Source organism: Simochromis diagramma, unplaced genomic scaffold (genome assembly GCF_900408965.1).
Source record: "Simochromis diagramma unplaced genomic scaffold, fSimDia1.1 OVJJ01000131.1, whole genome shotgun sequence".
Lineage (NCBI taxonomy): Eukaryota > Metazoa > Chordata > Actinopteri > Cichliformes > Cichlidae > Simochromis > Simochromis diagramma.
In genome coordinates, this window is record NW_024387200.1 from 5,359,556 (window position 1) to 5,420,503 (window position 60,948).

Below are 60,948 nucleotides of genomic sequence, written 5' to 3' on the forward strand. Positions count from 1 at the left end.
AAAATAATACATAAAGAGATTTAACAGGAGATCACAAGGAAAAGGTCTGTAAGACATGACTTGATCTGACAGCTTGGCAGATTAATGAAAACAGAAGTTGATTACACTCCAAGAAATGACAAAAAACAATTCTAATCCAGCCTTCAAAATATTCATAAATATGTATAAAAGGTGCCTTTTAAATAACAAACATACAAATAATCCTCTTTAAAGGTATTTTATGTTACCCTTGCTTCAGAATTGGAACAAGAAAATAGACACTAATATGTGTCAGTTTATTTTGTCCAGAATCTTTTCAAGCATCATATAAAATGCTTTATTATAATTATTAATGTAAAACTGCTTAATGATTGGAGAGGATGAATATATAACCTTTACAACACTGGGAAATAAGTTATTGTTCATTTTTTATTTATAGTTTGTCCATTTTATTGTATGTTACAGAGAGACAAAATTGCACTCAGTTAAAGAATAACAGACATCACAGCTACATACACATGAAATATGCAATAGATTTTATAATCTAAAACATTTTTATAATGTTGAAATTTCATTCAGCTGTGGGAAAATATCATGAAATTCATTTAAGGCTCAATAACAGCGCGGGTGAAATTTTCCAAATATAATGAGGCAACTATGATTAATTTATAATTGTTTTACACACTCCTGACCTTTAACCATTTTATATGCGTGAACTGTTTTTGTTTACAGTATGACTATAGTGATACTGGGAGCACACTCCCTCAGCAATGTGGAAGTTGATTCTTGGCAGGTCAGAGAGGTTGAGAAACGTTTTCCTCATCCTAACTATTACAAGGCAATCAAGGGCAATGACCTCACGTTGCTCAAGGTAAGTTGATAATTCACTGATCAATACCAAGTGAAGCAAAAGATACCCTCCTGAAACCCAGAAGAAAAATACTGTGATAATTAGATTTTATCTTCAGATAATTTAAATATTTTGTTTCAAACATGTTGTATCTTTTTTATTGTTATTTATTTATCTTCTGTCCCTTGAAGTGGACATAAAGTCTTGTTGGATCACAAAATGACATGATGAAGAAGAGTAATTCAATTCAATTCAGTTTTATTTGTATAGCGCAAAATCACAACAACAGTCTCCTCAAGGCGCTTTGTATTGTAAAGTAGACCCTACAATAATCCATGCAGAGAAAAGTCCAACAATCAAATGACCCCCTTTGGCGACAGTGGGAAGTGATTGCTCATAGTAGGACATTAAGACGTGTCAGGGGATGACGTGGAGGAGGGCCTGGCATTAGAGCAGGGGTGTCCCAGTCCAGTCCTTGAGAGCTACTGTCCTGCAGCTTTTGGATGCATCCTTGTTCCGACACACCTGAATCAAATGAATGGTTTGTGTTCAGGCCTTTGCCAAACTTGATGGCATGCTGAAGAGGTAATCCAATGATTTTATTCAGCTGTGTTGGAGTAGAGATGCATCTAAAAGCTGCAAGCCAGTAGCTCTTGAGGATTGGAGTTGGACACCCCTGCATTAGAGCAACAAGGTGAAAATTCAGAAGGAGGACATACCAGCTTTTGAGGACCCTGAGAAGGGGCAAAATGATGACAGATAGTGTCCATTGTGGATAAGAAGTATTGTATGAGCTAGGGCTCTGAAGTTCTGGAATTTGGTTTATCAACCACCATACAGGAGACAAGCCTGTGAAGAGAAAAAATTTTTCAGGCTCCTCAAAAGCTGATATGTCCTCTGAGCTTTTACCTTCCTGCTCTGATGTCTGTTCTCCCTTCACCTCAACCCCTGACAGTAGGAAGACTGACTCGCCTTCCGTAGTTTCTTTTTGCTTTTCTCCCTAATGTCTGACTTCCTGAAGTACGGAGATTGGTTGAAAATGTGATGTAAGTCCTGCTGTTCACTACAAAGGAAAATGAATAAGTTTTGTGTGTCTCAGACTCATGTCCTTGACAGAGGACAAAAATTAATTGCTGGGTATTACTAGGAGGAAAAAAGGTAAAAGCAGACTTATTCTCTTTAATGTATTTTTGTGTACGTATAATTAGACTTTTCAATAAGCTACAACACCTATTTTCCATTTACAAAACAAAATACAGCATATAAATAAATGAGTGGGGGTTCAAGACTTTAGCACAGTGCTGCATGAATACTTACGTTATGACCTGCACTGTAAAGGTCAAATATAGACAGTCATTATCAGTATGTAACATGTCCATTTAATTATTGTCCAGCTGAAGGAACCAGTGATGCTCACCAAGACAGTGAAATGTCTCCAGTTGGGCAACACCGTCAAGGAGCCTCCAGCTGGCAGCAAATGTATGGTGGCTGGATGGGGACGAACTGAAAGCAACCAACCATCTGATGTTCTCATGTCTGCCAATGTGACTGTGATCGACAGAGAGACATGCAACTCTTATTATTATACTGTTATCACCAGTGACATGATATGTGCTGGTTCAACTGGCAAAAAAAAGGTTGATGTTTGTCGAGTAAGTATATTGAGTGTGTGTGTATATTTATTAGTTCTCTGAATTAAACAGGCATTCAGCTCAACACTCTTGGCTTTTTCACATCCACAAGTAGTCAAAGAATGACTACCATGTATTTGTTTTTCCTGCAGGGGGATTCAGGAGGGCCACTGTTGTGCGATGGGGTGCTGGTTGGAGCTACTTCTTTTGGAAGGACGTGTGAGAGTAAAGAGAACGTACCGGGAGTCTACGCATTTGTGTCAAACAAACAACTCAGCTGGATCAAAGAAACAATGAAGTCATATGAAATGCCATGAATCCACAGGCATCAATACATATGAGCTAAGCAAGACAAAAATATTTTATGCTTTTATAGTTAATCTGTCACTGCTTTCACCATAGAGGATACACATATATGATATCAGCCCCGTCATGGTTAGTACTGTCCACTGCAGAAACATAAAACCAGATCTTCTTTGCAGCCTTTCTCTTGGACAATCATTGTAAAGGTTTGTGGATTATTTAATTTTCCAGAATTGCGTTTTGGCTGCTGTTGCTGTAGAGTCTACATAAATGTGGTTATTTCTGAAAGAATTTCTACAAGAACAGTTCCTAAAATAATTTCTTCTTGCAGTGAAAAATGACCTTTACCCATCTTTTATTGTCTTACTTGTAAAAAGATAATACTTAATACTGTTAACTAGAAAACTGAGTTACAAAGATTTGTTTATGAAAACCCCCAAGAAACATTTTTATATACCTTTTACATTTTCTACTTTCTAATAAAGCTAACAGCATGAACAAAAAAGATTTCTTTCTTTCTCTCTTTTGTTGTTTGTACTGCAATTCTTTCAAAATTGTGTTTTTACACTAACTCTTAAATCTTTAAAAATGTTTGTGACCCAGAGCTAATAGTTTAGTCTTTTATTTTTAGCATTCAAATTTAATAACTTTTAATTTCTTTTAAAGAAACATTTTTGTAATTGTATTTTCAGAAAGCTAACCAGCAGATGCATGATGTGATTATTCTCTGATCTTATTGTTGGATTGTTATTTATGCTTAGAAACATATACTTATATATGCTTAGAGTTATATAATCGATTGCTTATTGATAGGATCTCTGATCCTTAGTAGTCTGTAAAGACTCTGTGTGCATTCCAGAGCACTCTGGCATACACACACATCTTAAGGTCATGATAGAGGTTGTACCTTCTCTCTGATTTATACTATGGGAGTACACATACTCTGTATCTGTCTAAGTATAAGGGTCCTTTGTTTAGGTGGACCGCTAGACTCCTGGCACCGGCTTTTTAAGGAGCCTTTCACAGGGCCATATCTTGGCACACACACACACAAACGTACCTACACGTACACACAGACGGTACGCTTTGTTCACATGTATGCTTGTGTTAGATGGCGTATGTTAATGAAACTACGCATATTCATGTAACCACAATAAAAAGCAATAAAGTGCTATGGGGGAGCTGACTGAGAGTGACCGGGGTTCGAGTGGCAGGAACAGCGCTCGTCTCGGTCATCTCCTTTGTTCACAAGATCACACAAAGAGTTCTGCCTGGTGTCCCATACTTTGCTAGCTGCAGTAGAATTGTCTCTGATTGTTCTAGCAATAGGTTTGTGCTAGTGTAAGAGATTCTTTTATCAAGCACTCAGATGTAATGAATGCCTTTATTTATACACAGCAGGAAGCATACAAAAAAGGAAATATCATGCTTATCTTGTCAAGCAAGCAGGTGTGATTTCTCAAGAACTTTGTATCCTCCACAAGGTCGTTTCTTACTCTTGGGTGGCGGTTTCCTGCTGCTGACATTTAATAAGAAGGCAAACAGTTTCCGTTATAGAGTAGAGAGCCAGCAGTTAAAATATGCAGCTGTTTGAGTACAAGAATATGCAGCTGTTTGAGTACAAGACAGAAATATAAACACTCTTAGCTGATTATTATATGAATAATAAAACCTTTAAAAACAAAAATCCTCTGACAGCTAGACAGACCTATCACTTATTAAATTTGGTTCCTGAGCTAGGACAAAAACAAAAGTTCATAGTTAGTAAACCTCTTTTAGACAACAATCACTGTGTTGAATATTTGTGGTTGTACATAAATATAAATGCAATAAATAATAGCAGGAAAGTGATAATTACAGTCTGACTTTGAGGCCTAAGAAAAATGATACTTTTTCTCTGCTTTTCTTCCAAGTTTTCTTCAAAACACATTTACAGTAATGTATAGAAAGAGAATATTCACTGAAAAAACACAAAACAATCAAACAACACTTACTTGCACAACTAGTTGATACAAAATCTTAAAACATTTAGTTGCACATGTTGAAGGCTTTCCCCTTTCAGTCAGTGACTGTGGCCCATGTAGACACTTTTTTACATGTGCAGCACATCCATGCATGATTTTACAATATACAGATAATAATATTTTATAATATATAATATATTTTATTTCTCTCCTTTCTAAAACATCTGACACTGCTTTTCTGAAAAAAGTACTTTACACTAGTTGCAAATCATGTTATTATGCACATGTTCTCTTGTGAATGTGTGTAAAATGGTTGTCTGACTCTCTAAGTTAGCTCTGCAACAGGCTGGTGACCTGTCTAGGGTGTACCCCTCCGCTTGTCTTATGCAAGCCTTAAAGTTGGATAAGTGGAAGAGAATGGAAGGATTGTTTCCTTCAAAAGAAAATTACAGTAATGCCAACAAGAATATGAGAGTATACCAAAGTATGTTGCACTAAACACTGCCATGGTCCTGGGTCTAGTGTCCCAGTGTTTATGTTTTTGAATATTAATATTCTGTGATTTAGTCTTTTGTATTTCTAGCTCCCTTGGTTATTCTTTAGTATTTTGGTGATTTCTAGTCTTTAGGTTTTGTTACTGTGCCTCACCTGTGTTCCTTGTGTTATGTCTAGTCATTCTGGTTTCTATGGTGTTGTTCCTGTGTTAGAGTTTGCTGTTTTGCTTCCTCCCTGCCTCATGTGTGTGATTAATCCCAGCTGTGTTTCCCTCCTGGTCCTCATTCCCTAGTTACCCCTCTATGTATTTAGTCCTCCATCTTCCTCTGTCTGTTGTCGGTTCATCTGCTTCTCTTTCCAGGTTTTGTATTTCATGCAGTGTTTTGTGTTTAGCTTTCCCAGTTTAGTTTTTGTTAGTCTCCTTCTTGCCTTTGGTTTGTCATGTTTTGTTCTGCTTTTTCAAGCAGAACAAGTAACAACACTGGGAACAGTAAAAAAACAAAACAAACAAACAAAAAAACACATAGTGTTTTCAATGAGAGAAACGTTTCATCACTCATCCAAGTGACTTCTTCGGTCTCAGTTTACTGCAGGTTTCCCCAACCTTATAAACACTACCTTTTCATAATGTCTGAAACTAGCACCACTGAATGAGCAATGGGCTGGGATTTCAGTTCCTTGATCATTAATAGGCAAATTGTCATGAACATTGATCCAAGCACACTAATCAAAGATCAGTGATCAATGGCCATTAGTACCATTCATAGAGAGTTGAATTCCTGCCTGTCCAGGATATGTATGTCCTCATCGTTGAAAGAGTGGCCACTAGCCTGTAGGTGTGAATAGACTACGGAGACCTGGGGTGATGAGTTAGCTCTTCTGTGTTCTGCCATCCGCTTCGGTTGTTTGGTTTTTAACAGCGTACACTACATTACTCTGATTGTGTCGAGGGACCCGATCCTTTGGGTGAACCAATTTTTGGTGCAGCGTGTTTTGGGATTTAAAAGAAACAGAGACGCAGTGTTTAGAAAAACTGTGTCTCAACTGTTCCAATACTCCTGACACATTAAGGATCTATAGGTGTTCACTTAGGCAGCAGTCGTCCTTCTCTCCTGGATCGCCTGGAGAAAAGTTAGTGAAGCCCCAGCTCTAAGCAGTTACGTTATTTCCTCATGAGTACCCCACTGATCTGCCTGTTTTGTGGTTTATCCAGGTTTTGGAGTGGCACAATTGTGGAATTGTGTGTTGGACTGCTTACCTGTCACAGATCACGAGCACAGAGTAGGAGTCGTAAACTTCAAGCAGCAGCTTTATTTGTTGAAAAAAAAGATACTTCATAAAACAAACTTTCAAAAAACAAACCAAAACCCCGAACAGGGAAACACAGAATTAAACACTAGGAAACGAGGAGCATGGAACATACTGGCATACAAATGCTACAATTATTACTATTATGATTTGTTTCCACGGTGCTGTCAGACAACATGGATGTTCTTTTTAAAATGAAAGGCAATGCAGGTTCCAGGTTCTTTTTTTGCAGATATTATGTATTATTCCTACAAATCTAATTGTTTTTTCCATATTAAATTATTATCTTCAATTTCATAGGATTTAAGAAACGTACAGTAATTGGAACACTTTCAAAACAAAACTATCATTCTGTTTTTAACTACTAAGTGCCATATGTGAGTCAGAGAGAATGAATTTTACAGAGAACTGTAGAAGTAAGGTTAGATTTACTGTCAGAGGATGAAATATAGCAGTGCCAGATATTAGAGCAGGAAGATCAGATCTCAGAAAGCATACCAAAATTTAAGGAACCTGAGTGGACCACACCCACCATTATCAATTATGGATGAACAACTATGTGTAAGATAGTTTTTCCATTACAATGTGTTGAAGCCACCTTACTTCACCCTATCACGTGACCCATTGAGCCACCTGACCCATGATGTGAGTAGGAATTGAGACACCTGGGAAGGGATCTCATGACAGCATTGCAGGTGGCAGACAGATGGTGTCGTAAGCCACCTCCTCTGTTCATAGACAGTTGTTCACAGTGGACATAGATGACTTCTTGCATTCTTCTTTCAGAGGTCAGCACTCCTTGCAGTAGTTGTGTTGGGGAGTTTTGTCCTCGATGAACCAATTTTTGTCTGAAGGCGTGGCTGGGTCTGAAGAGCACCGAGATGTTGTGTTTGGAGAAATTGGGGAGCCCATGGCACATCCATGTTTTTGTTTGTAGAAATCCTCATTGTATTTAAAAATTTCAATAAGAAGAGCTTATTAGAAGGACGTGGACATGATTTATTGATATAAAGAATTCAAATAGAGGTTTTTGGTGGTTAGATTATGATGGCCCACAAAATCTCAGCAGTGATATGGATTACAGCAGGAACCCCCGACCCCCGCAGCCTAGTAGTAATGGGATTTCCGGCTCTTTTTAGAGAACGGCTCTTTCGGCTCGCCTCACTAAAAAGAGCCGGCTCTTTCGGCTCCGAACCAGCTCTTCAGGTTGTTTTGTTGCTTTAATTAATTTATTATTAACAATAATATAAAATTATGCGCAAAAGGAATTACTAATGTAAAAAAAAGTGGTTTTATTTATATATGTTTATATATAAATATATGCGGTGGCCCCTAGAGACAAAACACGTACACACTCCAAAAAGCACATACAAACTCCAAAACACATTTCTAGGATGAACTGAACTTCCAAAACAGAGCTACCTAGATCACCTAAATTACACAATTGAAAGCATGAAAGCATATGTGTATTGTTTGTGTTTTTATACACAAGCATTCATATATAGTCAAATAATTAAAAAAAAAAAAAAAAAGTTAATTTACCTGTTATTACCACACACCAAATCCGGTCGTTGGTACTTGCTGGCTTGTGTAGCCACTAGGTAACAAAAGCTCAACACTGCGCCTAGCATCCTGGAGCACTTCTGTTGTCTTTTGTATGTGTTTTGAGTTTTTATGTGCTTCTGAGTTTTTACGTGTTTTGGAGTTTGTACGTGTTTTTACCTGTTTTGGAGTTTGTACGTGTTTTTACGTGTTTTGGAGTTTTTACGTGTTTTGGAGTTTGTACGTGCTTCAGGGTTTGTACGTGCTTCAGAGTTTGTACGTGATTTGAAGTTTGTATGTGTTTTGTCTGTAGGGGCCACCGTAAATATACTTTTATTTATTCACTCAACATAAAATGTAATAAATAAATCATATAATACAAAAATCAACTATTCACATTTCAACTTTTAACTATTTAAATTTTCAGCTTTTTCCTTTTACAAATTTAAAGTGAAACAACACAAAACACTGCAAACCACAACACAATTAAATATAAATTATAATATGAAAACAAAAAGAAGATGCATATTCTCTGTCATATGGACCTGCATGAATAAACTTTCTGAATCCTTTATCATCTGCAACTGAAAATAGTTGTGGATGATTACTATAGCTTTCTAATGTGACGTTGTTATCCCTGGCTCTTTCTCTGTCTCTCCCTCCTGCTCTGTTCCTGTGCTACTGAGTGTAACCAGTGTTGCCAACTCCTCAGTAAGGAAAATCGCTATTGGTTGTCCTAAAAGTCGCTAAATGACGTCATCGCCTAATTTGCATAATTGGTCATGCTAATATAATTGTAACCTACGTTGTTGGAGAGAGAAATAACATCGTGGAAGAGACATAAAGTGAGTAAAAAACGTCCTAAATGCATTTAGAATTTATTTAGAACTACGAATTACATTTATTTTAGCAATTATTGTTTTTTGTAATGTCACAATTCCAACCCTGCTCCTTTATCCGGGCTTGGACCGGCAAAAGTGACCCGAAATAGGCACTCTGGCGGAGTTACTTTGTGTGTGTGTGTGTGTGTTTATAAGTAGTTTTAAACTTGATCCACAAAACAGCATAACAGTAAAAGAAGAACTGACTGCGTTACAGTCAGTGCGGGAGCAGCGGCTTTGCTCATGCGCGATTCATTTGCAGTTTGGACGCATAGGGGTGAACATCTCCTGCCCTGATAGCAGCTGGGGGAGGACTATCCTCCGCCTGTGAGCGCTTTGGCACGGGCGAGGTGCCCACAGCAGCACCCGCTGCTTGTTGAGAGTAAAAGCGATACGCGCTTTCACGTCAAAAAGTCGTCATAAATAAGTCTCCAATAACACCAGAAAAAGTCGCCAGATTTGTTGCTAGTCGCTTTTTAGAAAAAAAGTCGCTAAGGGGGTCTGAAAACTCGCTAAATATAGCGACAAAGTCGCTAAGTTGGCAACACTGAGTGTAACTACCGCCCCTCCCCCCTCTTCCCAGCGTAAAGCACAAGGCTCGCATGCTGAGTGAAGCGGAAAAAAGTGCGAGAGAGAGGCAGTGTTGCCAACTTAGCGACTCTGTCGCTATATTTAGCGAGTTTTCAGACCCCACTGCACCAAGTAGGTGCACCAGACCACCACTGCACCAAGTAGGAACATGAGGACTTACACACACACACAAAGAAGTATATGGTTCTATATATACGTATCACAAATTCTTTATTTTCTTACCATAGATAGAAATATAGCAATCAAATTGGCATCAAACATACTGTATGTGGTTTTTATAGACAGGCCTGTAAGCCTGTAAGACACAAGTAGATTTGTCTGCATTGTCTGCAAATATTGATGTTGGTCATAATTCAAGAAATGAGAAAAGATTAAATGTTTATTTAAAACAGAATAATCATGTTACAAACAAGAAATGTGTGGTAAACACAAAGTGCGAGAGAGAGGCAGTGTTGCCAACTTAGCGACTTTGTCGTTATATTTAGCGAGTTTTCAGACCCCTTAGCGACTTTTTTTCTAAAAAAAAAAGTCGCTAAAAAAAGACGTGAAAGCGCGTATCGCTTTTACTCTCAACAAGCAGCGGGTGCTGTAACGCAGTCAGTTCTTCTTTTACTCTTATGTTCTTTTGTGGATCACAAGGTTTAAAACTACTTATAAACACACACACACAAAGTAACTCCACCAGAGTGCCTATTTTGGGTCACTTTTGCCGGTCCAAGCCCGGGTAAAGGAGCAGGGTTGGAATTGTGACATTAAAAAAAAAACAATAATTGCTAAAAGAAATTTAACTTGTAGTTCTAAATAAACTCTAAATGCATTTAGGACGTTTTTTACTCACTTTATGTCTCTTCCACAATGTTATTTCTCTCTCCAACAACATAGGTTACAATTAGATTAGCATGACCAATTATGCAAATTAGGCGATGACGTCATTTAGCGACTTTTAGGACAACCAATAGCGATTTTCCTTACTGAGGAGTTGGCAACACTGGAGAGAGGGCGAGAGAAAGAAAAAAAAAAAACCCACGGCTCGCGATAAGGAGCCGGCTCGCGTCGTTCACGTCAAAGACCCGGCTCTAAGAGCCATTTCGTTCGCGACCGACCCATCACTAATGAGAAATACACCTAGTCAAATTTCTCACGATCAAAAAGTGGGTAAGTGTACGTGCGTGTTGCTATAGTTATTATTGTTGTTGGTGGTGAATGGGGTAAGATTGTTAATGATATATTTAATCACAAGTGTTTGGGTGTCTATTTTGCTGACTTGTTCATTTCAGTTGTCAGACCACATCCTTTCAGCTCTCTATGTAAAGCTGAGCGTCACAGTTTCAGTGCATACAGCATCTATGAGAGACGAAATGCAAAATGTTCTGCCTGAGTAATTTCAGTGTTTTAATTCCATGCATGCTCCTCTTGATCATCCAGCCAGGTGATTAATGATTTGTATTGAACTTTAATTTACTTGTAGATAATTTTCTCATGCATTTAAACAAGCAGAATGCATAGTCACATTATTGATATCTTTCAGCATTACAAAAGCAGCTGGTGAAGGATGTTTGTTACATGAATCTGTTTTCAGCTTCATCGTCTGCTGACTTTATGTGATGGATATTTCCTTTTTTTCTAGGTCATGGGTCCAAAATTATTGAAGGGAAAGAAGTCAAGCCACACTCGTTGCCTTTCATGGCCCATGTGGAAAGCAAAAAATCTTTCTGTGGAGGGACGTTAATCCATCCACAATGGGTCCTGACAGCTGCCCACTGCACCAAGTAGGAACATGAGGACTTACACACACACACAAAGAAGTATATGGTTCTATATATACGTATCACAAATTCTTTATTTTCTTACCATAGATAGAAATATAGCAATCAAATTGGCATCAAACATACTGTATGTGATTTATATAGACAGGCCTGTAAGCCTGTAAGACACAAGTAGATTTGTCTGCATTGTCTGCAAATATTGATGTTGGTCATAATTCAAGAAATGAGAAAAGATTAAATGTTTATTTAAAACAGAATAATCATGTTACAAACAAGAAATGTGTGGTAAACACTGTCACTGAAAGCGAAATTGCACTCTGAAATTTTCATAACTGCAACATTAATATTGTTAAAATTCAGCTGGAGGAAAACTCCATGCAGTCTCTATAATAGCCATAAACCAAATATATATAATAACACACATTTACTATGATATTTTGATAATTGTTTTATTTAAAAAGGTTAATCTGACCTATTAACCTTTTATATAAGTGAAATTTCACTAATATTTTTTTTCTTCCACAGTATGAGTGTCATGATTCGGCTGTGTGGCAGGCAGGAGAGGACCCAAACGCAAACTCACGGAGACAAAACGTAAACTCAAAAACACAGCTTTAATGCTGGCAAAAGGTGAAACACAAAAACAGTACTAAACTGGGAAAGCTAAACATAAAGTATACCAGGAACCACGGGGAGAATCACACACAGCATGAGGGAGACTACGACACAGAACTGAGGGAGACGCAGACAGAAATACACAGAGGGTTAACGAGGAAAGTGGGAACACACGGGGAACACAGCTGACACAGATAACCATAACGAGACAGGGCGGGGTGAACATAACACTGATGGGAGACGGGCAGAGTCAAACAGGAAGTACAGAGGTTCAGACAGGAGGAGAGAGAACACGGGGAAAACACAGACATAACGGGCTGGGGGGAAACATGGACCAACCACAAAGGGAGACGAGGGCTCATAAATACACAGAGGGCACACAGGGGGGAGAGAGAGCACGGGGAGAACTTGGACATAACGGGCAGGGGAAACGTGGAATAAAACATAAGGAGAGACGAGGGCTCACAGATACACAGAGGGGCACACAGGGGGTAAAAGCCACGAAGGGAAAACACTTAGGGAACAACACAACAGGGCAACTCAGGAAACATGGCCTAAATAGGGAACAAAAATACAAACATACAAGAAAACTAAGAATACTGGGCCAACATGGCCCAGGACCATGACAGTACCCCCCCCACAAGGGCTGGCTCCCGACAGCCAAAACCCGAGAACCAAGACAAAAACAGAAAACAACCCACCCAGGGCGGGAGGCGGGGGACCAGGACGGAGGGACCAGAACAGGAAACAAAAACGAACAACAGAAAACACAGGAGCACAAGACCATAGTACAAATAAAGTTCAGGGGGCCGACCCAGAGCCCACCGGCACAAAAGTTCACGGGTCGCACGGTCGGGGGGCCGACCAGGCGGGTGGCACAGGTGACAGAGCTGGTCCGGAGGCCGGCCGTGCCGAAGGCAGCGACGAAGGAGACGACGGGGCAGTTCAGGGGGCCGGCCGCGCGGAAGGCAGCGGCGGCGGCGAAGGAGCAGTTCAGGAGGCTGGCCGCGCGGAAGGCAACGGCGGCGGCGAAGGAGCAGTTCAGGAGGCCGGCCGCGCGGAAGGCAACGGCGGCGGCGAAGGAGCAGTTCAGGAGGCCGGCCGCGCGGAAGGCAGCGGCGGCGGCGAAGGAGACGACGGAGCAGTTCAGGGGGCCGGCCGCGCGGAAGGCAGCGGTGGCGGCGAAGGAGACGACGGAGCAGTTCAGGGGGCCGGCCGCGCGGAGGGCAGCGGCGGCTCTCCAGTGTTAGGCGTACTGGCCATGGCCCAGTGGGCACAGGACCAGTCGAGGCAGGACCAGACGACGGCGAAGCACAGGCTGGAGCTGCAGCAGGCGAAGCACAGGCTGGAGCTGCAGCAGGCGAAGCACAGGCTGGAGCTGCAGCAGGCGAGGACGAAGTCTCGGACGAGGCTGCAGCAGGCGAGGACGAAGACTCGGATGAAGCCGGACCAGGCGAAGCACAGGCTGAAGCTGGACCAGGCGACGACGAGGCGGTCGCAGGTGGCGGCTGAACGGGCCCCTCGGACCCTCCAGCGGAGACGGGAGGCTGAACGGGCCCCTCGGACCCTCCAGCGGAGACGGGAGGCTGAACGGGCCCCTCGGACCCTCCAGCTGAGACGGGTGGCTGAACGGGCCCCTCGGACCCTCCAGCGGACGAGGCGTGAGGCTGAACGGGCCCCCCGGACCCTCCAGCGGAGACAGGTGGCTGAACGGGCCCCCCGGACCCTCCAGCTGACGAGGCGTGAGGCTGAACGGGGCCCCCGGACCCTCCAGCTGACGAGGCGTGAGGCTGAACGGGCCCCCCGGACCCTCCAGCTGACGAGGCGTGAGGCTGAACGGGGCCCCCGGACCCTCCAGCTGACGAGGCGTGAGGCTGAACGGGGCCCTCGGACCCTCCAGCTGACGTGGCATGACCAGAAGGTGCAGAGACCACCGGCTGAACAGAAGGCTGAGTGGGTGACGGAACAGATGACTGAACTGAACAATGGGAAGCTGGCTGAGCTGCACAGTGGGCTAAGGGCTGAGCTAACGGAAGCACGGGAAAGTGTACTATGGACTGGGTGGCTAACAGCGCTAATGACTGAGCTAAAGACTGAAAGGCATGCAGTAGTGATGGCGGTGTGGATTGTAGACCGAATTCTCCTGAGCCCTTAGTAGAAACAGGGACGGGTGCAGGCACATGCCGGACACTAGCCACTCCCACCCGAGGAGTAGGTACGGGTGCGGAGACGGGCTGTATCCTGGCTGACCTCACCCTGGGGACCGGAACAGGCACCGGCAATGGCTGGGCAACTGCCCTTCCCACCCGAGGAGCTGGTACGGGTGCAGAAAGGGACAGAGCCTCAGCCGGCCTGGAAACCAGAGCGGGGACCAACTGGGCCTCAGCCTCCCCCACCCGAGGAACTGGTACGGGTGCAGAGGTACGCTGGGCCCGAGCTGCCCCGGGAGGAGAAACATGAGCAGGAAAAGGAGCAGGCTCAGAAAAAACAGTCTCAGAAACAGCAGGCTCAGGGTCGACAAAAATAGATCTATCAAAAATGAACCCGCCGTCCACTTCATGTTTTGCAGTCTTAGTGTTAGCAGTCCTTGTTTTAATAGTTTTTGAAATCCTTGGGTTAACAGTTGTAGAGTGAGCTGACTTGGGGATGACTGAACCGGACCTGACAAAACCCGAACAGACGGAACCGGAACTGAGTGTGTTTGACCTGGTAGAGTGGTTCACAGTTTTCCCTTTCACAGCATTTACAGCCTTTGGCGAGTGCTTATTGTCTGTGATTTCTCCCTGTTCAAAGGGAGCAAAATGAAAAAACTTCTCCCAGTCTATGTCGTCGTCCATCAGGGACACATCGACAGGATCAGGAGTGTGTCTATTGTTCTTAATGTCCAGAGAAGCGGAAGAAGGATAATCAGTGTAACTCACCACCGGGAGTTGCTTAACATGGTCCATCTTATTGCGGCGTGTGCGCCGCTTCCTACGGGGAGGGGAAGCGGGCGGAGAGAATAGCTGAGCCTCCGGCGTGCAGAACGGCGACACGGAGGCTGGAGCGTGGGCAATTGAAGGGACGCGGAGAATTCCCACCTGAAGCGGCCGCGGCTTGGGTGCAAGTGAAGCGGCAGGTGGGGGCTTTCGGCAGCTCCGGGGACCACCGAGAGCCAGCCGAGTTCCTCGGAAAATCCGCCCGTAGTCAGGAGCGCGCCACGGCCTCAAGCAGAGCTCCTCCTCTAGCTCAGCAAAGGCAGCATCCTGACGCTCACGCAGCTGAGAGCGGTTTGCTGGGTCCATGTAATGGTCGTAGTCTTCTGTCATGATTCGGCTGTGTGGCAGGCAGGAGAGGACCCAAACGCAAACTCACGGAGACAAAACGTAAACTCAAAAACACAGCTTTAATGCTGGCAAAAGGTGAAACACAAAAACAGTACTAAACTGGGAAAGCTAAACATAAAGTATACCAGGAACCACGGGGAGAATCACACACAGCATGAGGGAGACTACGACACAGAACTGAGGGAGACGCAGACAGAAATACACAGAGGGTTAACGAGGAAAGTGGGAACACACGGGGAACACAGCTGACACAGATAACCATAACGAGACAGGGCGGGGTGAACATAACACTGATGGGAGACGGGCAGAGTCAAACAGGAAGTACAGAGGTTCAGACAGGAGGAGAGAGAACACGGGGAAAACACAGACATAACGGGCTGGGGGGAAACATGGACCAACCACAAAGGGAGACGAGGGCTCATAAATACACAGAGGGCACACAGGGGGGAGAGAGAGCACGGGGAGAACTTGGACATAACGGGCAGGGGAAACGTGGAATAAAACATAAGGAGAGACGAGGGCTCACAGATACACAGAGGGGCACACAGGGGGTAAAAGCCACGAAGGGAAAACACTTAGGGAACAACACAACAGGGCAACTCAGGAAACATGGCCTAAATAGGGAACAAAAATACAAACATACAAGAAAACTAAGAATACTGGGCCAACATGGCCCAGGACCATGACAATGAGTAAGGTGACCCTGGGAGCACACTCAATCAGGAAAAAAGAAGAAGATTCTAAGCAGGTCCAAACGGTTGATGAACGTTTTCCTCATCCTAACTATTACAAGGCAATCAAGGGCAATGACCTCATGTTGCTCAAGGTAAAGTGATCATTCATTGTCCAATAGCAAGTGAAAGAGAGATGCAATAATGTGAACAAGTTTGTTTGCAATCTTATATGATTTATTTCTGTGCATGTATGGACATATTTCAATAAATCACTGTGCCTGTTTTGGATTTTCCAAGCAAAATACAAATAAATGAGTGGTGTGTCAAGACTTTAGCACGTGCTGCATATAGAGTAAATACTAAAATTCAAGGCCAGCTCTCTGTATGTAATGTAGTCATTATCAATATGGAATCTTCCTTTTTATATATATATTTTTTTCAGTTGAAGAAACCAGTAAAGCAAACCAAGACAGTAAAATGTCTCAAGTTAGCCAAAACTGTCAAGGACCCTCCAGCTGGAAGCAAGTGTCTGGTTGCTGGATGGGGAAAAACTGAAAACAAGAAAACATCAGATGTTCTCCTGTCTGTCAATGTGACTGTGGTTGGTAGACAGACATGCAACTCTCGTGATTATTACAACCACAACCCAGTTATCACCAGTGACATGATATGTGCTGGTTCAAATGGTAAAAGAAAGGCTGATACCTGTCAAGTAAGTATATAGAAAGTATGTAAGGAAGTAAATATCCATCCAACTCAACACCCTTTTGACATTGTGACACCTGTAAGTTAGTCAAAGAAAGACTAATAGATTTGTTCTTTTGCCAGGGGGATTCAGGAGGACCACTCGTGTGCAATGGAGTGCTGGTTGGAGTCACTTCTTTCGGAGAAGGTTGTGGTATCATTAAAAAACCTGGAGTCTACTCGTTTCTCTCAGAGAAACAACTCAAGTGGATCAAAAAAACAATGCAATCTTTAGAAATCTTATGAACCCACAGGTGTCAATCCATACAAGCTGAGCAAGAAGCAAATCTTTTCTTTGATAATAAATGTCCATGCCTTTAATGTAGACTGCTTACATGACCATTAGCCATTTTATCATTTCATATTCATATTATTTTCTGATATTTCAGTTTCTGTTAGCTTGTTGAATTTTTCGAGCATGCTCTTTTTTGTTGATTTTTCATTCCATCTATCCCTGCTTAAAACCCCTCATAGGATATTTTTTATAAACATTCTACTCTATAATAAATCTTTCATTGTTTGTAACTCTTTCCAAGTGTCATTTTGTTTTTACTCTGACACCTTCTACCATCAAAGCTTGATATTTCAGTCCTTTGGTTTTAGTGTTCAAATTAAATAACTATAATGACTAAGAAAAGACAAATAAGACAATTAATGTAATGTCAACACAGAGAATATTAACTTGCAAAACATAGAAAGAAAAAAAATGTGATTAAGCTCTCACTCAGAGCAGACCACAACAGACAAATGCTAAGTCTCTATATAGAGACTTAGACTATGACTTACTCAGTGTGCACATTTTCAGAGGACATGCCAGCACTATGTTCATAATCTCAGTATATGCCCCAACACTCTTTCAATTATCATTTCTTACCTCCAGAAATCCTGTTTCACTTTGATTCAACTGGTCCTCTTTTTACCTGAATAACACACGTAGTTTTTACTCATTATGATACATTTGACCACAGGTGTTAAATTAAAAGAAAAGAAAAAGCATGCAATTTTGCATGCCAAACAATAGACCACTTGTAATTAACGGGGGCCGAATCCCGCGGGATACCTACCGGGCAACCAGTCTAACCGGGTCCACTCCCGCGTCCAGGAATGGGTGGCTTGCCAAAGTTGACCTTCGAGCTCTCTTACTAGGATCAAATTGGTAACTTTAAGACCGTAACTGTGGCGTCCAACGTCTGCTGACCTATTGTAAAATTTATTATACTTCCACGGCAACACGTGAAAACGACTTTTCACAGACACTTAAAATAACTTTGCAGCAGACTTAAACATCAACCTGCAGTTCTTAGCAAAAATCTCTTGTTATAATGTTTCAACACCACTGAGCCAATTTAACAGTGAAGATCATCAACTCAGCGAACAGATAATTTAGAATTCATCCAATCTGCACATTTTGATTTAACAGGCTGTGCTTACCTTTGTATTATCAAGCCGGCTCTCCGTTCGCTTCATTTTACGATTTCACCTTAAGCTGAATTTGTCTTCTCAGCCGTAAAAGAATCCCGGGTTTTCAGCACCAAGTATTAAATTTGGTTCTTGTCATTCTTTTACTGAATAGAGAGAACACGACTCAGTCAGTCAAAATATTTATAATTTTATTTAATCATCTTCCGGAAGAGAGAGACCTGCACAGCCCAAAAAGCCAGTTGCAAAATCTCTAGCATTAGAAATCAAAATGTGTATCATATAGGTGTTATTTTGGTCCTTTCCACGTCACACATAGTTTCGATAAAAACAACTCCTTCTGTGTTACTAGTTCCGCTTTTTCTGTCTGGTTTCCTGTATTTTATTAATATGCCTCTGCAGCTCTGCACTAAACTTCCTGTTTTTTAAACTTCCACTAACGTAAGCTTCTGTTGCTAAGACGACCTATCACCCTCTGACCTAGTTCTCTCTCACAGCTGGCCTTGCTTTATAGAGGCCTTTATTATTAAACTACATAAAACAATATAATCAGAAACTAAGCACTAAGAATATATATTTATTCCGTAACAGAGGTCAGTTCCTTCATCATAATTATGCAAATTCCCATGACCCTTGATCAACAATCACTGATCAAAGCCCAATGGTCAATGAAAAGGTTCCTTTATATGCATTTGTTGGTCACATATGTATAGGCTGACCACATTTATTAATCAGGGTATAAAGTATTACTATTATTCACGGTGTAAAAACCGTGAATAATAATTTAACATATGAAAACAGTGTGAATGATAAATGTGCACAGCCTGTCGTGGTGGGGAACGCTGGGGTGTTTATTCAGTGGGCCCAAAAGCAGACACGGGATATACAGCAGACACAGGCTGACGTTCAAAAACAAAAAAGACAAGGCAAGGTGGAACAAGGGTGAAACTAATGTGACCAAGTGGTCGGCAGGGTTAGATAAAAAAAAAAACCTAATAAAAACGACAACACCACCTAATGGAATTTCACCCCCAGGAAATATATATGTAAGAAAAATAGATAAAAGGAATAAAAGAGGCCGCAGATTCAAGGATGCACACCGAGGCAGGTTGGCTCCAATATTAATACAGTTTTATTTAGTTAAAATAAATAAAATATTAGAAAACAAAATGTAGCGTCATTGTTGACAGTGTCCTAAAGTTAAAATAAAACAATCATGGAACTTGGACTTACCAGCAGCCGTGGACCCAAAAGAAAATCACACAAAAAGAAAATCACTAGAGTCCACACGGTGCTGTACAAAGGAAAGTGTGAAAACGACCCACCACCTGAGGTCCCAGGGCCACTGGCATGTCTTCCGTTCACTGAAATAAAACACAGAACTACACATTAAAAGAATAAAATGACACTGAGCGTTAGGCTTGCTACATATCATAAAAACTAAAACTTCAATCTGTATTAGCTTTAATAAAAGAAATCACAAATGCACGCACGTACACACACACACCAAACTGGAAGGCTTACACCCCACAAGTCAAACTATGACTCGTGCTGGTGGCAACTGTCCAGACCTCGATCACAAGCCGGTGTTCTGGGAATCCATCCTACCTCAAAAAACATCCTACCCAATGTTTCTGCGCAGACGCGGCGCATGCGCACAACACCAATGCCGAATTAACTTCTTTTTCGCTCACCCATCCGGAATACTTCTTAAGGTTATGGTTATGGTTAGGGTTATGGTTATGGTTATGGTTAGGGGTAGGGTTAGGTTTAGTCACAAGTCACCGTCAAATTATAATACGGGTAGGACGATTTGTCAGAGTAGGTAGGATGGTTTCTCAGAACACCGGCTTAACTTTATACGGACTGACGCCACACTGCAATCAATATGCAGGTGGGTTCCCAGTTAACCCAGTTGCGTAGTCGAGAGGGGGTAGGGACAAATAAGTAAATACTTCTGCCTGCTCCTTTTCAAACAAATAATGGAATGATATTTTGTAATGATTGTGAAGGCACATGTTTGAAATAAAAATGAACTGAACTGAACTGAACTGAACTGAGAGAGCGAGCGCAGGAGAGAGTGAGGGTGGTAGAATTTGATCAGAGACAGTCACACCACGTGGGCTCTGAATTTTTGTGGCCTGTTTAATCACAGTGATTCATAACATGAAACATGCAGGTAACTTGCACTCACTGTGACACTGACTCTCAGTTTCCATACTACACCACTAGATGGTGTTCTCTGCCATATGGTTTGAGCAGTGTGTGCCTTCAGCCTAGCAAATGAAACTAGAAAACTAATCATTTAAAAACATATGAACAAGTGGTTAAACTGATTAATGCTATTTTTGATCAACACTGACTATTGTGGCAACATTAATACCTTTTTCTGCAGTGCACAATAAATCAAATTTAGTCAGTATTTGGGATTTTCCACAATTAGCAAGATTTGATCAGTACTACTACTTAAAGGGCAAAGTAAAAGCAAATCAAGTGCTCCTTCAATCAGCACCTTACCATGTGCCTGCAGCCACCAGTCACAGTTGTTTCCTGTATGCTGCAGTTTCCTGAAAAGGAAAACAGTCTGTAAAAAAAACAGATGTACAACAAAAAGCCAAGCAAACAAAAGCAACAGATGATCAGCATTGTTTGGATACACTCTGGCTTTAGTGCAAGTGACTAAGAAGAATTCATATGAAAATAGTGATGTAGAGTTGTGTATGCACTGCAAAACAACACAACTAATGTTCAAAATATGAATCGCACACTGGCAGTATATTGGCAGTTGGTGGGTAGCTATGGACTTCTACCTGCAGAGAGTGTCTGTTTTATCCGATGGGGCTGTGCCAAAAATATGTGGTACAACTGGTCTGTAGACTACTGTCGGTCAATCAGCTAGCTGAATAGAAGAGAAAAGTTATAACAGCTGAAGTGAAACCAAGTGTTAAAAACAACAAAACGTTTCCTTGGTAGCCACTGTTTGTATTTTTCATTATGTGTTTTTTGATCTATGGTGTTTGATTCCCTCTTCTCCCATTCCTGGTAAGCTCAGCTATCCAGCCCTTCCCTAATGCATGCCACTAGTCATCCAGACCGCATTCAATCAATGCACAAGATCATTCACAACAAGCAACGCAATGTTCGGATTTTGTAGGACTGCACAGGGGCATGTTTGCATTAGTTGAATACCCCTCTCTGTATGCTGTCCATAGGCAAATCCCTCTACAAATGGAAACATAAATTAGGCATAAATCTTTCAACCACCTTACAACACACTTCAAACTGCAGAATAGTTTTTGCATGAAGACCAAGAAAAAAAGTGCAATGGCTGTTAACACGTATCACAAATACACACTGGCCTCAATACAAACATAAACCAATTGCATAACTATTTAAACAAATATGCCAGTCCAAAATAATTTTTCAATGTGGTAGTACAAACACTGTATGAAAAACATCACAAATAAAATGAGGGGGACCTCAGAGCTGTGGAACACTTTTCTAAGCATTTTATTCAAGTAAAATGAAATATAATACTATACAGTATAATGAAGCAGCTGAGTTACTGCATTTGGATATATTGTACATATACAATATGGAACATTTACACTACCGGTCAAAAGTTTTAGACCATCCTCACCCCATCAAACTAAACTTTTGGAATTGTTCAGTTTTCGCAAGGCTCTGGGTGAGCAACACGTTCTCACTCCCAAAGCGAAACATTTTATTCTAGGTGACAAATCGGTGGTATATTACGCTTCTGGGCACCCAACACGTCCCTATATTAGGAGATCAGAAAAATAAGGACACGTGACAACCATTTGGAATGAATCGACACATGTACGTTCATTTTACTTAAATCGCTTTGGAAAACACTATCTAACATCATTAAAGTCGTGGTTAACGTTAGGGAAAAGGTTATGGTTAGGGTTAGGGCTGGAATACATGGCTGGAATGTCTATTACTCTGGGAGTGCCATTCTACTGGATTTATCCATAACCTGGCATGTAGCATAAGAATGCAGAAGGTCACACTTTGTTGTTCCTCAGGGACGCAGCGGGATGTGACAAATCATCAGTATATTATGCCTCAGGAGTGAAAATGGGCTGGGGTTAGAATCTGTTCTTGAATCTGTTCATGAGCATGAATTGTCTTCCCGAGAGCAGCAGCTTTGACAGGTCATGTCTGGGTTTGCACGTTCTTTCATGATATTGGCAGCTCTGCTGGGACAGGAAAAACTGAAAAGTTCCTCCAAAAACAGCAGTGCACAGCCAAGGAGTTTCTGGTTTTCATGTCTTTTTGAAGGCCTCAGTAAGCTGATTTGCACATTCTTTCAGTACCCATCCTCTCACTCCATGCAGGAGGGTGACAGCTCTAACCGCACGCCTTACATTATGCTCTAGCACTGTGAAGGTGTGGCTGTAGTTATCACAAGGATGCTAGCTCCTTTCTGTGAAGCCCTTTAACTCTCTCACCTTTACCAAATAGGTGAGCACACCACCAGCTGAACACTTGTTGGTCTTGTGATTGTGATGTTTTGCCTGCCCTGCCAGACTTATCCCATCTTCCTCCCCTCACCCACAACCAGCAGATGGCCTTTCTGAGCCTGGTTCTGCCAGAGGCTTCTTCCTGTTAAAAGGGAGTTTTTCCTTCTCACTGTTGCCAAGTGCCTTCTCAAAGAGGTTTTTTTGATTGTTGAAGTTTTCTTTTTATTACTGTAGGGTCTTTACATCAACAGGTAAAGCACCTTGAGGCAACTACTGTTGTGATTTAGTGCTATAGAAATAAAACTGAATATTTGCCAAGGCAAGTAAAGCCCCTTGATCTTCTTTTTAAAGCTCACTATACCTTTCTGATGGCTATTTTTGGGGTGGCTCTAGTTGTGCTATAAAAGGTTTCGTTGCCAGGTCTGAAAGTTGTGTCACTTCTAATTTCCTTTGTCATCCAAGGCTAGGCCTGGACATGTTTGTCAACAGTAACATTGCCAACACAGTGATGTACACAGAAGAAAACATTTGATGTGTGCACTTAGCCAACTTAGTTCAAACCTTGTCTCATACCCGCAAGGACACTTTTGCACGCCTTTGTGGTGGCTTGTATTTTGCTCCTAAGTGGAGTGTATTCTGGGATCATGAGTAGAGATAAAAGCTACTTTCAGTGGGTGGTTCTCTTTGCTTGATTTGGCAGAAAGAAAAATGATCTGTCAACTCATTCACCCAGCGGTGCAGAAAGAGTTAAATTACGTTCTCTACTGGAGTCCTACGTCATGTGACAAATATGGCCAATGTGATTGGCTGTGCCTTTCAGGGAGCTCTGTTTACTTTTAGCAGCGGCAAGCCTGCGCTGCAAGGACCTGCAAGGAGGAGAGGAGGATGGCAGCAAAAAGGAAGAACCTGGATATAAGAAAGTATTAAAAACATTATGTAATTATTACTAAATGTTGTTAAGTCCTTAAAGTCATATTCTTTTATTGTCATAACTGTATTTGAAGCTATTTTTATTTTTGTATGAAACCTGATTTATATGGAATATGGCTGAAGTAAACTAAAGCCTAAAATACTTTAGTCAGTCATTTGTTTAATATTAATTTAACATTATGTAATTCACATTTAAAACTATGAATTGTAATTTTAAATGGTTTAAAAGCATGTAGAATAGCATATGTAGGCAAGTAAATTTCTCCTTTTTTTATCAAGAAGCAAAGACAAAAAGGAAAAAAAAAAAGAAACAGGGCAGGGTTCGGCGGTTGAATCATCCGTCCCCACCAATGCCAAAACCAAATCTACACCCTTGGCAGTATCATAAAATTTGCAGGGAATTACTTATAGATAGATTTTAAAACTACCTGCAAATTTTAAGCATAATCTTTCCAAGAGGAAAGGATTAGTATTATATGGCCACATTTTTTAATTATTATTTTTATTTACTTTATTTCATGTTATCTAGTTTATTAGGCTTAAGTTAGTTTACAATATCTTATCAGTACACATTCAACAATTTTTATTTGTGCTGGGTGTGCTAAAGAATGTGGCCACATTCACAAAACTAAGGTTCAAAATATAATCTCTGTATTGTGTTAAAACACAGTCATTATTATTTCATTTGATCCGTTTGGTTTTTTGTTTTTTCCAGTTGACTAAAACGTTACCTGAAACGCAAGTCTGTGTAAGAAATTAAAAACAAGAGATAAAATCTACTTACCTTGGCATCAGTCCTGTTCCTTTACAGATGAAGGGGGAAAACATACCACACCTATCAAATTCCATCATGTCTTTTATTTGAGTTCTTAGTGAATTAAACTGACCAGACACCTGCTTTTGTGTTTACTCTGTTTCCATGGGCACCCACAAAAGCTCACAGGCCCACCTCGATGCGGGTGAAACTATCAAAGTTTGCCACACCCATACAAACTTATCTTGTCAGTGTTTACGCAAGTCTTTGTCATGTTTAAATAGCCCTCCCTATCACTGTCTCTCTCTGTCTCATACACACACATCCGCACACATAAAATCAGAGTAAATGTTTACCTAGAGTTGGGTACATGTCCAAGTTGGAGGAGCCTTGCCTTGCCTTTTTTCACTTGTGACGCAACACCGCAGGCATAGAGTGAAGCCTTGTTTTACAGCTGAAACTGGAAGCTCGTATATCTCAGGAGGTGATTCAGCATCTTTATCTCTGAGTTAAAGTGCAAACAAATATGCTTTGACGCAATGGCCCAAAGATAAGATGACTAAAGTCCGTTTTAAAACCTGTGCCCTCCTACAAAGATGTAAAGGATGTTCTGTTGCTTTGTTTGATTTTTTTCTTAAATCAGACATTGGATCTGTACGTGATGTGAAGGTTTGATTTTTCAGATTGTGAAACATATTGCAAAACAAACTGAAGCGTACTAACTTAGCGTTATATAAAGGTTGCATGAAATTTAGTGCAGTATAAACAGGTTATTTTTCCATATTTTGGTAAATTTACCAGTAATGTAGTGGTGCACAGTGGCTTTGGTGTTCTTGATTCTCTGTATTTGTATCAACTCATGTTCTACATAACAGGGTAAATTAACTAGAATTAAAAATTACTCAAACATAACTTTAAAATTATTTATATGATGTTATTATTTTAATATAGCATGTTTTTCAGTTCACTTTGCCAAAAATAGCTGATAGAAACATCCTCAAAAAAGCTACGTTTCACTTTCTTGCTTTAAGTACATTTTCAGAGGCTTTACTTTTTCACTCTTACATGAGTAAATAAGTTGAATCGGTATTTTATCTTTTACCAGAGTATTTTAACACAAATCTGTAATTCTACTTAGGTACAGAATACCTGACAAGTACCAGAATTAAGTAACAGTAAAAAGTTATTTAAAGTCCGTCTATAATATGGCACAAAAAAGCTACAAATTTTGACAAAGAAAAAATGTTCTAACACAAAATGTAAACTAACTTTGTTATAATCACATGTTCTTGTGTGTTTGCAACTGATACCCCGCCACATGGACTTTCTGTTTTTTCCTTCCTCTGATTCCTTGACAGTTTCCATCTGTATATCCTAATTATAATGAGAAAGCAACACATTAGAATGCAAACGTCAGACATACTAAACTCACTGTCTATATTATAGTCTATATCAGAGGTTCCCAAAGTGTGGGGCCCACCCCCAAGGGGGATGCAGAGCCATTGCAATGGGGACGTGGTATGAGAAAAAAAAAAAAAAAAAAGAATGCTTTTACACTGCTAGCATAATGGACAGGTTTTGACGGGGCTCCCACACAAACGCAAAGCAGGAGATGACGCATCGCCAAATATGTTTCCAAACCAACTTCCTTCCAAGCCAAAGACTAGAAAATATGGTGAAGCATATCTTCAAAAATACCCGTGTAGGTGTGGACATAGTGTAAAAGAGTTAGTAGTGTATTTTATTACTACCTGTAATTTATTGCAGTTTACTTTTATTTGTGTTTACTGAATGTTTGAGGTGTGAAATTAACCGCAATGGAGTTTTAAAACAAAATATGGGTGTCTGTGGTTGGAGGATGTGTTTGTGTTTGTGTGGGGGGTGTTAGGTGGTGGTGGTGGGGGCGCAAAGATCTTTCTTGTAAAACAAAGTTTGGGAACCACTGGTCTATATGATATTTGCTTACTGATCATTAATTTCACACAAGCACAGTAAGAATTTTGCAGATGGAAAATTGAGCTCAAATGGCAAAGTTCCAAAGATGGATGTGGTCTGACCAACAAGTATGGAGCAAAGGATTACCAGAGTAGGTCAGCCAATAGGACACTGGCCTCTGTACACACCAGTTCCTCATTCAGTTTAAGTTGTGATATTTTTATGACTCCCTTCATCAAGGTTTATTATCTGGTGCATAAATAAGTTATATGCAGCTTAAAAAAATAGCGCTTTTTGATCAAAGTATAGTATTAAGTCATTCAGACTTCTGGGATATTGATGTGATCAGTTAACAACAGGTGAACTAGAGGGGCAACAATGAGACAATGCCAAGACAGGAGTGGGGGCCTTACAGGTGGAGGCCACTGACATTTTTCCCTCTTCATCTTTTCTCACTGTTTTTGGCTACGATCAGTGTCACTACTGGTAGAGTGAGGCAATACCTGGACCCTACAGATGTTGCACAGGTAGTCCAGCTCCTCCAGGATGGCATATTAATACATGCCAATGGCCACTGTTAAGAATTTCTCTGACCAAATAACCAGAAAACAGACTTCATGAAGGTGGCCAACGTCTTCTACAGGGCCCTGTAGCCAAGGTGGAGCCCAGTTGGAATTCCTTTAATGTTTTTGAGCAGTATTTACCTGCCATGATGGCCCTGTTATCTTTTTCATTTTGTCGGCCTTTGTGTGTATTTATGTCATCACAGAAAAATGCCATCCTGCAGGAGACACCTACTGTAGTGGTAACTCCCACAAAAAGGGCTTTGCATACTGAGGTTGTATAATGTATAATCATTTTCATACATGCTGTATGGCCAAGAACATTTTTAGACATTACCCAACAGAGCTGAATGTGACAACATAAATCTTCCACTCAATGCACAGTCTTTACCCTGCACTGTCTCAACCCTGACAGCCACCCAGGGCTAGGTCTGTGATTACATCAGCTCTGTCAGTCTGTGGGCAGATTTTGTCAACAAAGTTCCACAAAAACTACAAAATCTAGTTCTAAAACTTTACAGGTATGTAGTTTTAATCTAAACGAAGGCCTATGTTTTAAGATAGGGGGAAACCTAATGGGGCTGCAGATATTGTGATCTCAAAAAGCAATGCCACAAATAGTTTTTGTCTAACAAATCAAGTGACGCAAGATTCATACGTTCAAACTCAACACACTCTCACAGCAACTTGTCACATTAATGTGTCTAATATTTTTCTCTTTTGTACTTCGTCTTACTATAATTTGTAACTTTTTTTGTTTGGTTTAGGTTTAAATAAAAACTCTCACGACATTGAACCTTTGCCTGAGATTTCATTGTCTAATTTAGATGGCGAGTGAGCGAGTGATCAGACTCGCTTGCTTCTGGAAAAATGATATGTAACCACTGTAACCTGGTGTCACTATAGTGATGAGATTGAATTGAAAATGTCATCATTACTAACACTCTCTCCTTTTTTTAAAGCTGAGTATAAAGCATGAACTCCAGCAACTTTCTGCTTATCCAGATAAGTTTGTGTAACATTTGTCCTTTTGACATGAATGCATTGTGACTGCAGCCAAATCTGCCTGTGAAACAGTTGGTCTTTCTTTACGCAATGTGCTTTAGTCTTCTTTGTCCTGAACCATATAATTATGTTTTTTTTGTTGTTGTTTTTTTCCCTACATTTGTGTTGTGAGAGACTTTTAAATTACCCAAGCACTCTAAAAATAGCTCAGACTAGACGCACCCCTGTTTCTTTTTATCAGTTAGTGCAAGAGCACGTTCAACATTCATTCAAAAGTTCTCTCACAGTTGTAAATTTTGCAAAGGAAATGCTTCATATGCTTGTAGGTGTAGTGAAATAAGGTTATATTTGATATTTTTTGTTTTATATATTAAAAATATGTTGGTCTTACAAGATTTACCACTGAAATGGTAAATCTGAGCTCGTAGCACAAACACATACCAAAGGCAACTCTCCAGTCTCTCCTACTTTTGTATTGCCCTCATGTGTGTCTGATTACCTTGATGATGTCAGTTTTTGGAGAAGTACTTTCATGCTTATTCTTATCTACTTTGTCCACAAGACTCCCTTGTTCATGTAAACAAGCTGCTGAGACTCTGGATGCTTGCAGAGGTAGGAATGTAAATATAAATCTAAGGCAGAAATGAGCGAACAAATATCATTTTCACATAACACTGAGACATTTTATTGGTGATCATATTCCATCCCTTTTCCAGAGTGAAATGAAGAGTGTTTTCTGACCTATAACAAAAGCAGTACAATAAATAAAACCAAAACTAGAGAACATCAAAAGGCTGCATCCTCAGCATTCACAGATAAAAGATATTATAATAGTAGTCCAACATACAGATACGTATATAGTTGTTAACAATAAATAATCATACTAAATAAATTACATTCTAATAAATTCTGGACAGTGTTTTTACACAGCATCTATTGAAGCCATCTATTCACTCGTCTCTCGGGTGGTCAGAGCCAAGTTCTTTGAACTGTTTAGCACTGCTGTGGAAAGACAAAAATGCAAGGTCAAAAAATACATAAATTAATGTTTTAGTAGAAATCTATGCAATAGTCTCATTTTGAAACTTACATACAATCCTTTTTTAGCTATGTAAAGCAAACCTCTACAATTCTGATATTGCACTTTGTGGTGTTTTTGCTATGACTGAGTAATATAACGGTGCAGATATGTTTTATTTTTTGTAGATTTTTATGTCATTTGGGGTTTTAAAGACAAATAAAGAGTAATAAAAAAAAAATTTAACCGCAAATAAACAGGGTTAAATAATCTGGACAGATTACTGTCCCTTTTAATTACTTTCCCTCATTCTAGTCACTCATTTTTGTCATCATTCATTCATGCTTCATTGTGGCAGTGTAACAGAAATCCCATATTTCAGCAATTCCTAAATTGCCACAATAAAAAGCTTATGAAGAGAATACGGCATGTCCACACTGTGTATATCTTGAAACTAAAGTGTTTTGTTTCCAAACATGTAAAGTCATCATGCATGTTTGCATGTGCTGCTCAGTAAGATTTAATGAGTAATTATCTCTTTATAGGTCATCACGTGCAAAGTCAGTATGTCAATACTCTTATTGTTCAGGACACAAAGATGAATGTGTACAAATGAACGTGTGGTTTCTCTTTACGCTGCTATTCACTTCATTGATGGAACAAGTGGAGACACCCCTCACTAATCCCGACTAATGCCTCTAGTAGGGATCTCTCTTGATCTGCATGATGCATGTATTCAACAACAACAACAGTCGTACGTGCGCTCCTGTCATTCAGTGAGCCCACTCCTTCCTGTTTGGCTTAGACTCATGTGATCAGTGGCTAGACACACTCCTCTAAGGAGTTAAGCAAGACCATAGGTGAAAAATACATCACGAAACCATACAGCGCCAGAAATACGAGAAGATTATATCAATGTTGCTGCACTGATGGCATTACTGCAACAGCACTGACACATTATCCAGCTTGGTAAAGGTCGTAGTTGTCATTTTCATGGTATGTATTGTTTTATATCTTTATTCTTATTTTTTATGGGTTATTCGAGGTCAGGGTTGGGTGACTCAAAACACTCATGTAAGGTGATGACTAAACGATATGTTTACAAACTCCGTCTGAAATAAAACGTTTCCATGATCTTGCTGGTCTGAACACAGTGCAGTACTTGGAAGTAGCACTGCTTTTTCTGATAATTTGATGCTTTATATTGTGCAATAAACACTGAGTTGTATAAAAAATAAGTACAGTGAGTACGTGTTGGTTTGCACATAAGGAGGTCAAAACCTCAGGAGCACCTACCTCATTGTAACTTAACGCCCTCAAACGACAACGTCACCAGGGTGTTTCTGAAGCTTCTCCTGCTCTGACACGGTTCCGAGGTAGGAAGCCAGGAAGTTTTTATGTGACCTGTAACTACACAAGACATTAACATTAGTATCAAAAGCCCAAACAGCTCAGATAAGTAAAAGAATCAGCTATTTTGAAAACCAGGACTGCAGTGCCAGCTACATGGTAATGGTCTGATAGAGATAAATACATTTTATGGTGACATTTTCACTGTCATTTCTATTGGCTGTGCACATAAAAAGCATATGACTATTTAAGTTTCAGACTCACAGAAATAAGTCCTACTTTCTCTCGTTTTCTCCAACTGAGTAGTTATAACTAACCGTGGCTGTAAAGCTTTAATTGCATGTCTGCTTGTTTTATTTGCACCATCATGGACTATTGACTCTGTCCACAATTCAAATAATACCTTTGATTTCATTACATATTGATAAGAAACTGTGATTATGTAATAAATTGCTTGTCATAGGAATTCAAGATTCAAAAAAAGTACGAGTAATACAAAAGACCTTACAGCCTTTCTGATAAAACAACAGTGAGCTGACACCGTTGATGGTGCTGTAGGAACAGGAATGACCATTAGAGCTGTAGAAGTCATTTGAGTTGATCTTGGCAAAGTGGTGAGCAATAACTCTAAAGTCTGGGTGTGTTCGGGTGTGTTAATGTACTTTTTGATGTGTCAGTGTGGTCATATGCCAGGAAGTGTTTCTGGCCTGGATCTCGGAAGCGTAACCTTTGTTCTGTTGGGATTCATGGGGTGTGGATGGTTTATTGGATAATATTCTCTACAATACTTTAAATGTAAAAAAGAAGAAAATTACTTTTTCACAAAATCACCACAATCAGGCTTTGTCTTAATGTTGTTCCAGCTTTGGTGAAGCTGGTCGCACTGATAGCAGGTATATTGGGGTCTGATAGTGATGAGTTTGTGGGGACATTACATTTTGTTTTTTCTGCACCTCATTCTCCTCAGTTAACAATGGCGGGTTTATTGCTGTAAAAAAAATCCCACTATGAGGATTTTTTTTCAAGTTGTAAAGTTGTATTTTGACTGCTTTTACAACTGGGAACAAAAGAAAGATTTAAGTTTACTATTAAGAGTTCATCAGTGAATTGAAGATGGGTTACTCATACTAATACAATAAAATACTCGGTTAACCCAGACCTATCTATATCTAGGAAAAGACAAAAGTTAAATGAGGGCTAAATTTTAAATTTTGGCATCATTAATTAAGGCCAAATTAGAGGCTTTTCTTTTCTTTTAAAATGTTGTTATATATAACAACTGGCATATTCTGATATATGTATTATGTTACCACTAATTTTTTCATGTTTGGAATTTTATCCATTTACTTTAAAATCCTTCAGCCAGAAACGAATGCTTTGGTTGCTACAGCCTTACCACCAAATAGTGTGTCTTGTTGTGTTTCTTTTTGTGTGTTTGGCTGTGTGACAGTTTCAAACTCACTGAGCACAGGTCATAAGCAGTATGGCGGTACAACTGATGACTGAAAGAACCACGGCGATGACCACTAAGACCGTCTGCACCAGCTCAGCATTGTTGGTCTCGGTGGGCTCATTTTTCACTGTCCCCAGAGTCTGGATCCCACAGCGCTCTCCATCATAACCCTTCATACATCTGCAGAAAAAAGAGTTAAGAAATCAGTGTGATGACTCAATGAATAGGCTTTATATCAGATATTGATGAGTGTTTGAATGATTTTTTCAAGTTGTTCCAATAACTTGAATCTGTCTGAACCTGCCTATTAGTCACATTCAGGTGAGGCAGTGGTTTTAACAGTATAATTGTTTTGGGGGTTTTGTGTCTACATCATTCATTTTGATGATTGCAAATGATCCCAAACATGATTTAGTTCTGATTCAGTGAAGGCCACATGCTTGTACCAACCATAGAGCTCATATTTTCTCATGCAAAAATACAATGGGGCCAGGACTGTACTTACATACAAACTGGTTCATGCAGGCCGTCTATGTGCTTGCAGTATCCATGAATGCAGTAGCCCAGGTGGGAGGTGTTGCAGGGATCCTCATTGGTCCTGAGAGTGGATGTGTGTCCACTAGTGAAGACCATGTGCTCGGGGTTGAAAGGAGTTGTGCTTTTGCCCTTGTGTTTGTTCCTCCTCTTGCCTTTGACCTTCCTTTTCTTCTTCTCATCTCTGTTGGGATGCAAGTCTGTAGGAGGAAAGGAAGCATCCGCAGTTGTTTAGGGTGCCATTTTAACTCCCTAGACTTAAAGGCTGAAAACATTTTTTTTTAATCAATTGAAGCTGTTAAAGTCAAGAGAAGTTCACTTTCATACAATTTTATATACTCATCTTTCTTAAAAGAAACATATACAAATCACACAGTTATATACTCAGATAAAAGATTCCCTTGTACCATGGAAGCTGACATTTTCATCATCTCCTCCTGAAATCCCGTCCTCTTCCAACTCATCATCATCGCTGTGCAAATTCTGGAGGCCTTCCCCTGAGGCCAGGTCGACAGTCACTCCAACTTGGTCACCTGACTGTGTGGTTGTAGATCCCTGAGCACTTAGAGCACTGCAGACTACAAAAAAAAAGCCAACAGAAATGAATAAGACATTAAATCTACATAGAAATACACAATTAAATCAAAGTTTACTTCTTTTGATCCAGATCAACATCTTGGATTGTGAAAAACACTATTTCAGAGCTATAAATAGAAAAAGACGTGAATAGTTGCCGATCTGCTGATGAACTATTTTAGACATCAGTCTTGGCAGTCATTTTTTTTCTTACCATGAACTTTGTGTGAGTTACTTTCTTTAGAAATTGTGCTCATATAGCTTTACCTCTGACTCATTATTTCACCTTCCTCTGCTGGGAACAATCTTAAACCAGTACAACCAGTCCACATTGAGGACTGTATTGCACCAGTGATGAATAGGATTCAGTGAAAGGATAATGAAGTATTCGAAATATGATGACCTTTCTGTATGTCTGGTGTGTCTCCTGCACAATGTCTGGTAATAGTTTGGTCTCTAGAAGCGTCTCTGACAAAAAAAAAAAAAAAAAATCTCAAATACCTCTCTCCTCTCTGACAAGTCCTCGCCTGTGGATACAAGTTTTCTCCCCTGACCCATGCCTTACTGTCATGCCATTTGCATTTCTCTTTTCATTTCAGTCATTTAAACTATCTGCGCACACACAAACACACAGACACTTTTAAGTACAAGTTCAGACTTACCGAAGCACAGGAAACAGGTGAGGATGAGAGGGTTCATATCCCAGGAAGCAAGTGTTTTGTGTATGATAGTCCTGCACTAACGTGTGTGTAAGTAGGTGTCGAAGTGTGTCTTTGTCCCCTGCTGATCCAGAGTGTGCTTTGCTCTCTTCACCTCCACTGGGTGCAGCTTTTATAGACCAACGCCTGCTTCTCAACTTGAAGGAAACAGATGGGTGTGTGTGTGCACTTGTGAGTGTGTGTGCATGAGGCAAAGAGAGAGCAAAGAGAGAGCACAGGAGAGAGAGTAAAAAACGCATTGTGCTTGTGTGTGTGTGGCTTATTCGTGTGTGTCTACTAATTCATCTGCCCCAGGCAATACATTTTGCACCTCACGTTCTGGTGGGAATAATAATTGTGGGTGACACTGGGTCACCAAGCTCTTGACTTTTTATCACCTGTTTGGTAACTTTTATTACTTCCGCAGGGCTGCCTTTATATGGCCTTAGTTATACCTTCTGTAGTGATAGAGACACATACCAGGATATTATAAAGCTTTTCAACATTAACTTGAAAACAACTTTCTAGGCCATCATGTGTCATTTATTGAATGGCCAAAGTGTTGACTAATCTTAGATAGACAAAATCATAAGCAAACCACAAAAGTAAAGTTACTGGGTTCTTAATTGACAGCAACTATACACACCTTTTTCTGTAATCAAGTCATAGCTACACTTTAGTCAAGGTACAAAGATAAAAAATAAAATAAAAAAAAATGCTACATTACAGTGAGAGCAGTAAGGGGTCATAAAAAGAGTATCTATGAGTGTTTGTTTCGGTAAGTGGTTTCATAAACATATATGGGCAAATAGGTCATGAAATGGGAATTGTGGCTGGCTTCTAGAAAATACACCTCTGAATGTGTCTTATTTTCTGAGATATAAGATACTTTTTTAATATAATCTTTTTAAGTGTGTATTATTTGTTACCTGTTTTTATTTATTTGCCTATAACAATGAGCGCTCTCTGTTTTATTGTTGTTTCGTTTTGTTCGGTGGGTTGTGGTTCTGTCTGAATTATTATGTGTGTGTTTTATCAAATTATACTCAGTGTTACTATTTCTGTACACTGTAACTAAGAGGAGACCTTAAGGCTTGGGTGGGGAAGCTGCACACAAGGGTGTGTTGTTTATGTTGTTGTGTCTGCAGATACAGGTTGTCCCATCGGTCATACACTAGTGGAATCAAACACAAACCTGCTAGGAATGCAGGGAACTACTCCATCTCATTCTGTAACAATGACTTGGAGCTCCTGGCACGTTTTGTTGAGGATAAACATGCAATGGAATTGTTTGGATATGTGTAATGACATTGAGGATATGAGATATGGATGTGTGGAAAGTCTGACACAAGCCAGGAGAAAAGCACCTCATAACAGCCACCCACAGTAAACACACTGCTGTCAAGCTAAAGGCACGCAGGATGAAAACTTGAACACAAAAATACAATTAGATGTCTTTGTGCATCTTCACAACACTGTTACAATGTTACTAGCTGCCGATATTGAATCTCTACTTTTCCGTTAAAAGCATAATTTCCCATGTGAAGTATTAGCTTAAAGTTTTTTAAGGTATATGTACACTGTTGTCTACATGGTGCCTTTTGTAGCTGATTCAGTTCTCAGTTTATTTAGATCTGCTTCTTAAATTTATTGCCTTGAAGATGAATTCTTGCAACTTTACCAACTAGTATTAATGGCAGAAAAGCAACTCCAGCATCTTCCTGAAAACTATCAATTTCACCTTAATTATGTCTCTCCGCTGAGTGCCCTTAAATGATGTATGTGGACTTTCAATCTGGAGCCTTAATAGTCTGTATTTCCATCTAGAAAGCGACTCTTTGAGAATAAATGACAGCGAATAATACAAATATAACAGAAACTAAAACACAAACCTGACTTGAGAAGCAAAACAAACGCATACGTGATAGACATGAGACTTGTTTGTTAAAGAACACACGAAGATGCAGCTTAGTGGGGCTTCCCCCACTGTATTACTCACTGCATGAGTAGCCTACTATTACTTATGCAATAATAAGTAATAACACAGTGCAGGGATTAGAGCAGCAGTTCCTGAATTTCAAATATCTTTATCCACGGGTTTTATGTTTAGAACAAAATGGCCACCACAGAGTGGGTGTGTTTGTGGGTCATCGCGTGTGTAAGCGCATGCTAATGTGTTTTTAAGTATGTCTTAACAGAGCAGCAGCTGCAGGTGAGTTAATGTTTACGTGTCATCGTCGCTGTTCATTGGTATACAGAACATGTAAAACGGATCCAGGCGAGGTGTTAAAATGGATCATTGGCTCTGGTTGAGTGTAAAATGAAGCTATTGATTAACTTGACATCTGACACTGCACTCGGTAGGTCAGATGATGACCACAGACATGCATATTTATTTGGGTTTAATAGGGATGGTTTGGATGCACACAGTACACGTAACTTGTAGTCATTTGTCAGTCTTTTATTAGACTCAAATGAAGAACAACTCAAAGGAAAGCTTTTTGGAGATGGCGTTCTCAGAGTTTTATCAGAAGAACCAAGGCTCTTACCACCTGGTTTCCATTTGCAAAGCATTTCTGTGGCAAACCCGCAGAAAGAAGCAGCAGTGCAAAAGCCAGCATCACCATCAGCACAGCAATGTTTCCCCTGGTACAAGTCCAGATAACACTGCCCAAGAAAGATTATTTTGCAAACTGTACAGCAAGAAGTATTCTTACATGTGTATAAAATGTAAAGGACAAAAAAAATTGGAAAAAAAAAAAGTTAAATAAATTTAAAAAAAAAAAACAATACATATCAATATATATATATTAAAGAGAGATATTGATGACATGTAAGAAAAATGTGAAGACTGCAGGAAGGCTTGAGAAGAATTTGAAGCCTCACCGCTGCAGCCTTATCACCTGAAGAATGAGTGAAAACATTGAAAGATACAAGAATAAAAAAAAAAAAAACAAGTAAAAGTAAAAAAAATAAATACTTTGTAGCTTCAAACACAGACAGAGATTGTAGAGTATATAAACATTGCCAACTGAACTTATAAGAATGAGGAAACCTTCACACTACACAAAGTTTCAAGCGTTAAAGCTCAAAACTTTACACTCATTGGCCAATTTAAAGTAACATCATCATAATAGTAATAGTGGCCATTTTGATTTTGTGCAAGACAAAAAAATGATAACTAATAAAAGCTAAAAGCTAGGCACAAGCATAAATTAAAGGCAAAGTTCAAACCACAGTGTAAACAGCCCTAATCTGTTTTTTAGGATGTTAAGTCAGAGTAGACAGGACTGGAAGACAAACAAAACATCTTTAACCAGTTCTATTTTAGGATCTGAGAGTGGGTTGATTCAAAAGATAACGCAGCCTCACTGAACCACAGAAAAGCCTTTCATATTCTAAAATTAGACTTGCATTCTAGCAAAAAACAGAAATTCCAAAGTGAGGAAACTACATTATTATATTGATTATGATCAATTCTGCTAGTTATCAGCAAATTCGGAGCAACATTTTTTTTTTTGTTGCGTTACAAGTTACTATAGTTACCGCTTCACAATTGTTTATTTTCCATTAATTTTTCAGTATCGTGTGGGCGGAGTCACCCACAGAAACTGTTTTTGTGTGCCTAACTATTCATCTTTTCAAACGGAGTGTAACAGGTGCCACAACTTTAGAACCAGTGCAGCTGGAAAACAATCCCACCGCACACAAAGCTGACCATTATAACCTCTTTGTGGTGATCTGCCTGCTTGATAAAGCCACGTGACGTACAGTGTAAAGGAGGCGGGAACAATTTACTAAGCTAGCCACTGAACTGCCAGGATGTTCTTGATATGTTGAAATTTTCATTTAGAAAACTGGGAGAAATCTTGATTTGTCTTTTCCAGCAGTGGATGCTGCAAGAGAGCGTGAAATGCTCTAAGCCATCTCGACTCCTTTGTAACCCTGCCGCTTCAGCTGACGTCGAAAACTATTCTTCTCATACCTACAAAAATAACACATATTGATTTTATTTCAAAATACACAAATCCTGTCTCAGTGATGTAGCATTTCACCATTTCATGCTTTAATATAACCAACAATGAAGGTTGAGGAACTTGAAATGGGATTTCGGTCATAGCCGTTCTTTGTGGTTTGGTGCGTGTGCATGTGCATGGAGCAGGATGCTGAGGGCAAGATTTTATTTCATGAACTTCAATATTTAAAGTAAAATGTAGATCTGTAGGTTTAGCTGTAGTGTCACGAATACCCTCAGAGTTTTAGTGGTAGACTTTTAGCAGCTTAATGTGCAGCCTACTTTTGACATATTCCATGGAGACAAAATGTTATTATTTTCTTTTCCATATGTACTGCTGCAACAGTCAAAGCTCATATTCAACATGGCTTCAAATGAGGTCAGCTTATGTTAAAATAATCCACATGAGCCAAAAGTCTGTTTCTTTTCTGCTCTGGGCTCCTCTTTGTTCTCAGCGTTCAGTTTTTGTAAGAAATCTCATTGCTTTAGTTTGAGGCCTACTAAGTAACCACATGTATATTCACATACATTCACATACCAAAGCCTTACCATCTGCAGAAAAGGTACAGAGCTCCAGCCAATCCAATAATCAGCAGAATCATGAAGAAAATGATGATAATTATTTGCTTTTCATCTTCTGGCCCCAAAACAAGTTCCAGTTTCTCACACCTGGAACCAATGAAGCCTGTCTCACACCTGCAACACAAACAGACGAGTCATGCATAACTACTCATGATGACAAAGTAGCACAGATTCACTTACCCACCCACATAGCCACATGTGACAGCCCTCTGTCATGGCCTGCTGCTTTTTCTGTTTGTCCCTGTGTGTGTGCAGGTTCCTGGTAGGTGGGGTTAATCCGTGTAACTGAGAGCACCTGGTCAGTCTCCCTGGAGCATTTAAGAACTGGCTGTCTCAGCGCTTGGGCTCTCTTTCTTATCGCTCCATTTATCCAGCACTATGTTATTTGTTTGTTTGGCTTTGGCCTGGTTCTTTTAGGTTTTACACCACATGACAGTATGCATCCTGAACATTCAATCACCCATCCAACTACTGATATGCTGACTGATAGCAATGATTGACACATCTCATGGAGTACTATCTTTTTTTAGTGTGTAAATTTTGGTTTGAGTGGTATTCCTCCCATTATTTGTCATGGCCCTTGCACATACATACACACACACACACGATCGTACTTGCAGTGGTGTTCATTGATGTCCACGAGCAGTATGCACTGGCCGTTGTTCAAACAGTAGTTGTCATATGCGCTTTCACAGTTCTGCATCGACCACTTAACCACATGCTGTTGCTTTTCTCCCTGGCCTGAAACAAACAACAAGCCGTTGGAAACTTTTCCTAAAAATAAGACCTGCATGAATCGGTGTACATAGACAGTACTGTGGATGTTACTTTTTACCTGAGCTGTGGCTTATTTGTTTACTAGATTTAAATATCCTCAATTTGTTTTATCTAAGTAATTCACTTCATTGTCTTATTTTTAATGTAAAGGGCTTCTGAAGGTTATTATATCTAACATTATATCCTTTCTATTAATAATTGTACATTAAATGAAATAAGTAGTATTTTGGGGCTGCATCTGTCAGTTAATATTGACAGTTAATGCCATTAATCAATCATTTTATCTATGAAGTGTAAAGAAAGTAACATTTATCTGTGTGGTTTTATTGTGCTACCAGTCAATGATGCAGATATATTCACCTTATTTTAACTTAAGGAAACATTTAAAAATAAAAAAAATAATAGCTGACTAATTGTATAACACCTCATCCTCATAGCCCCCACTTTGTTTCAACTCCAGGTGCTCAGTGTTTCATTTTAATTTTGAAATCTTCTGATTTACTATGCTATAAAAAGGCTGATAAAATGTCTTCACAGCAGCTGTAGAGCTGAATACCTGCAGGCAAAGAAGCACCATCTGCAGACGGCACTCTGGGTGATGCACTCTCGGTGAGTACATACGGCCAGATCATCATGACACCTGTCAGATAAAAACAAATCCTCGTTATTCACACTGGATATACGTCTGATATGAACAATGAGCTACGCAAGCCCTTTTTGTAAGAGTTTTTTCCTAAAGAATGCTGACCAATAGCATTTTCTAATTTCTAACAACCTTAAGAATAGCTGGTCAAAAACCTTTTGTGCACCTTTAAGGTGAACATGCCACCCCCTGTACAGGGTAACAACTTTCAGGTGTTTTTATTTAAGTGTTTGCGAAGCCTTGAGAAGGTAAAACAATCAAAAAAGTCATTTGAAAATGGACATTTTAAAAATGTGCTGCCCAGGTTCTTATATATTTAACCTAATCCAGTTTGTCAGGGAATGATATAGTTTTGCATGCAAACACAGACTTTCACAGCTGCAAATGTTATTTTTACTTGCAGAGAAGATATGTACAGTCAGTCAGCAATATGTTTTATGATTTTTTCTTTTTAAATTATATGTAGGAATGACTGTTCCTTTAATTACTCCACAACAACCCAAAATGATTCATGTTTTTGTTGGTTTTGCTTAGCATTCTCTGCAGGGTGTACCCAGCCTCTCACACAGTGAAAGCTGGCAAAGGCTCCAGCCCTGAAACCTGATTTAGGAAGACGGTTAAGAAAAGGGATGAATCAGTTTATTTACATAGCACCAGCATTAAAGAAAAAATTCAGAAACTGTAAATATGCAGGGGGATAAAAGAAACTGTGAGAATGCCTGTCAGTTTTAGGTGATAACAAGAAGGTATAGCTTGTGTTACCTGGATCAAATACCTGTACTAGCCTGCACAACTTTATAATGGACAGCACTAGCAGCCGCCCACATTCCAGCAGACAGGATGCAAAAACACATCAAACAGAATGCAAGATGTGTCTAGTTAGGACTGGTTATGAATCTGGTAATACTCGCCATAAAATCGCTCCCTTTTTGGGTTTCTGTTCCTGTCTGTTGTTATGGCTGCAGAGGTATTTTTCTCTGTTTTCAGTTAGAGAGCTCAGGGTGGTTGTTGGGTGTTTCTGACATGGTTGACTGGTGTAAAGTACAGTGGAAGTGATGAAGTAGCTTTCCCGTATTACTAATTAATCACTATTAATCAGATCATTTATATCATTAGCCAATGACTCACTCTAATTGCACATTCCTAGCATCCAGCCTACCTCAAGACATTAATTGAGGTGAAAATAATTGTATTTTTCCAAAAATGTGACTCTTTCTTAGCTGGTGTTTAGTTTTAAATTATTATTGAAATTTTAAAGATTTAAGACCACAATATAAAATATTTAACTTTAGTCACAGACAACTACACCTTGACTTGTTTTATTATTAAAAATATACTCTTTATATCTCAGTATCAGTAAAATAAGTGAAGGATCGGACAAAGGAGTATAATTGGAATTTGCTACATTGTTTCCTTCCTAAGTTTGTAATACTTTGTTGTACAAAGAGTGAATGTGAAATGGAAAATGACATACTTTCAAATAATAAATCATTTGCCTGACCTAATAGCCAACACCCTTCAGCCTCCCTTAGGCTCTACAGATGCCACAGAGTATCATTTGTCTGAAAAACATTTGGATGGTTTCTGTAATTACTTTTAGTCCAGTGGTTTTTGAACTGTGGGCCCCACCAGTGGGACATAAAGCCACTGCATGTGTGGCATGCATAGCCATGCAGGAAAAAAAAAACTGAGGTAAATCAAATGAAATAAAAGAGTTTTGATCGTATTATTTAAGTTACCACGATTTCATATACACACTGGATCCCTTTATACTGATATTGATTGACCAAAATTGAGTGGAATGGAAATCACGTGAATTTTATTGAATTTTTAAACATTTTTGGCTGATTTGGGGCGTGCCAAAAAAGGGTTTTAGAGACACTATAATTGGAGTTAACTCAGCTTTTGACTCAAGTGCCAAATACCAGTTTAAAAGTCAGTTTGGTAAGAATGCCAAAATATTAGCAGCAAAGGAAATCTGAAGATCAACACTAAAACTATTTAAATGCTAGATTTTAATGTTATATTGCGGTGATTATGCTTTCAAGCTCTGAGTATGAATAAAGAAATCATTCATATTAGCTGCATCTTACACCAAGACATATCTAAGATGACATATATAAGATGCAGTAGAAATAGTATGTGGACTTTGTACTTAAAGTCTTAATAGTGAAAGTAATCATCAGTATGGAAAGTTATTTTATATAACTTAACATCGTATCACCTTATTATCTTTTAATAGACCTTACTCTGTTCAATTTTCAACTGCTATCTGCTATTAACATCTATAACACCATCAGAATCAGTCAAACCCAGGAAGATAGCAGCATATTGTACTGGTACATGGTACTTAACAGATGTATTAGAATGAATTTCAAAGTAAAAACAACAGAACTCCTGTTATGATTTGCACATAACAGGTGACCAGCTTACAAACTTGCATTTTTATTTAACTAAATTATCTACCCTCTATATCAAACTACATCAGCTAAAGTGTAAGTACTATACTTGTAGCCTACTACACATTAAAAATACATACAGATAAAGTCAGACTGCAAATGGGTACACGCCCACATCAGCCTTAATGAAATCTTGCAGTATGGATTCACTCACTGACGCTGTTAAACAGTGTTCCCGTGGCTACAACCATTAGTAACTGCATTTAGTTATTTTTTTAGTTCAACATTCCGTTCCAGTAGATGCTAAGTTTAACTTTGGAAGAGCTTTTCGTCTATTTAAAGGGGATCATCGCTCCGGGTTCCTTGAGATGACTTAAATTCAATCCATACCTGAACAGACCTGCCATTCACCGTCAACGCGTCAAACTCAAACAATAATAATAAAACAATAAAAATAATATTCAAGACGTCAACATTAAGAAAAGCACACACACTTTACCGATAATTGACAGGAGCACTGACAGTTTGCTGATCCCCATCTCAGTCGATAGTTCGCTGGTAGGACGAGCAGGACGAGTAATAACTGTCAGGTAAAGGTGAAGGTGACGTTTCTTTTGAAAATAGGAAACCAGTGGGCTTTTACTCCTGCGGTTTGGGTGTGGTGTCAGACTCATGTAATTTAGATAATTTCACCTCTCAGCGGTTTCAATGAAAGGACAGACCCGAGAATGTCTGTCCTCACCGGTTTCCATAAAACATGAGTTTTTATTGTTGATAATAAAAGGCGGATTGTAATAGAAATTTTCAGATAACTGACTAAAGCTAGTAACAGCACAATAAAAAAAAAGCCCCAATCAAAGTGACTTTTTATAGATACATCTAATTTTTTATGTAGATCGATAAATCGCAGCAGAAAAAAAACACACTTATAATATGTTGTACTTCTGCAGTCTGGCTCTTGCTGTGTTTGTAAGTATCATTATCGACAAAAGTGTGGACACAGTAAAATATAAACTAAACAAAAAGCTGTCAGCAAACCATTTAAATCCCATATCATTTGAAAAGTAGTAAGACACCCTATGAAACGTCCAAACTGATAAAAGCTTATTTGCGTGAGTGGAAAATTGTTCTGTAACATGACAGGGATAGGGCTATTATATAGCGTACATGGCATAGGTAACTGGATACATATGTGAAGGCTGCATTATAAATATATTGCAAATATATTATCTGGAGTAAAGGAGTTAGGTGGTACACTGATTTGGCAGAAGTCCAGGCCAGGTCGCCTGTTTGAGCATTTATTAGCTATGCAGTCCAAATATAGTTTTATTCTTCATTTTCTTTTTCCTGTTCTCGTATATTAATCTCAGCTTTAATCACTGCTAATTAAAATTACCGAACTTTTCTTATACCCTTTACTGTACTTTGGGCTTATTTACTCCGTTTAAGAATGGGACCAGTTTATCATCATATTTCATGGCTAAATATGCCGTTCAAGCATGTTTAGCCTTTCACAGCATCGTGTTACAAGTTAACCTGTTGTTTAATTAGACTTTGGGCAGCCTTTTTAGGCTTAATAAATGGCTCATTTACAGTTTGTCTGGGGATCAGTGAGCATTATCGTTTCAAAAGCTTAATAAGTGAAACTCAAACAGGCATTACGCAGTTTTAAAAATTCTTCTTTACCTTATCAAAATGGTAATGGAATATCTCCTGTCAAATATTTGGCACGCACAATTATCAAAGCAAAAATATATTTATTGTAAAAAGGCTGTAGCAAAAAGTGAGATTCAAATAACACAAATATCTTTTGTAATTAATTAAAAAATAAACTTTAAATACAAGAAAATAATAATTTATAATAATTTACTTAACATAATTTTGCAATAAATATATACAATTTTTCATTCTTATTCTTTACATGAAAATAAAACAATCATTAAAAAAAATAACGTTAGATTTGATAAAGCTTGCTCTTTCCTTGTTAATAACCTCTTGTAACAGTCAAGTGTTTCCATTTAAATGTTGTCAAAGGGAATTTTTTTCTTTTTATACATCATATTATTTGTTTTGTAGACTTGCAAATGATTCACTCTTATGAAATGCTGTGGTTTGTCTTTTCTTGAAAGGGGAAATGTTGAAGATGGTGGTGCATGAGCAAATGTGAGCTGCAGAGTTCACACCGACGTCTTAGCAGGTGTATATTTTATTGGCACCGTCGATTCTGTACACCTGAAAACAGAAACACAAAAACAACATCAGAAATGGAACTGCCACTATTCCTGCATACTTTATTACACCGCGAAAACCTGTGGATACTCACCTCTTGTAGACAAAGAAGTAAAATGCGATCACCAAAAATATGATGAGTATGAACACCCCGAAAATAATGCCAATGACTTGCTCTACATCAAGAAAAGTAACACCACGAATTGGTTCCACAAACATGCAGCGTGGCCCGCTGTACGAGGGTTCGCAGCTGCAGATCAGAGAAAATATGTGAGCGCATTCCAAAAGTGAACATGAACAAACACGTAGAAGAATTTCATACAGATCATTATTAACCAAATCTACTGTGGATACTGTCTGATACTGCAGAACTTACATGCAAGAAGGTTTGTCACTGTCTTGCGGATACATGCACTTGCCACCGTTTACACAATAAGAAGCATGTTCGCTTCTACATGGCTTGTGTAAAGGTAGGACTTGAGGCAACTCCATGCTACCTGCAGAGAGGGAGAATAAAACAATCAACATAAACAAAAATTTAACAGAAATATATGACTTTAATTATTCATTCTTATTATTAATTCCTTGATTAACAGGCGGCATTATTTGACACCGGTCTTCTGCAGATAAGCTTCAGTTATAAGACCTTAAACCTTGTGCCCACAACTTAACAAGCATATATCGTGACGTCACTGGGGACATTTGGGGCTCTGTAGATTTCATATATGTCAGGGATAAAGCACTGTAATGCCATGTGTTTCTACACCGTCACAAAACTCAAACTTAAAACACTCACTGTTGCTAAACTGAGTGGTCAGAGATGAGTTTGACAGAGGCGGTGCTTTGGTCTGGAGATTATCATTCACCACTGCAGAATGTCCTGCTGCAGCCAAAAGCACCAGCACCGTCACTGCCTGCAGAAACGCTGTAAAAAACAAAGAAAATAATGTAGAAAATATATTAAATATTAAATATATAGATGATTTATTTTTACTCTATGTAGCAAAGCATTTTTCAGTTTTCCTAACAAGTTTCTTCCTTTACTATTATCATTTATACATAAAAAATACCTAGGTTAAGCTTTATGAAAGTTTTATTTTAAAAGTTTTTTTTTTCTTGCTTTTTGGCTCAATCACAGAACAAACTGGAAACTTACGTTTCTCCAGGTACGTCTGTCTTTGTGTGACCATGTTGCCCTTTGGTGATGTGATGTGTTCAGCTCCTTCTGCCTGCACAGGTGTGACCAACAGGTCTGCGCTGAGCTTATTTATCCAGATTTTCACAGCCAATCAAAACACTGAAGGCTTTTTTTCTTTTGAAAAATGAAAAGTATTTCCTTTTGATACTCGACTTGAATCAAGTCATTTACTTCATAGGCATGCAGAGACAAAGCCTATGGGGGAGGCACGAGATCCCCAGAGGCAAGTGCTTCTGAAGAAATCTGGCTGGGTGACTTTTAATCAGTTTCACAGTCCAGTAAAGTTGCTTCACTGACAGCGGATGTTGGGAAATCCTCTCTTTTTTCATCAGCGTGATCACAATGGAAGCTTTATTTTTCTTTGGCCTCTTAACACGTGAAGAGAGAATTAGATAGAGACAGGTTACAGCAGATGTAATTAAAAGTTTTATCAAAAAATTTGATAGGGGGCCAAGCATTTCTAGATGAACTCTTCAATTATGTGTTTACTGTTTTTGTTTGTTTTTTTGCTTTTTGTTTTTCACTATCACCTTAAGGAGGTGGCTCCAAAGTGATATGGTTTACACTTTCACCTGACAACCGAACAACCGCTTCATTTTTGGGAGAAAACACAAATCCTTTGGGGGTTGCATAAGGCGGTGATTTTCTTTTCTTCTTTTCTAGATGGCAATGCTGCTTCATCTAGCTCAAATTATAAGAGTGACTCAGGGAGCATGAGATATCATTTTCAAATATAAATTATCCGCCATAGAGTCCAGAATTAGCTGAAGATGTGTTTACACAGGGCCGGGTAGCTTTAAATAGCTTTTTTCTTATTTAATAAATGAAGTTATCATTTTAAAATGTAATTTTTATTTACATGAGTTATCTTTGACTATTATTAAAATTCGTGTTAACATCTGATACATGTAAGTGTGACAAATATGGAGAGAGAAAAAACTGAGAAATCAGGAAGGGGGCAAAACTGACAAGTAGTCCAAGATGGCCTGCCTCTAGCCTTAAGACAATGGAGCACCTAGTGCCAGCATTAGGAAAATGGATAGCCATACAGAAATCTATAGATTAATTATCTAATTATTATGATGATCAAAAGATGAAATGTCTTTGGGGAATCTTTTCACTGGTTACATTCATTTTTCAGAACTTCCCTATTTTTGGATTTGAGGCATTGCATAGGATGCGATAAGGAAATGAAAAGCTGTCTGTTAGATCAGGAATCAGCAGCCTAATGTTTAAGATGCATAACCCTTAATCATGGTTGAGCTTTACTGTCTCACTACACTCAAAAGCAGAACAAACACACAACAAAATACTTTTGGAAATCATGAAAAAACTAAATAGAAAAAAAACTTTGGAACTGAAATGTTTTTATTTCATTATGCTCAAAATGAACCAAACTTACATCAGTAGAAAAAATATTAATATAAATTCTTAAAAAGTGAAAGCTGAAATAAATAACTTAATAAATAAATGAATAAATAAATATTATAAACGCAATACATATCAAGTAGATTTCCCAGCAGGTATTGAGTCTTGAGTTCACAGATGTTCAAATAAAACTGTGTTAGATGTTTGGCAGGAGGTCTGCCTGTGCGGGTGCCTATATAAATGTATGCATCTATATCTGCATGTCTGCATGATGTCTGCCCTTGTTAAAATAAATATCTTTATACTGTGTGTGCACGTGTGTGTGTGTGTCTAGGTGTAGGTGTGTGTGTGTGTGTGTGTTTAATGCATCAGTGCGTTTCTGGCAGCAGTCACAGTGTTCTTCATCAGCATGGCGACCGTCATTGGACCCACCCCTCCAGGGACAGGTGTGATGAAACCTGCTCTCTCCTTCACTCCTACAACATGCCACAACAATTGACTTGGAGACAGTTTCCCAAGAAAAATAAAGTCGACAGACAGGTATACATTGTTTTCAGAATGTCAACAGTATAGAAGAAACTGTGACACAGTTAACTTCTTTTTCATTTACCCTCAAAGTCCACATCACCAATGAGCCGAAGTTTTCCTGTGTTTGGATCCTTGATGCGATTTATACCCACATCAATGACTGCTGCACCTTCTTTCACCATATCTGCTGTGATCAGCTCAGGAACACCTACGTAAAGAAACCAAGGTTATGGTGACAAACGAGAACTACTTTGAAAAGTTTTCTTTAAATGCTTTAAAATGGTTTTTTAAATCCTATTCTTGTGTTAGGGGAAGTACTGAACTCAATAACAGATCAATTATTCATGAAATCTAAAAAGAATCTTTGGAATCACAGTTGATTGTTCTTTTGTCGGGTTAACCATGGACATTAAAACTGAATTAAAACACAAATATTCAAATAATCATCACATCATATTTGATAACAATCAATTTGATCTCCTCACACATTTATTATTGTTAATTAATAATGGGCCCCAAATTCAGTTGGATAATTAAATAATTAAATAACAGGTTTGTCTAGCTAAACTAGAACTGCTCATATAAAGCCAGCATAAAACTTCCATGACAGGGTATAACAAAACTAAATGCCAAGCCTATTAACTGCAATTACTACAGATTACACAACCAGTTAATCCCTCAGCATACATTTTGCTTTTAACACAACCAAAACACGTGCCGTTTCCCAAAAGACACAAAGACAACTGAAAGAGATGATGTACATGCAGTTAGTACTTCAAAATCAAAACCAAACATTTGCAGCATGAAAAGAAATTGAGGTGTGACTCATCAGGAAAAAGCCCATTTATGACAAACAGAGTAAGACATGGCACCCATCGCTGCATTGTGTTAATAAAGAATCTTTCATCTAATATTACAGCCCTGTATTGATTAATGGCTGCACGGTCCAGCACGCAAAAAACAAACAAACCACTACTGTTCTTCCAGAAAGTTTTAATCAATGCCTACAGATGGGGTAGAGTAACAGGTGGAAATGTCGCCTTTTATTATTTTGATTCCAAGAAGCTCGCTTCAAGTAAGGGCTGGTGAGCACTTTTCACAACATCTCCTCCTTTTTGCATAATCAGCCAACATAAATCCACGTACACCTGTTCCAACACAGGAAAAGTAATCTGAAACTGATGGAAAGGAATGCACACTGGAGGGTAGAACCTCTTTAGTAATGCCATATAACTGGCACTGCTTTTCTTAATGTAGGGTTTTCTATCCAAAAAACTAGGGTTAACAAGAAAATTCACAAAATATGGATGTTTGCTCTCAATATATTTTAAACTCTTCTTTTAAAATGGGTTAATCCAGTTTCTCTAAAGCAAAAACAAATGATACCCTAGTTCAGTATAATAATGACTGCATACAAACAAGTAGCCTATTACAGATTAGGTATAGTAAGTAAAAGCCGACGTACAGTATGTGAAAAGGAAAGTTTTCATAGAACTCTCTGCAGTTCTGTGAGTACACCTCATGATTCAGTAGCTCGTAGAACTACAATCAGTAGCAGTAACTTGAAGTCATTATTTCTGAATGACTCTCAGTCTCTCACATTGTTGTGTCAGAATTTTGTCCCACTCTTATGTACAACATTGCTTTAGTTGATAAATGGACTGATTCTTATATAGCACTTTTCTACTCTCCCTGATTACTCAAAGCACTCTTTACGACAAGCCACATTCACCCATTCATAAAGGCAATGTCTTCTATGCTTTGAAGTGCTTTCTAACTACCATTCACACACAACACCTTGATTATTTTCATTTTCAGTCAGTTGTAGATATGCTGCTGTGCTTGGGATCACTGTCTTATTGTAATACCCAGTTTGGGCAAAGCTTTAGCGGTCAGCCAGATGGTTTCATACACCCTAGAATACTTTGGTATAGAAAGTTCACGGTCATCTCAAGGACTATAATGTGCCCAGGTCATTTTGCTGCAAAACAAACCAAAATCATCAGACCTCTACCTGATATGAGGTGTTGTGCTAATTAGGTTTTCTTTCAATTTTCTGCTGTGGATTATGTCCAAACATCTCCAGTTTAGTCTCATCTGTCCAAAGGACATTGTTCCAGAAACCTTTTGGTTTGTTCAGATTCAGATTTGCAAACCTAAGCTGTGCAGCCATGTTCATTTCAGGGAGAAGAGCCTTCCTACTGGCAACCCTTCCAAACAAACCATGCTTGTTCAGTCTTTTTCTAATTGTACAACAATGACATTTGACATGCTAACTGAGACCTGCAGAGTCTGGGGTGTAGCTCTGTAGTGTTTTGCAGTTTCTTTTGTGCATGGTCTGAACTTGGGGTGAATTTACTGGGACATGGACTCCTGTGACGATTGCGGCACTGTTATTACACCCATCAATTCTGCTTTTACAGAGCTGATCACACTTGATGATGAGCAAGCGATTAGTACTAATTCCTTTGGAAGCACTATGGGCGTACTTAGTTTCTCACAGGATTGCAAATCCTATAAATCTTTAATTTTCACATGACTGTAGATACATTTCTTTGCAGTACACGCTGAACATTTTTTAGTGGGCAAAATAACGAATAGCACAACTTGAATAATGAGTGAAAATGTACTAATTGTTTGAGGAAAATCAGGTGATCCCAAGTTCCTAGTTTTGACTCTTGTTTGGACAAAAATGACATCACTGATGTCAATTTTTCAAAAACAGTGACATTATTCAACCAAAATACTGACTGAGAAATGCCTTGGCAGATTAGCAAATTATGACAGTGATGGTTGGTTGTAACCGTACAGCCAGTTGATGTGATGTTAAATCCTATGAATTGTTTTGCAATACTTAATACAGTTAGTATGACAACTGACACCAGAAACTGTTGATTTATTACAGCAGCAGCTCATAAACATTACGCTGGAGCTTAGACGCTGGTGATGAAATAACAGCCAGTGATGCATGGCAGCAGTGTCAGTGACACAACACAGGGTAACACTGGAAATTTTTCAGCTTAAATTGAATGAAGTAAATGGCGACGAATTACGTGACGAAAGTGAGGGTTGTCATGAATGCAAGATGCAGGACAACCCAAACCGCCTGCCTGAACTAGTTTGCATGTGTCACTCCATTCATTTGAAAGACGTTTTGTTCAGTATGACATATGTCACTTCGGTAGTTCTTTAGTTGTGGAAAAAACTGACAGATATGTTTTACTGTGGTCCTGATACGTTTACCTGCTGCTGCAATAATGATGTCAGCGAGGCGGGTTAGCTCTTTGAGCCTTTCCTTTGGAGTACATCTGTGGGTAATAGTCACTGTGGCATCACCTAAGAGGAAAAAGGACACGTTGTGGTTAATCCACCACTTCTTGGTTTACACTTCTTGGTCTCGGAGATATCTATCACCTACATCACCTGCTACATTCAATGTATATGAATAAAATGCCACATCAGGGTTTTAAAAATATGTATAAAAACTTACTTAGCCAAAACATGGCAAATTAATCATGAAAGGACATCTTTCAATACTTCTAAAAATGCTGATAGTGAAGGTTATCCTGTCAATGACATTCCTTTAAACTGTTCTAAGGCTGGTGTCTCTACATGCTCAAAGTGCCAGAAGCAAGATTTCTTTTACTCAATATGAATATTTCAAGTTATTACCCAGTCTATCATTCTTCAGGTACTGACAGGTGGTGCATTTTGGGGGGTATTAGTGCTAATGTTAATAATCAGCAAACAGTTAATGTGGCCAAAACCTAACCTTCAATTAATTAATTAATTCAATTAAGGTTCTCCTGTGGGAATGAAGAATATTGATTCTGCTAAGCAGTGTTTTTATACATTTAAAGTGTAAATATTCTCTTCTTTCTGCTTCATTACTGTGAGACCTGTTGTTCTCTTACAGCTTTACAAAAAAAATGAGACAGTGGTGGGGGAAGGACACCCTAAGTCAGACATTACACAATGAGGAAATGCAGCATGCGTGATAGTAACTTTAATCTCCGTTTAGGTGTGTCAGAGCAACTTGCAAAGTCATAACTGTATTAGGACCAGTATTGTTGCTGTAATCCACGGAGGTATTCTGCGAAGATAAGAACGAGAGGGAAGAAAAGGCAAGTCACAGCACAGCAAACCTGCATATCGCATACCAGAAGAAATGTGTGTGAAGCTGTACAACTCGTGTTGTGGGAAATAAACCTATGAACAATGTGGTTATTCAACTTCCCTTTGGAATTAAAAAAAAAACACTTACTGGGGACTGAAGATTTTTAAAATCGGAAAGTTTGTTTTTAGCCTTATTGTATATTTGCAGTTTAATATCCAGTTACACAACACACATTCAGTTGCCATTCTTTGCAAACTTAGTTTTCAAGAACTAGGTAGTCCACCTTAGTGTCACGTTCTGATAAAATCCATACACCTGAAATAACAAGTACAAGAGGAGCGTAAAACTCATCTTACATCGCGGGCCACATATAGCCGACTTTGATCTTCAGTGTTTCGGCCCAGTGAAACTCCCCCTTCTGACATTGTAAAGAAATTACATATTTAACTGTATTTCTACATGGTAAACAAAAAGCTGCTGAAAGAAATCTGACTTAAATTGTAAGAAATACATTTTTAAAGTTACAGAAAAAGTTCTGGTAGATCATTGACCAGATTTAGTCTTTTTGAAGTCTTGTAATTTGATTCAGAAATTTGTTTTTTTTTTCATTTATCAGATATTCATTACTTCGAAAATGAAATATATGAATCTTTTTTTGTTATAATTTTATTGACTATGGCTTATAGCTCTTCAACATCAGAAATCCAGTATCTGGCATTATCAGAATAGTTAGAACATTAAAATAAGATCATTAAAAAAACATTTTCAATACAAAAATGTCCAACCTCTGAAAAATCTGTACATTTATGCACTCAATATTTGGTTGGGAGTGTTTTACCACAACTTAAGGCATCCGTGTGGTATCTATCAGTTTCTTTTTGCGCCGGATGTGTCTCTTCCTCCTTGTGATAATGCTTTAAAAGATTCTTTGTGTTTCAGGTAAGACAGGGAAACTCAAGTCATCCCACACTGTGCAAACGTTCCAATGGAACTCAAATACCTTAGATTCTGAGCCTCTCCACGCTTCTTTTTGACTCTTTGAAATGATTTATAAATTCTTGACATTACCTGAAGGTATGTGCATGTACATTTTTGCACATTTATGCTTCTAGACACTGATTTTGAAGGACAACTTTGGGGTCTCTGCTCTAATTCAGCCCAAAGGTCTTCTATCAGGTTAAGGTCTGGACTTTCTGAAGGCCATTCAAGTTCTTCCACATCGAACTCGCTCATCTATGTCTTTCTGGGCCTTGATTTGTGCACTGGTGCGCAGTTATGCTGGAACAGGAAAGAGCCATCCCCAAACTGTTCCCACAAAATGATAAAGCGTTTCACTGAAACTAAGTGGCCAAGCCCAACTCCTGAAAAACAATCCCACACCACAAAGCAGTCAGACAAGTACCGTTCTCCTCGCAACCGCAAAACCCAGACTCATTGATCGGATTGACAAACAGAAACACAAGCGTAACTCATAGAGACAGACAACCTTTCACATTCACACCTATGAGCAATTTAGATTCACCAGTTAACCAAACCCCACTGACCAATTGTCTTTGAACCATGGGAGGAAGCTGGAGTTTATGACATATGAATAGTTATTGATACATTGATATTTGCTCTCTTCTCCTCTCCTCTCCTTAATATCGTCTTATGACCAAGAACTTTCTATTTCTTCTGTCCATGTCACGTGCCTCACAAATATGTGTTAATCTTGATCTGGGTGTAAGGCTCAGAAGACCTGGAACTGGCTGCACCAGTTCATAAGTTCAATCTTAAAGATTGCCAAGTATCTGTAAGAACAAGTTCTTACAGATTATAAGTTCTCATTAACTATTTATACCATCCATCATCCAGGAATCACTGATGATTAATAAACTGACAAAACTTGGTAATAGATGATGCAGCTACCAATAGAATAAACAATACAGTTTTCTGTTATGGGCTTTACAATAATAATATAATGTAAAACTAAAAGATTTTTTACATAAGGATGGCACAACATACCTGAAATTAATTAGGATTATGCTTATGTTTAACTAAATAAACAAATAGCATTGGTGCAGTTCCAAGTGATTCTAAAGGTAAAAGGTAAAGTTAAACAAATATGTACAGTTTCAAAAGATAATACCTGCCTTTAAGTTTGTTTTTGCATACTGCATTACTAAAACCCTGGCATAGATGTTTCCAAGCAACTCATTACAACTCATATGTTTTAACAGTGCAACCAATTTCAGCTACAAAGTCAGTAGTAGCCATTAAGAGCTTTTAAAAGACTCAAATTTCAAAATAGCGTGTTCTTTTACTGATTTCAAAAACTTAAAAATGGTTCTCAATTTGCAATATGTACACACGACATAGTTTGGAAGGACATGGACTGGGTCTCAATCATTTACTTTCAGAAATTGTATAGCATATTTCAGTCCCCTGACCTAATTTGATGTGGATGAATAAAGAACGTTTTGTCCTTTTAGCGATGACTTTAGGGACAACTGCAGTGTTTTGATCTCCTAATTTTTCTTTGGTATGCAGCTTTGAGTGAGTTATGTTCCCAATTGTGTTGTTCTGACCTGCAATAACACTTTACTTTGAAATGTTAAGCACATCTTGTTGCTTCATCTGAACATGCAATACCTTTCCAAATCCAATCCCTTCTTCCTGCACCCTTATAAGGTGCTGATCTGTCTTCAAGTGCCAAAAATCACCCTGTGATTTTCCTTCACACTCCCAGATTTTTTTCTTTCTTCCTCAGCAGGACATTCATCAGCAGTTTTTTGTTTGATTAAAAAGGTGAGGAAACAATAAAGCTTTAATTTATTGCTCACATCCTGGCAAAAGCTCAAACATCAAACATCCTTCAGGGAAAGCCACAATGGTGAAACACCAATCCTACAAAGAGCAGCACGCCAATCTTATTACAATGCTGACTCAGATTGCAGATAAGCCACACAGACATCCAAATGCATTTTCTTACCTCCAGGACGCTCATGATGGCGATCAGTATGCAGCAACATTGCAATGGGCATTCCAACATTTTTGGAGCGACCAGCAACAAGGACATTCTTCCCCACAGTCTCAATACCTGCACAGAGAAATGATAAAATATGCTAGATTCACTGTACTGCTCAAGTAGAGAGAAACTGACTCTCCTTGAAGCTAAATTGTCAAGCAAAAACTATTAAGAAATTAACATAGGTGTCATCAATTAGGCCAATATCACAATTTGCTGATGAAATTTGTATTAAATACCAATTATGTGTCACGGGTCTGGGTCGTGACCAGTTGTGGAGTTTCCTGTTTTTTTTTCCATGTTGAGGTATATGTTTTTTTTTTCGGATTGTTTTCTTGTCTTTGTTTTTTATGATGATGATGATGATGAGTTTCTATTATTTTCAGTTAAGATTGCTCGGTGTATCTCACGTTTGTTTACATATGTCTGTCTCTCAGTGCAGTCTGCGTCTTGGTGTGGTGTTCTCATTTCCTGCTTTTATGTGAAGGTCTGCATCTCATGTGAGTGTGTTCAGTTTTACCTCTGTCTCGTCTTGTTGATCATTCCCAGCTGTGTCCACCACCTGTGTGTAATTCCCCTGTGTTTCTCTGGGTGTATTTAAGTCATGTCCTCCGTCATTGTAGTTGCTGGTCCGTCTGTGTATTCCACCCTGCCTCATCTGCGTTTCTACCATGTCTCACCCGTGTGTTCTCCCTGCTGTCCGCCGTTAGTCTCTTCTGGTCGTTCTCGTTAAGGTTTATGCTCTGTAGTTTAGTTGATCCCAGTATAGTTTAGTTCTAGCTCCATTTGCCGTTTGTATTTACTTTCATGTTCAATAAACCACCTTTACACCTTCACGACTGCCTGCATTTGGATCCTCCTTCATTTCCTCCACATGGCTCACCTCACTCGCCGTGACATTATGCTGCTAAACCTAATCTAAACCCTTCTTGTTTTCTATTTGTTTTTTATGTCATACCAAATTCTGTCCAATTTTTAAAAAGTCAACCTGAGCATGCTTGTTGTGTAGTGATAGTTTGAAATAACAAATCTCAGTATAGAAGCAGAAAGAGTATTTAATATTACAAAGTATATGTGAGAAAAAAAGATTTTTGCCCTTGTAGTCAAAAAAAAAAGCTGATAACCGTCTGCAGCTGGACTGGACACACCCAGGCCTTAAATCATGGCTTAAAAACAATTTTCAGAAGTGTGAAGTTGCCTAAAAGGAATTACCAGCAGCACAATATGTGGTAACGACCAGAAATTTCAGAAGTGATAAGGAAGAAGAATATTAAGCCAGATAAGTCTATAAAGTTTGAAATCCTTCCAGAGTTTCAAAATATCCCAAAGAGCACAACAATGAATCATCCTATGATGTCAAAAAAGTTACAAGAAAAAGATTCATGGGATTTTTTCCTTCCTTCCTTCCTTCCTTGGTCTTTGTGTCATCTAGTATCTCTTTTGGTAACTCCACAATCCAACAGATACTGGGCATGAAAGATGTGCACAGAAGGCTGGCAAGTAAAAACACTACTAACTCCAGAGGAACCTCAAGGCTTCTCCAAATTTTGCGATAATGTATCTTGAAATCCCTAAAACCTTTCAGAAGAATATAAAAACTCAAGCTTTACATCTCTGATATTGTATGACTTGTTTCTGAAGGACTCTATGCAGTCCTGTGATAAACTAAATGCATCCCCACTGGTTTAATAGGAATTAAGAAGGTAAATAGCAAACAGGTACCTAATCAAATGCACTTCATCAACAAGTGCGATGACCTCTATAAAAGCAGAATTGAGGTGTATAATACCACATTATTCACAGGAGTGGATATCCCAGTAAATTCACCCCATAGTCAGACCATGCAGTGCTCAGAGAAACTGTAAAAACTCAAGATCTGCATTTCAGGCTCTACAGACTTTAGTTACTGTGTTAAATGTTAAAGTTCATGACCTTTCAGTTAACAAAAGAGTGAACATACCTGGCTTGTCTGGAATGTTTATCAAGAGAAAGCCTCTTACTTGTCAACAAACCACAAGATTTCTGGAATAATGGCAAATGCACAATGCCACATTTAATGACAGCATAGAGTCCTGTGAAAACCTTATTTTTTATGACTCTATGGATAACTATTTAACAGGAGCCATTACTTTTTAAACCGGTGATTTGGGGTACTGGATAATATTTTAGCTTCTATGAATACAGTAATTATTAAAAACTTGCATCTGTTTTCGCTTGCATTGCCTTAGCTAGGTCGATAGAGCCAGCAGAAAGGTTTGTTACAAGGCTTAAAGAATTCAGTCACACTTCTCTCAGACCATTTTCACCTTTGAAACCAAAACCAAGCTCAAATAATTATATACACATAGTGTATAGTGTTCAAGTTCATCAGAATTGTGTATTTCCATAACTTAGTGTTTGAAACATTCCAGTCATTCAGACAGACAAGTGAGTTACGCCAAACCCTTCATCCTTCAGCTCTCAATGTAATCTATAAAGAGATATCTGCTTCAGCACTATGTGGGATGGAGGATTCCAAAAGTTCTGTCACAGCCGATAAGCTGATTTCATGATGATATAAAACCCTTAAGCATTCCTACAACAACTGAACTAACCTCAAAGGCAGCCAAGGCTTAGCCGCACCTCCATCCCCCACTCCTTTTGTATGATAACCAAGGGGTTTCTTGCCATTCTAGACACTGTTCTCACATCACAGTAAGAATAGTTTTATTTTAAGAACTAACGTCCTACTATTTTATTTAAATAATGTTTTAATAACAACATCTGTTAAATATAAAGTTTTACACACATTACTTCAAATAACTTTCACACTTTTTCAGAAAACTGAAACATTATAGTTTTATTTCATGTTAAAACTAATGAAAGTCAAAGAACAGATGAAATTTAGATTTAGATGGAAGAAAGGATATTAGGCGCCACCTAGTGGATCTGAGATGCATAGAAATGGACATATAATACCTACTTCTGCTATTGCTTCTAGAGTTAACTTTACATTCTTTGGAACTGAACATTCAGTTCAAATTTAGGGATCATGCCATCGTAGGTTCAAAAAACAGAGCGAATGGCAAGGCTAAAAATAGCCATGACAAACGTTTATAGATATTAAGTTGAGTAAATGCTTTGGAGAATACTGGGAGGCATACCTGCTCTTTTGATGATCTCCCAGACAGCTGCAGGAGTGGCTGGCACCATGGATCTTTGGTCCAGGCACAGCTTACCGATGTTCACAATATGGAAGCCATCCACATCCTTCTCTGGAGCGATGGCGTTGCATACTGCTCTCTCATTTATGTGCTCTAAAATCAGAGGGAGCAGAACATAAGCTCAGGTACTGTATATCATGTGAAGAACTGTACAAAGAACTGAAACATAATAGACTCACAAGTGACTTTGTTAGGTACACCTGTTCAGCATTCAGATGATAAGGTCAGAACTCGACATGAGCCCCTTAGTATCAGCAGAGCATTGTTTAAACACTATATACCCTACCTGAGTAGTCTGACCATCCCTTTATGACTACAGTGTACCCCTCTTCTGATTGCTGCTTCCAGCAGGATTACGTGTCACGTCACAAAGTTCAAATAATCTCAAACTGGTTTCTTAAAAATGATAATGAGTTCACTGCAGTCATGTGGGCTCCACAGTCACCAGAAATCACTCCAATACATATTCTGTATGTATAACATTTTATGCACACAATAGCCATCGACTATGGAAGCAGAATCACCACAACTGTAAAGACCAGTTAACATGATGTCACGGAGGACACCTCTGGAGCAGTGGTGCCTTTGTTCACCTGGAAGTGGGAGCTGCACCAATAAGCCACTGACCCTCCAGTCACGGTTCATCTTGTCAATCAGCTCCAGCAGCTCCTCCTGAGACACTGTGCTGGGCCGCACCACTGTATCACTGGAAATACCTGGAGAACACATAAACACATATACCTAAACCATGAAGATGTAGTTGTGTACTTTTGCATGATTATTTTAAATACACATTGTTTTATTTTTGATTATTTTAAATGTATGTTACTTTCGCTTAAGCAAGTGCGTCTGAACATATGTATCTGTGTATGCATAAAATATGTGCTACTTTAGTTATATTTATTGTTTTTAGATATGCATGAAATACTTTATGAATACACGTTTAAGAATGCGTGTGCTGCTCATATCTGACCCAGGATGCTGGCTGCGCGGGTCTTGTTCTTAACGTAGGTGTGACTGGCTGGGTCGTCACCCACTAAGACCACACCTAGGTGTGGTCTCATGTTGCCCTGAGCTACCAGCTCTTCCACATCACGCTGGATTTCTCTGTGGAGCTGACGAGCTAACTCTGTTCCGGAAATCACCACAGCGGCATGCCTGGAAAGATAAAGAGAAAACACATGAATGAATGCACTAATACACTGCGGGAAAGATGAAAGATGAATTTAACAGAGACAAATTCACTTTTCAAGCTGACCTGCAGTCAGCTGAGACTGAAGAACTCACTTGGATGAGTGACGAAACGTTTCTCCCACTGAAAACGCTACATCCAGATGACCAGAATCTACTTTTGGATATTCTTGGTTTTAAATTCGTATTACTGACAGCTATTACCCATGACCTGCCATTTTATACCCCTGTCGCCAAAAAAGTGATAGGGACACCGGAATTCAGTGATTTGGCTAAGTGAGTGAATACTTCCAGTAACAAAGCTTATAAGACCACAGCCGGTTTCTCTCCTGTAGCTAAGATGAGGAAACTGAGGCTGAAATTCACACTGGCTCACCAAAATTGGACAACTGTAGACTGAAAACAGTCGATGGTAGGGTCAGAACCTGGCATAAACAACACTAAAGCATGCATCCATCCTGCCTCGTCTCAACAGTTCAGAATGCTTCCGGTGATGTAACGGTGTGAGGGATATTTCCTTGACAAACTTTGCCCTCTTAACACCAACTGAATATTCTTTAAACACCACAGCCAACCAGAGCATTGTTGCTGACTATGTACATCCGTAACTACCCTTTAATCATCTCAAACTGGTTTCTTGAACATGACAGCGAGTCAGTGCTCAGATAGCCAGATAGCCTCCACAGTCACTGCTTTCAGTCCAATAATGCAACTTTGAGATGAGGAGTGTTGCATCATGGATGTGCAGCAACTCTGTGATGCTCTCCAGTCAATATGAAACAAAATCTCTACTTATTGTTTTGACACTTTTTTGAATCTGTGCCAGGAAGAATTCGAGTAGATGGCTCATATTCACTAATAGCAAGATGTTCTCAAGTGTCCAGTGAGGATTTTATTAAGGCATCTGATTTAGGGACCACAATTTTATGTGTTCTTAAATGTGCTATAAATATGCTAAATATGGTATAACCATAGGTGACAGCCCTCTCCATCAGCTACAGTCCACATTACATAGAGCGCGTTGTGTTCAGCCGGCGAGGCTGTGAGCCGGTTATGTAACTCTGTCACGTCTTTTGAAAAAAATAGTCCCTTTAAATATGGTTGCAATTTGTACTGTAATCTACACTCGCAGGTTTCGTGAACGGCGAAACAGGCTGTCAATCACCACCCACCGACACGTGACGCTGCGCACGCCTTCGCCGGACCTGAAGCGTCGCTCAGCCCTGCGCAAAGTGATGCCGTATAATAAAAGAAAAACCAGCATTGTTTTAGACGTGCTGCGTTTTACCTCGTCGCCGACTCGTGTAGATGTCTCTTTTGACTCTCGCATTTTCTGTGCATCCGCAGTTTGGCCCGGCAGCAGTGATGGTGTAACGTTAAAGGGCTACAAATCCTGAAGGAGGAGCGTAGCGGTGAAACAGAGGCCGCCATGTTTGTGTGTGTGTGTGTGTGTTTGTGTGTGTGAGAGAGAGGGGGCAGGGAAGCGTGTAGACGATGATGAATGATACTCTGCATTACACACTACACATCTTTTGGCTTATGAGGAAGAGCTGGCCTCCTTTGTTGTGTGCTCTGCCTGGGAGTGCATTCATGAAATGAGCTGCAACTGTAATGGCAAACACAGCCCATATGTGAGCAGGGAGGCCAGAGCCCAATAAACTAGATGAGGGTCAAAGAGTGTGGTTGTGCCATAATGGAGTGGTGTGTGTAGTCTGAAATTTTGATAAATGTTTGGCTAAAATCTCACAAAAGTTATACAGGTTAGAGTTTAAGTATAGGGAAAACGAATATGCTGTAATTTATCTGATTGCAATAAGCACATATGAGCTAAAGTATGTATAGTCTCAAGTCTTTGTACACTCCTATATTCCATCCATCCATTATCTTCCACTTCCACGTGTCAGTGGATCTCCAACTTCCTAACTGGCAGACCACAGGCAGTAAGGATGGGCGGACATGTCTCAGCCTCCACCACTCTCAACACTGGAGCCCCCCAGGGGTGTGTTCTGAGCCCCCTGCTGTACTCTTTGTACACATATGACTGTGTGGCCACTACCAGCTCCACCACCATCATCAAGTTTGCTGACGACACCGTCGTGGTGGGCCTGATCTCTGATAACAACGAGACGGCCTACCTGAAGGAGATTAGGAATCTGGAGAACTGGTGCCAGAGGAACAACCTCCTTCTAAACGTCAGTAAGACAAAGGAGCTGATAGTGGACTTCAGCACTAAGCAGGAGAGGAACTACCAGACCCCCGTCATCAACGAGTGCCCAGTGGAGAGAGTGGACAGCTTCAAA

The 60,948-nt window shown here is 39.3% G+C and overlaps 6 protein-coding genes and 1 long non-coding RNA gene across 8 annotated transcripts in view; 2 read left to right on the top strand and 5 right to left on the bottom strand.

The window, feature by feature from the left end:
- The window catches only part of LOC120745654 (granzyme A-like), a 4,310-nt gene extending 1,038 nt beyond the window's left edge, over window positions 1-3,272 (top strand). Inside the window, exons 3-5 of the mRNA XM_040050696.1 lie at window positions 712-850; window positions 2,224-2,481; window positions 2,613-3,272. Of these exons, the coding sequence (XP_039906630.1) occupies window positions 712-850; window positions 2,224-2,481; window positions 2,613-2,777 (562 nt within the window). The 3' untranslated portion in view covers window positions 2,778-3,272. The remainder of the gene's footprint in view (window positions 1-711; window positions 851-2,223; window positions 2,482-2,612) is intronic.
- A 7,475-nt stretch (window positions 3,273-10,747) lies between these two features.
- LOC120745652 (granzyme A-like) lies at window positions 10,748-16,999 on the top strand. Its single transcript, XM_040050694.1, has 5 exons — window positions 10,748-10,973; window positions 11,172-11,314; window positions 15,940-16,077; window positions 16,368-16,637; window positions 16,754-16,999. Exons 1-5 carry the CDS (start codon window positions 10,910-10,912, stop codon window positions 16,913-16,915), a joined length of 777 nt encoding a protein of 258 aa, XP_039906628.1. The 5' UTR covers window positions 10,748-10,909; the 3' UTR covers window positions 16,916-16,999.
- Window positions 16,775-20,728, bottom strand: LOC120745656. Its single transcript, XR_005698685.1, has 2 exons — window positions 20,606-20,728; window positions 16,775-19,452 (listed from the first exon to the last, which is right to left on the bottom strand). It is a non-coding gene; the product is annotated as an uncharacterized LOC120745656 (long non-coding RNA).
- Window positions 20,729-28,420: 7,692 nt separating this feature from the next.
- Window positions 28,421-33,991, bottom strand: areg (amphiregulin). Of its 2 annotated transcripts, none has more exons than XM_040050790.1 (6): window positions 33,356-33,991; window positions 32,525-32,695; window positions 32,089-32,317; window positions 31,593-31,763; window positions 30,077-30,190; window positions 28,421-28,761 (listed from the first exon to the last, which is right to left on the bottom strand). In XM_040050790.1, exons 1-5 carry the CDS (start codon window positions 33,390-33,392, stop codon window positions 30,097-30,099), a joined length of 702 nt encoding a protein of 233 aa, XP_039906724.1. In that variant the 5' UTR covers window positions 33,393-33,991; the 3' UTR covers window positions 28,421-28,761; window positions 30,077-30,096. The 2 variants fall into 2 exon arrangements, with proteins under 2 accessions (XP_039906724.1, XP_039906723.1); XM_040050789.1 differs by having other exon boundaries at window positions 28,421-28,764; window positions 33,356-33,971.
- A 1,757-nt stretch (window positions 33,992-35,748) lies between these two features.
- Window positions 35,749-42,437, bottom strand: LOC120745718 (proepiregulin-like). Its single transcript, XM_040050791.1, has 5 exons — window positions 42,307-42,437; window positions 39,322-39,405; window positions 38,603-38,729; window positions 37,956-38,102; window positions 35,749-37,376 (listed from the first exon to the last, which is right to left on the bottom strand). Exons 1-5 carry the CDS (start codon window positions 42,344-42,346, stop codon window positions 37,310-37,312), a joined length of 465 nt encoding a protein of 154 aa, XP_039906725.1. The 5' UTR covers window positions 42,347-42,437; the 3' UTR covers window positions 35,749-37,309.
- A 1,416-nt stretch (window positions 42,438-43,853) lies between these two features.
- Window positions 43,854-45,328, bottom strand: epgn (epithelial mitogen homolog (mouse)). The gene is made up of 5 exons (XM_040050792.1): window positions 45,193-45,328; window positions 44,833-44,961; window positions 44,413-44,533; window positions 44,131-44,286; window positions 43,854-44,039 (listed from the first exon to the last, which is right to left on the bottom strand). Exons 1-5 carry the CDS (start codon window positions 45,224-45,226, stop codon window positions 43,985-43,987), a joined length of 495 nt encoding a protein of 164 aa, XP_039906726.1. The 5' UTR covers window positions 45,227-45,328; the 3' UTR covers window positions 43,854-43,984.
- A 1,256-nt stretch (window positions 45,329-46,584) lies between these two features.
- Window positions 46,585-60,071, bottom strand: mthfd2l (methylenetetrahydrofolate dehydrogenase (NADP+ dependent) 2 like). The gene is made up of 8 exons (XM_040050788.1): window positions 59,937-60,071; window positions 58,431-58,615; window positions 58,051-58,173; window positions 57,398-57,550; window positions 54,219-54,326; window positions 50,374-50,466; window positions 47,213-47,338; window positions 46,585-47,078 (listed from the first exon to the last, which is right to left on the bottom strand). The coding sequence occupies exons 1-8, from the start codon at window positions 59,987-59,989 to the stop codon at window positions 46,963-46,965; spliced, it is 957 nt and encodes a 318-aa protein (XP_039906722.1). The 5' UTR covers window positions 59,990-60,071; the 3' UTR covers window positions 46,585-46,962.
- Window positions 60,072-60,948: the final 877 nt, after the last annotated feature.

Coding starts and splice junctions, on each gene's coding strand:
- mthfd2l (XM_040050788.1), bottom strand. CDS start 59,989: ATGCACAGAAAATGCGAGAGTCAAAAGAGACATCTACACGAGTCGGCG. Junction 58,616..59,936: donor CTACACGAGTCGGCGACGAG/GTAAAACGCAGC, acceptor TTATCTTTCCAG/GCATGCCGCTGTGGTGATTT. Junction 50,467..54,218: donor CCATCATGAGCGTCCTGGAG/GTAAGAAAATGC, acceptor TTTTCCTCTTAG/GTGATGCCACAGTGACTATT.
- areg (XM_040050790.1), bottom strand. CDS start 33,392: ATGAACCCTCTCATCCTCACCTGTTTCCTGTGCTTCG. Junction 32,696..33,355: donor CACCTGTTTCCTGTGCTTCG/GTAAGTCTGAAC, acceptor TTTTTTTTGTAG/TCTGCAGTGCTCTAAGTGCT. Junction 32,318..32,524: donor TGAAAATGTCAGCTTCCATG/GTACAAGGGAAT, acceptor TTCCTCCTACAG/ACTTGCATCCCAACAGAGAT.
- LOC120745718 (XM_040050791.1), bottom strand. CDS start 42,346: ATGGGGATCAGCAAACTGTCAGTGCTCCTGTCAATTATCG. Junction 39,406..42,306: donor AGTGCTCCTGTCAATTATCG/GTAAAGTGTGTG, acceptor TTTATCTGACAG/GTGTCATGATGATCTGGCCG. Junction 38,103..38,602: donor ATCAATGAACACCACTGCAA/GTACGATCGTGT, acceptor TTTGTGTTGCAG/GTGTGAGACAGGCTTCATTG.
- epgn (XM_040050792.1), bottom strand. CDS start 45,226: ATGGTCACACAAAGACAGACGTACCTGGAGAAAC. Junction 44,534..44,832: donor GACCACTCAGTTTAGCAACA/GTGAGTGTTTTA, acceptor CCCTCTCTGCAG/GTAGCATGGAGTTGCCTCAA. Junction 44,040..44,130: donor TACTTCTTTGTCTACAAGAG/GTGAGTATCCAC, acceptor TTCTGTTTTCAG/GTGTACAGAATCGACGGTGC.
- LOC120745652 (XM_040050694.1), top strand. CDS start 10,910: ATGTTCTGCCTGAGTAATTTCAGTGTTTTAATTCCATGCATGCTCCTC. Junction 11,315..15,939: donor CAGCTGCCCACTGCACCAAG/TAGGAACATGAG, acceptor AGGACCATGACA/ATGAGTAAGGTGACCCTGGG. Junction 16,078..16,367: donor ATGACCTCATGTTGCTCAAG/GTAAAGTGATCA, acceptor TATTTTTTTCAG/TTGAAGAAACCAGTAAAGCA.